The 71,927-nt window shown below is 44.4% G+C and overlaps 3 protein-coding genes and 2 pseudogenes across 3 annotated transcripts; 2 read left to right on the plus strand and 3 right to left on the minus strand.

The window, feature by feature from the left end:
* The first annotated feature begins 5,051 nt into the window (after positions 1-5,051).
* LOC127030820 (olfactory receptor 14A16-like) lies at positions 5,052-6,387 on the plus strand (annotated as a pseudogene).
* An 8,214-nt stretch (positions 6,388-14,601) lies between these two features.
* Positions 14,602-15,537, minus strand: LOC127031228 (olfactory receptor 14C36-like; annotated as a pseudogene).
* An 18,426-nt stretch (positions 15,538-33,963) lies between these two features.
* Positions 33,964-35,466, minus strand: LOC127031119 (uncharacterized). The gene is made up of 2 exons (XM_050917887.1): positions 34,782-35,466; positions 33,964-34,742 (listed from the first exon to the last, which is right to left on the minus strand). The coding sequence occupies exons 1-2, from the start codon at positions 35,133-35,135 to the stop codon at positions 34,038-34,040; spliced, it is 1,059 nt and encodes a 352-aa protein (XP_050773844.1). The 5' UTR covers positions 35,136-35,466; the 3' UTR covers positions 33,964-34,037.
* A 14,058-nt stretch (positions 35,467-49,524) lies between these two features.
* LOC127030822 (olfactory receptor 10A7-like) lies at positions 49,525-50,367 on the minus strand. Its single transcript, XM_050917549.1, has one exon. It carries the CDS (start codon positions 50,365-50,367, stop codon positions 49,525-49,527), a length of 843 nt encoding a protein of 280 aa, XP_050773506.1.
* Positions 50,368-67,062: 16,695 nt separating this feature from the next.
* Positions 67,063-67,995, plus strand: LOC127031239 (olfactory receptor 14A16-like). Its single transcript, XM_050917999.1, has one exon. The coding sequence runs from the start codon at positions 67,063-67,065 to the stop codon at positions 67,993-67,995; it is 933 nt and encodes a 310-aa protein (XP_050773956.1).
* Positions 67,996-71,927: the final 3,932 nt, after the last annotated feature.

A 71,927-nucleotide genomic window follows, 5' to 3' on the forward strand; every position in this document is an offset into this window, starting at 1 on the left:
TGAAGACAGAGCCAAAAAAAGTATTGAGTACTTTAGCTTTTGCTACATCTTCTGTCACTAGGGTGCCTCCCACATTCAGTAAGTGGTCAGCACTTTCCCTGACTGTCTTCATATTGCTAACATACCTGTAGAAACCCTTCTTGTTATTCTTAACATCCCTTTCTAGTTGTAACTCCATTTCTGATTTGGCTTTCCTGATTTCAGTTCTGCATGCCTCAGCAATATTTTTATTCTCCTCCCTGGACATTTGTCCAATTTTCCACTTCTTGTAAGCGTCTTTTTTGTGTTGAAGATCAGCAAGGATTTCACTGTTAAGCCAAACTGTTCGCCTACCATATTTACTATTCTTTCTGCATACAAGGATGGTTTGTTCCTGCAACCTAAATAAGGATTCTCACACTTCTTATCAAACTGTCTGTACTGGGCTATCTTGATTATTACTTCAAAAGTTTTTTCTCTTACTTAATTGTCCTCTCAGAGTTGGTAAGACAACTCCAACCTTCTCATGCTCTCTGTATGTGTATATATATCTCCTCACTATATTCTATGCATCCGAAGAAGTGGGCAGTAGCCCACGAAAGCTTATGCTCATATAAATTTGTTAGTCTCTAAGATGCCACAAGTACTCTTGTTCTTTTTGCGGATACAGACTAACACGTCTACTACTCTGAAACCTAAAATACAGGCAGCTCTTCTGGACTCCTTTCCCCCTCATGTTGTTCTCCCTGGGGATCCTATCCATCAGTTCCCTCAGGGAGTCAAAGTCTGTGTCATAAACAGATAAGTAAGAGTTAATAGAACAAAAGTACTTCATATCTTTTTGCCTGTAAAGGGTTAACAAGATCAGTGAGCCTCGCTGTCACCTGACCAGAGGACCTATCAGGGGAGAGGATACTTTCAAATCTTGAGGGAGGGAAGTTTTTGTGTGTGCTGTTAGATTTTGGTGGTTGTTCTCTCTGGGTTCTGAGAGTGACCAAACGTGCAACCAGGTTTATCTCCAATCTCCCTGATGCATGTTCTCATAGATTCAAAATAGTAAGTACTAGGTGATAAGGAGAGTTAGGCTTATGTTTGTTTTCATTTGCAAATGTGTATTTGGCTGGGAGGAGTTCAAATGTGTATTTGGCTGCAAGGAGTTCAAATTTGTATATTGCTGAAAGGATTTTACTTTGTACTTGTATACTTAGGCTGGGAGGGTATTCCCAGTGTCTATATTTGAAAGACTCTGTAACATATTCCACCTTAAATTTACAAAGACAATTTTTACTGTTTTTCTTTCTTTAATTAAAAGCTTTTCTTGTTTAAGAACCTGATTGTTTTTTTATTCTGGTGAGACCCCAGGGGACCGGGTCTGGATCCACCAGGGAATTGGTGGGGAGAAAGGAGGGAAGGAGGAGAGAAAGGTTAATTTTCTCTCTGTGTTAGAATTACTTTCTCTCTCAGGGAGTGTCTGAGAGGGGGAAAGAGAAGGAGAGGGGAAGGGGAATTTTCCTCTCTGTTTTCAGATTCAAGGAGTTTGAATCACAGTGATCTTCCAGGGTAACCCAGGGAGGGGAAGCCTGGGATAGGCAACGGTGGGGGAAAGGGTTTACTTTCCTTGTGTTAAGATCCAGAGGGACTGGGTCTTGGGGGTCCCCGGGCCAGGTTTTGGGGGGACCAGAGTGTACCAGACACTGGAATTCCTGGTTGGTGGCAGCACTACAAGTACTAAGCTGGTAATTGAGCTTAGAGGAATTCATGCTGGTACCCCATCTTTTGGACGGTAAAGTTCAGAGTGGGGGATTATACCATGACAGTCTGCTTTTCTGAAGTCCAGGATTCGTATTCTGCTGCTCTCCTTTCTTCCTTTTGTCAGGATCCTGAACTTGACCGTCTCATGGTCACTGCCTCCTAAAGTCCCATCCACTTTTGCTTCCCCTACTAATTCTTCCTGGTTTGTAAGCAGCAGGTCAAGAAGAGCTGTGCCCCTAGTTCAGTGGTCCCCACCTTTTTGTGACAAGTAGCACATTCATGTTTTCAAAAGAGTGTGGCAGGCACCAACAATTTTTCAAGGCTTATTTTGCATTTGTACAATAAATGATATGAAAAACATCATATTTAATATTACATAATATATGAATCCATAAAATAGGTAATTATACATGTAAAAGGTATTAATTAAATTATTCGTCAATTACTCTTTCACCTTACCATGTGAATTTAGTCTTTTTTATCTACCTGTAAAAAAAATTATGGAGTTTTTACAAAATAAATATCATAAACAGTTTTCATCTTATTTATTTAAAAAAAGTAAAACATTGTTGAACTTCTGATCCAAATATATTTATTATTGTTACTTTAGCATAGATAGCCAGTTATGGTTAATTAAAATATTCTTTATATTGTTACTTGTATTTGTATTTCAATAAACAAACAAACAAGTATGAAAAAATTTAAACACAATTTAATCATACGCGCTCATCAGCACTTAATGGAAAATAGGTATCATTAATTCACATGGTTATTCTAATAAAGTCAGTGTGATTTTTGACACTGCATTTCTTCAACCAATTTTTCGTACTTGGGAGAGTAGGATGATATTCCCATTCGTAAGCAATCATCAAGATGGGCATCTGTAAGCTGAGATCTGTATTTTGATTTTATGATGTTCTTTGCTGAAAACAGAACTTCGCACAGACAAGTGGAACTGAAATAAGATTTTATTTTGTATGCTACATGTTTTAAGGCAGGAAACTATTTTCGGTCAACCAGATTGCAAAAGTTTTCATCTGTTGTGTAGGATTTTAGAACAATATAAATTTGAAGGTCCAAAATGTCCAGTTCTGCGTCTTCTATTCTTACTTGAATGAGACTCGCAATTGATGTAGCCATTTATGTTACCTCTATTTGGCAAGTAAAAGGATTCTCGAGAAAGGCAATTACAGTCTCAGTGGTGGTGAACTGTTGAAATCTCTTTTCAAATTGTTCCAGAAGTGTTTGAATGTAGATAACAAATGGTGATGGGTTAAAATCACTGTCACATACCATTTTCTTCATACTTGGGAAATGTTCGAGAGACTTCATCCTCATATGTGACATCTGTAAGATCAGTTTTGCTTTGAATGATTTTACGGAAACTATCATTTGAGCCACGTTTGTTTTTTCCCTGGAGCTCCAGATTTAAAATGTTCAATTCAATTTGTCAGTGAAGTCGGCAAGAAAAGCCAAGTCCAATAACCAGCTGGAATCTTCTAGTTGCTCAAAGTTCTGATTTGATCTCTTCTGTTAGGCTTAAAAAACGTGCAAGGACTTTACCTTCGCTCAGCCATCGTATTTCTGTGTGCAAGATAAGATCAGATTGTTTATCATCAACATCTTCCAACAGGGCCTTAAAAAGTAGGTGTTGCAAAGGTTTCGCTCAAATAGAGTTAATTATTTTAATAACAACATTCATAATGTGTTGAAAAGAGAAAACTTTGAGGCACAAAGCTTCTTGATGGATAATGCAATGATAAGACATAAAGTTTGAAAAAGATTCATTCTTCTTACATTTGTCTTCAGAAACCAGAGAGAAGCTGCAGCCCTGCACCTGCTGGAGACAGAGAGCACCAGCGCCCACAGCCCTGGAGTTCTCTGTCCCTGGCAGGCATGGGGCTGCGGCTTCTCTCCGGCTTAGCCGCAGTCCTGCACCTGCTGGGGACAGAGAGAACCAGCGCCCGCAGCCCTGGTATTCTCTGTCCCTGGCAACCACAGGCCTGCGGCTTCTTCCTCCTGCTGAGCACTAAGCGGGTGCACATAAATGCCCCAGCGGGCACCATGTTGCCTGCAGGCACCTCTTTCGGGACCACTGACCTAGTTGGTTCCTCCAGCACTTGCACTTGGAAATTGTCCCCTACACTTTTCAAAACTTCCTGGATTGTCTGTGCACTGCTGTCTTGCTCTCCCAGCAGATATCAGGGTGATTGAAGTCCCCCATGAGAACCAGAGCCTGTGATCTAGTAACTACTGTTAGTTGCTGGAAGAATGCCTTGTCCACCTCATCCTCCTGATCTGGTGGTCTATAGCAGACTTGGTGATTACCTGTTCTGTTCATTCCCTCTGGGGCATCTGGCATTGGTCACTGTAGGAAGACAGGATACTGAGCTAGATGGACCTTTGGTCTAACCCACTATGATCTTGATCTTGATGCTATTAAGAGCACTGAGCAGGATTTTTACAATTCTTAACAGTGGAATCTTATAGTGGAGTGATTAGGGTGGGTGGCTTGGAGTCAGGACTTCTTGCTTCTGTTCCCAGCTCTGGGTTTAGCATATGATCCAATGATTATGGAAGGGGTGGGGCAATATCACGACTCCTGGGTTCAAATCCCCATGCCTCTGAGAGAGCATGGGGTCATGGGTGCTATAGGTTATAGAAGTGAGAAAGCAGTCTGGGACCTTTTTTGTTCTGTTATGGGTAGATAGTGTAGGGTCATGGCTAGAACAGCTGACTGAGATTCAGAGTTTGTCCTGCATTCTGTTGCTGATTCTACAGTCAGTCATTGCATAGCCATGAGTGAGCCCTTTCATCTCTGTAGTAGATGCTACTCCCATTTGCAGCAGTGTAAATATAAAATAATTCCACTACTTTCAGTGACATTACCCGAGATTTACAATGGTGTATCTGACAGCACATTCTAGCTCTCTGGTCTGCATTTTCTGGTCTCTCTGGTCTGCATTTTCCCCTCACCTAATTTTATACTTCATCGAGTGGAATGATATACAGACCCCTAAAAAGCAGTTGGTCCTTACTCTGTTTTCCTTCAGCTTGGTGTAAATCAGCAGCAATCTCATTTGGTCAAAGGGGCTGACTATCCTCTCACTCTACCCAGTGTAAATCTGGACTAACTCCACTAAGAGTCAGTGGTTCCTCTACTCCCCTTCCCATCTTACACCAATCTACACAAGCCAGGGGTCTGACTTCTGTGAACTAAGGTGGTTTTCACAAAAATAAGAATTATTTTACTGAAGTAATCGTGACCATTGCCCTTCTCCTTCCCTCCAGAGGCAGCGCGTGATGTTCTGAGGAAGAAAATGTCCAACCAAACCACCTTGATCCATTTCCTTCTCCTTGGATTCTCAGACATTTGGGAGCTGCAGATTTTGCACTTTATGGTGTTCCTGGTGATTTACCTGGCAGCCGTGATGGGGAACCTTCTCATCATCACAGTCGTAGCCCTCGACCACCATCTTCACACTCCCATGTACTTCTTCCTGGTGAACCTGTCCATTATAGACCTCGGCTCCATCTCCGTCACCATCCCCAAATCCATGGCCAATTCCCTAATCAACTCCAGATCAATTTCCTATACTGGATGTGTCATCCAAGTCTTTCTCCTCATCTTCTTGATGGGAACAGATTTTTTCCTTCTCACTATCATGGCGTATGACTGATACATTGCCATCTGCCAACTACTGCACTATGAGAATGTGATGAACAGGAGAGCTTGTGTCCAAATGGCAGCCAGTGCCTGGATCGGTGGAATTCTTCATGCTGCACTGCACACCGGGAACACATTTGCAATAACTTTCTGTTCAGGCAACATAGTGGATCAGTTCTTCTGTGAAATTCCCCAGCTCCTCAAACTTGCCTGCTCTGACTTGTACCTCAGGGAAATTGGGGCTCTCATCTTTAGTGCATGCATAGTCTTAAGTTGTTTTGGTTTTATAATTGTGTGGTATGTTCAGATCTTCAACACAGTGCTAAGAATCCCCTCTGAGCAGTGACAGCATAAAGCCTTCTCCACCTGCCTTCCTCACCTCACTGTGGTTTCCTTGTTTGTTTTCATTGGTATCTTTGCCTACCTGAAACCCACCTCCAGCTCAGCATCAAATCTGGATCTCATGGTGGCTGTTCTCTATTGTGTGATGCCTCCTATGATGAATCCGGTCATTTACAGCATGAGGAACAAGGAGATCAAATCTTCATTGAGGAGACTGACTGTGGGGGGGGTTATTCATCACGAAGTAATTTTCTGTCTTTTTCAAATAAATTATCTTTCAGTTTGTGTCTCCCAGTCCAAGATTCTGCTCTCAATTGCCCCCAGTGCAAATTCACATTAACTTCACTGATGTCAATGTATTTGGGCTGGTTTACATCATTAGAAGATCTGACCCAATCCTGGAGTTAACATGGTGTGCATTTCATAGGAGGGAAGAATCAGCATTTCATTCTGTAACCAAGCAATGCCTAATAAACTGTGTTACCACTTACACCTGTTCCATGGACACTAAAAAACAAGGATGGGAGCTTCTTTCCCTTTTATGTATTAATTAAGGTAAAAAGTGATCATCATGATAATCTAATCTGACCTCCTGCACCTTGCAGGTCGCAGAACGTCACCCACGCACTCCTGTAATAGACCCTTAGCCTGTGGCTGAATTAGTGACATCCTCAAATCATTTTGTAAACACTTCTATTTACAGAAAATTCATCATTTATACTAGTTTAAACCTGCAAGTGACCCACGCACTATGCAGCAGAGGAATGTGAAATCCCCCAGAGTCTCTGCCAATCTGACTCCAAATATGGCGATCAGTTAGACCTTGCGCATGTGGGCAAAACACACCAGGCATATTCCTGGCAAAGAATTCTCTGTAGTAACTCAGACTCTTCCCCATCTAGTGTCCCATCTCCAGAAGTTGGTGATTTTTGCTACTGGCAGTTGCCGATGGGCCACATACCATTGTAGGCAGTCTCATCATGCCATCCCCTCCATAAGCTTATCAAGCTAAGTCTTGAAGCCAGTTAGATATTTTTTGCCCCCACTGCTCACCTTGGAAGGCTGTTCCACAGGTTATCAGCGGAGTCAGACTGACATAAAAGTGGCGTATGTGAGAAAATAATCAGACCTTAACATTTAGGGCTAGATCCTTAGCAAACCAGTGTAGTTCTATTCATTTTGATAGCACTTAACCAATTTACACCCTATGGGGATCTGAAATTCTAATTTCAATGGAGATACATCCATCTACATGTATCCTTGATAGAAGCTACGTAGGGGTTGAACGCAGGGCCTGTAGATTTTCAAGCAGGATCCCATAATCTCTAGGCTACAAGCACTAAGTGAACTAGTACAGAGACAAAAACAGACTCGTAAGCTGCTGTACAAGCTCTGACCACTAGAGGAGACAATGAGCCACACTGTGTTAGCCTGGGTAACCTGCACATTTCTGGAGTGTGAGGATCTGAGTGACCGTGTGTACCTGAGAATAAATGGCAATAACAATGACATGGGAATAGTGGGAACGTCTGGCCTCCAGGATGTGTGAGGTAAACTGAGTTCAGAAAAAGCAGCCCCACAGAGTCACTTATACAAACGCCACCTACTGGTCTCTGTGTGTTACAAATCTCCTCTGTGCCCAATCCCCAGAGTCCATGAGTCTGTCACACCCCTACCAGGAAGCCTGCATGTTTAGATCAAGCTGCAGGGACTCCCACCCTTACTTCTGGAGGTCCCTGGTGCAACCACAAGATACCAGCCAAGATACTGACCATCATATAAGTGCAACAGGGTCTCTATTTCTATATTTATCCTAGAATCATAGAATTGTAGAACTACTCCAGTCCCCTGCACTCATGGCAGGGATAAGTATTATCTAGACCATCCCTGACAGGTATCAGAGGATAGCCGTGTTAGTCTGGATCTGTAAAAGCAGCAAAGAATCCTGTGGCACCTTATAGACTAACAGACGTTTTGGAGCATGAGCTTTCGTGCGTGAATACCCACTTCATCAGATGCATGTAGTGGAAATTTCCAGGGGCAGGTATATATATGCAGGCAAGCTAGAGATAATGAGGTAGTTCAGTCAGGGCGGATGAGGCCCTGTTCTAGCAGTTGAGGTGTGAAAACCAAGGGAGGAGAAACTGGTTTTGTAATTGGCAAGCCATTCACGGTCTTTGTTTAATCCTGAGCTGATGGTGTCAAATTTGCAGATGAATTGAAGCTCAGCAGTTTCTCTTTGAAGTCTGGTCCTGAAGTTTTTTTGCTGCAGGATAGCCACCTTAAGGTCTGCTATAGTGTGGCCAGGGAAGTTGAAGTGTTCTTCTATAGGTTTTTGTATATTGCCATTCCTAATATCTGATTTGTGTCCGTTTATCCTTTTCTGCAGTGACTGTCCAGTTTGGCCGATGTACATAGCAGAGGGGCACTGCTGGCATATGATGGTGTATATTACATTAGTGGATGGGCAGGTGAATGAACCGGTAATGGTGTGGCTGATCTGGTTAGATCCTGTGATGGTGTCGCTGGTGTAGATATGTGGGCAGAGTTGACACTGAGGTTTGTTGCATGGATTGGTTTCTGAGCTAGAGTTACTATGGTGCGGTGTGCAGATACTGGTGAGAATATGTTTCAGGTTGGCAGGTTGCCTGTGGGCAAGGACTGGCCTGCCACCCAAGGCCTGTGAAAGTGTGGGATCATTGTCCAGGATGGGTTGTAGATCCCTGATGATGCGTTGGAGAGGTTTTAGCTGGGGACTGTATGTGATGGCCAGTGGAGTCCTGTTGGTTTCTTGGGTTTGTCATGCAGTAGGAGGCTTCTGGGTACATGTCTGGCTCTGTTGATCTGTTTCCTTATTTCCTCGTGCAGGTATTGTAGTTTTGAGAATGCTTGGTGGAGATTTTGTAGGTGTTGGTCTCTGTCTGAGGGGTTAGAGCAGATACGGTTGTACGTCTGTGCTTGGCTGTAGACAATGGATTGTGTGATTCGCCCAGAATGGAAGCTGGAGGCATGAAGGTAGGCATAGCAGTCAGTAGGTGTATGTCTGAAAGGTGTTTGTCTAACCTGCTCTTAAAAATCTCCAATGATGGAGATTCCACAATCTCCCTAGGCAATTTATTCCAGTACTTAACCACCATGGCAGTTAAGAGGTTTTCTTACTGTCCAAGATAAACTGCTCTTTCTGCAATTTAATCCTATTGATTCTTGTCCTTTCCTAGGAGGTTGAGGAGAATAAATTTTCTCCCTCATCCTTCTAATAATCTTTTATGTACTTGGAATCTGCTATCATGTCCCTGTGACACTCTGTGCTCCAAAATAGTACCCTGGTACCCCCATATTTTGCATGGTTATTTGATAATGATAGAAAACAACAGAGTCCTGTGGCACCGTATAGACTAACAGATGATTGGGAGCATAAGCTTTCTGGGGGGGATTACCCACTGCGTCTGACAAAGTGGGTATTCACCCATGAAAGCTCATGCTCCAATACATAGTTTAGTCTATAAAGTTCCACAGGACTCTTTGCAGATTTTTACAGATCCAGACTAACATGGCTACCCCTCTGACACATGACTATGATAGATTTTGTACAAAATATGCCTTATGAGGTATCATTTAAAAATCATTAATATCCTGTTGCATTGTGTGTGCTATCGCTGTATGGGAAGTTATGAAGTTTGCTATGTATGTGTTACTGAAGTATATTGTAAGATTGGAAACACCTACAATCAGCCTTTCAGGTACAACAATGGTGAAACCAGCCAGCATCGATTGCCCATTAAGGGGAAATCATACTACCAAAGACTATCACAGGATCTGTATACAATGAAGGCTTTTCACAGGGAGCAAATAGGGAATTGGAGACTGATTTACTCACGTGATAGCAAAGGATCTTTCCAGAAAGCTGGAGGAAGCTATAAAGGGGGGAAATTACATCATCACTTGGTCTCACTTCCCGCCCACCCCCCTCAATTGAATGCCTGGAAAGACATCTTGTGGAAAAAGGCTTTGAATGGGGGAGGTAGTCCCAGGTTGAAAAGAGGAATCTCAGTCTGTGTCTGAAGGAACTATACCTTCATGGTGAGACAGTGTTTGAGTCAAATTCTTACTTGTTTGTAGAACTCAGATTGTAATTTTGCTTTTATTTCTTGGTTAACCAATTTTCATCTGTACATTTATTACTTATAATCACTTAAAATCTATCTTTCTGTAGTTAATAAATCTGTTTTATGTTTTACCTAAAACTGTGTTTTGCTTGAAGTGCTTGGAGAATCTTCTCAGTGTTCAGAAGCTGGTGCACGTCGACTTTCCTTTATAGAAGTGGCGAATTGGGTAATAAACTTTCACTGGTGAGGCTTCTGAGCAGGTGTGATGGGGTGTACCTACCCTGAACCAGCCCCTAACTAGTTAATTGTGCTTTTCAGGCTAAGGAAGCCCCGGCTCTCTCATTCTGCTGGGCATGTTCAGCCTGGAGGCAGAGTATAAAAGGAAGCAGCCCAACTCAGTGTGGGTAGACTGCTGAAGCAGAAGGATGCAGACTGAAGGCTGTCTCCAGGGAGCTGATACAGGCTCCAGATACAGATCTGCAGGATGCAGAGCTTCAGATGGACCCCAGACTGCCTGAGGAGCCTAGAGAAGGGTCTGCGCCAACAGAAGCTATGCCACTTGAGGATCCCAAAGATCCAGGGGAGTCATAGAGCATCGCTGGGGGAGAAAGGGTAGGAAGCAGCCCAGGGGATGTATACTGTTCTCTGGTGAGTGAACTGGGGAATCAGTCAGCGTGTTTCAGGAGGATGCCCACTGACTCAATGGTGAGTACACTGAACACCATTAGGGCCCTGGAATGGTACTTGGAGAAAAAGAAAAGGCCTGAGTCCCCCTACTCTGGGCACCACACACCCCTGAGTGGTGCGTCACTTCCCCAATGGGCCAAGATGCCACACAATTTCACAGAGTGTGTCAAATTTATTGACTCTGAGCAATAGGACATGCTGCCTTGACTGGAAGGGTCACTTTATTGACTCTGGCCATCTGCCTGCTTGACCTGGCTTCCCAGGAGGTGTACTGTCTGCCAGAGGCCCGTATCTGAGACATTATGAAAGGATTCTTGAGGATCATCCACCCCTCTAACTACTACTGCTACATCAAAGCAGGAAGTAATGGTATCTGAGAGGTATGAGCCTGAACAGATCATCTGTGACTACGGGGCTCTGGAAGTGAGGGTGAAGGAGCTGGGGGCAAGTGGTGTTATCTTTGATCCTCCCAGATGAGGATAGGAGTCCAGGCAGAGACCGACACATCCAAGAGGTGAATGCCTGGCTGCGTGGAAGGTGTCATAGGAGGGCTTCAGCTTCCTCAGCCATGGAATATTGTTCTGAGAAGAATGACTGTTGAGCAGAGTTGGGGTCCATCTATTGAAGAAAGATAAAAAGTATCTTTGGCTACAGACTGGCTAACCTAGTGAGGCTGACTTTAAACTAAGTTTGAATGGGGCAGGAAACAAAATCCCAGAGGCAGTCTAGAACATGAAGACCTGGGTGAAGGGTTGAGATCTGGGAGAAACATGGGCCATCTCATCATGAACAAAGGAGACACAAGAGGGACCACAGAGGGGAAATCTAACAGACATCTAATACGAGAGATATGGGGAATAAAACGAAAGTACTAGAAATACAAGTAAAAAGATTGGTGTTGTGCATCATCTCCTTGGCATGTCATGAGTGTGCTCACCCAACATCCAAACTGGAATCATCAACCCCATATGAGCAGCGTCAGCAGAGACCAAGGACCAGTCCTGATCTGAAGGGAACATCTCAGAAGTGAGAGAGGCTAGTTCAATCTCCCAGTCCCAGTCACTTCATGTTCTCTCCAAGGAGACTGTGATATCCATCAAAATGGACAATTCTTGCCAATCAAATGTGGTAGGTTATGTAGGGATGAGTTCAAAACTGGGACATTGTCATAAACAGATAGGGTTAATGTTCTTTTACCTGTAAAGGGGTAACACCAGTGACCTGAAACACCTGACCAGAGGACCAATCAGGAAACAAGACTTTTTCAAATCTGAATGGAGGGAAGTTTGTGCGTGAGTTCTTTGTTCTTTGTCTTGTGTCTGTGCCCTCTTGACTATGAGAGTGATTTTTTTATCTCCTGGCTTTCTAATCTTCTGTTTCCAAGTTGTAAGTACAAAGATAGTAAGACCATAGTTTTATATTGTTTTCTTTTGTATTTACATGTGTGTAGTTGCTGGAATGTGTTAAATTGTATTCTTTTTGGATAAGGCTGTTTATTCATTCTTTTCTTTTAAGCAAATGACCCTGTATTTGTCACCTTAATACAGAGAGACCATTTTTTTTGTCCTTTTCTTTCTTTTTATATACAGCTTTCTTTTTAAGACCTGATGGAGTTTTTCTTTAGTGGTGACTCCAGGGAATTGAGTCTGCAGCTCACCAGGGAATTGGTGGGAGGAAGAAGTCAGGGGGAAAATCTCTTGGTGTTACATTTACTAAGCCTGACTTTGCATACCCTCTGGGGGAGGAAGGGGAAGAAAGATTAGCTCTCTCGGTACTTGTGTTTTCCAGGACTGAAAACAGGGAGGGTGGAGTCCCTCTGTTTAGATTCACGGAGCTTGCTTCTGTATATCTCTCCAGGAACCCAGGGAGGGAACACCTGGAGGGGAGGAGGGGGAAGGGAAATGGTTTATTTCCCTTTGTTGTAAGACTCAAGGCATCTGAGTCTTGGGGTCCCCCAGGGAAGGTTTTGGGGGGACCACAGTGAGCTAGGCACTGTATAAATCCCTGGCTGGTGGCAGCTTTACCAGGTCCAAGCTGGTAACTAAGCTTGGAGGTTTTCATGCTAACACCCATATTTTGGATGCTAAGGTCCAGATCTGGGAAAAATGTTATGACAGACATACAATACATCAGTATGTTGTGTAACACCTCCAGGTCATTTTAAGGATCCATCCATGCTTGTATTTGATGTCTTCTTGTTATGAAGACAATATATGAAATGTTTGGAGTCATATTTGCAAATGTAACTTTTTTCTGCAACACAAATTACACCATATTTGCACATGCAAATTAAATATTTAGGCTGGAATTTAAAAGGAAGGTGATGTAGTTAGTGCACTAGGTATGAATTCAGAGGAACTTGATTCAGGTCCACGTCCTCAAAGGTTTTTAGGCCTGTAATTCCCATGGGCCTTGGCGCCTTGTTTTGCCACTGGCATATTTAGTGACTTTGGGTAATAGCCAATACCTAAGAGTTGATTATCTAATTATGATAAGCCCAGCTGAAAATCACATCCATACCCGAAAAGCTCCGCCTCCCCCCCCAAAAAAAACCAAACAAACCCAACAACATAGGTTTAGCTGTAAAACTTCAATGGGTCTTCTCTAATATTTAAAGTTAAGCACTTGCTTATGAGTTTTTCAACATTAGTACCTTAGTTCAGAATATTCAAAGGAGCTGAGTTTTAAATACATACGCAGTATACACAACCATGAACAAACATGGTTTAATAAATGATAAATACTATTAACAATATCAATGCAGCCAATTTCTATGATCTAGACACAATTGGATCCTTGTGTGGCTGAGAGGCCATTGGCCAAATCCCAATCTACCCTTTGAAGCAAATGGCTAAATCTCATGTGTTAATGGTTACAAGGTTAGAATAACCTCTGCATTGTGCTCTGGTCTTTGAATGCAAACCCCCATGTCGCCATCTTGTGCTTGTCCCTCTTTTAGAGTTGAATCACAAGATTTTCCTTCTCAAACTGGGTCCCAGGCTACAGCAATTTGTGCACCCACCATTATTTCTCCCACCATGCTTAGTACCTGCAGTTCTCCCCACAGGAACTGTGACCAGTAGTAAGTTGAGTGACTAGCCCAGCCTTCACCATACAAAGTACTATTTATTTACCACTGTAAGAACAAAGCGTAACATAAGAAAAAAACATAAGAGCAATTCCAGATTGATCACTGCAGTAGTTCAGTAGGATAAAAATCTGGGTTTATTACTCAGACTGAGTTCATCTTTAGGAAACATTGCAATAGCTTTCTCTTCCGAAATGCCTTTCCACCATAGCAAGAAGAAGACAGTATTTATTTATTTAAATAAAAAAGATAATACACATAATTATATAAGGATGTAAGTTCCCTAGCACATCATACATAAGACAATAAAATCCCATAAGCATTAAAACAATAATTTAAACAGGAACTCAACTATTAACACACCTACAGGAAGTATTTTTAATTCTTCATCATTGAGGAAAGAAAACTCCAAGTCTCCCAGAAAACCCCTTCAAAGATATTATGATATTGACACCTTGAATAGATGGCAAAATGAATGGATATCCACATTAACCAAACATATTCCACCCTGCCAACCCCACTAAAGTCAGCTGGAATAAAGAAACAAATCAACCAATGAATCTATAAAATGACACAACATGAAAAAGAAACAAGCAAACAAACAAGCCAAACCTCTCATAGCCCAACCACATTTTTTATCCCAAAAAAGGAGAAGCACAAGAAAGTTAATGAAGTCCACTAGAGACTTAGCTATGGCTATTCATATTCTGTGCAACATGCTCAGATAGCAAGGTGATGTTAGCAGTATAAGGCATATAGATAGGTGTGTACATTTATGGATTGATATTTAGATTCTGATATTATTTACACTGGTGTAATTTTAAATTATCTCATTTAACTTCAGTGCAATTAGTCCAGATTTTTTAAATTCATAAACAGATGGCACCCTATGTTCTCAAGGAGACAATGTTGTCATCAGTTGATTATATTCATAAAGAAGCTCAGAATGAAATCTCAGTCAAGTACCAATGATGGACATTTTAATTCTTGGTGAATAACCTCCTCACAATCAGTTTCTTTAATGCAGCTTTGATCTCCTTGTTCCTCATGCTGTAGATGATCGGATTCATCACTGGAGGCACCAGGGAGTAGAGAACAGCCACCGCAAGGTCCAGACCTGATGCTGAGGTGGAGGTGGGTTTCACGTAGGCAAAGATGTCAGTGAAAAACATCAAAGAGGCCACAGTGAGGTGAGGAATGCAGGTGGAGAAGGCTTTGCGCCGGCCCTGCTCAGAGCGGATTCTCAGCACTGCTCTGAAGATCTGAACATAAGACACAATAATAAAAACAAAGCATTTTAAACATAAAAATGCACTGAAGTCAAGAAGCCCAATTTCAATGAGGTACGAGTCAGAGCAGGTGATCTTGAGTAGCTGGGGGATTTCACAGAAGAACTGATTGATGACATTGGACTGGCAGAAGGATAACTTGAAGGTGTTCCCAGTGTGCAGTGCAGAGTAGACAATTGCAGTAATCCAGGCACTGGCTGCCATTTGGACACAAGCTCTCCCATTCATCACTCTCTCACAGTGCAGTGGTTGGCAGATGGCTATGTATCGGTCATACGCCATGATGGTGAGTAAGGCAATATCAAGTGCAATGAAGACTACGAAGAGAAAGACTTGGGCGACACATCCAGGATAAGAAATCACCCTGGTGTTCATGAGGGAATTGATCATCAATTTGGGGGTGGTGACAGAGATGGAGCCGAGGTCTACAGTGGACAGATTCATCAGGAAGAAGTACATAGGGGTGTGAAGATGGTGGTTAAGGGCTACAGCTGCAATGATGAGAAGATTCCCCATCAGGCCTACCAGGTAAATCACTAGAAATACCACAAAGTGCAAAATCTACAGCTCTTGAACGTCAGAGAATCCCAGGAGAAGGAACTCAGTCAGGGTGGTTCGGTTGGACATTTTCTTTCTCAGTTCATTGTATAATGGCTGTGGAGAGGAGCACTAAGATAGTGGTGGGGATTACAGTGAGAGAGGGAGTACCACTGATTCCACTCTGCAGTATCTCATGATGTGAGTGTCAACGATGAACAGTGCTTATCACTGCTCTTAACTAGGAGTCGTGAGTTATCATATATGTGCAAATTGACATGGGTCCCTTAGTGTCAATGGAACTGTATTAGTTTACACCATCCAAAGATCTGGCTCAGGATGTGGCTTAATAAAATGCAGTGTGAAGGATGGGGCAAAGCACCTCCAACCCCAATGATTTAGCTGAGATATTTCCACCATTGGGGAAATATGCAAACTTGGATGTGGAGGTAATGTATTGAAAAGCTAATGCCTGATTTCCAGCTTCTGAGGAGTTATGACATGGAATAATAGAATCTTAGAATATTAGGATTGGAAGAGACTTCAGGAGTATGCCGGATGCTAAGATACAGGATGTGGAGCTGCAGCTGAAAAGGATACTAGCGGGAGCAGGGAAGAATCCGTTGATTGTCCTTCATGTGGGAACGAATTATACGGCTAGATACTCTCTGGAATGTATCAAGGGAGACTATGCCAGACTGGGGAAGACGCTTAAGGAAATCGAGGCTCAGGTGATCTTCAGTGGGATTCTGCCGGTTCCTAGAGAAGGGCGACAAAAGTGTGACAAGATTATGGCGATCAACAAATGGCTCAGGCAGTGGTGCTATAAGGAGGGCTTTGGGATGTACGGCCACTGGGAAGCATTTATGGACAGATGACTGTTCTCTCGGGATGGACTTCACCTGAGCAAGGAGGGAAATAGACTTCTAGGATGGAGGCTCTCCGACCTGATTAAGAGAGCTTTAAACTAGAAATTTGGGGGAGATGGTTGGGAGATGTTCAGGAGATCTCCACACCGGAATTTAACCTTGAGAGGGAAGTAAACAAAGTAAGAGGGGATACAGCCATGGACAGAAGAATTGGCATAAGGAGGAAGGGTAGTGTAGATAACAGACTAACAGGTGATGTTGGTGGTAGAATGTCCGTGCCTAACAGGGTACAGAATGTGAGTGAAGCCAAACGGCAAAAATTAAGATGTCTGTACACTAATGCGAGGAGCCTAGGGAACAAAATGGAGGAACTAGAGCTACTGGTGCAGGAAGTGAAACTGGATATTATAGGGATAACAGAAAGGTGGTGGAATAGTAGTCATAACTGGAGTACAGGTATTGAAGGCTATGTGCTATTTTGGAAAGATAGAAATAAAGGCAAAGGTGGTGGAGTAGCATTGTACATCAATGAGGAGGTTAACTGTAAAGAAATAGAAGTGATGAAATGGACAAGACAGAGTCTGTCTGGGCAAAAATCACACTGGGAAAGAAAGCTACTAGAGCCTCCCCTGAGAAATTGCTTGGGGTGTGGTACAGACCACCGGGATCTGATTTGAATATGGATAGAGACCTCTTTAATGTTTTTAAGGAAGTAAACACTAATGGGAAATGTGTGATCATGGAAGACTTTAACTTCCCAGATATAGACTGGAGTACAAGTGCTAGCAAGAATAGTAGGGATCAGATTTTTCTGGATGTGGTAGCTGATGGATTCCTTCACCAAGTAGTTGAAGAACCGACAAGAGGGGATGCCATTTTAGATTTGATTTTGGTGAGCAGTGAGGACCTCATAGAAGAAATGGTTGTAGGGGACAACCTTGGTTCAAGTGATCATGAGCTAATTCAGTTCAAACTAGATGGAAGGATAAACAAAAATAGATCTGGGACTAGGGTTTTTGATTTCAAAAGGGCTAACTTTAAAGAATTAAGGAAAGTAGATAGGGAAGTGGATTGGACTGAAGAACTTGTGGATCTAAATGCGGAAGAGGCCTGGAATTACTTTAAGTCGCAGCTGCAGAAACTATCGGAAGCCTGCATCCCAAGAAAGGGGAAAAAAAACATAGGCAGGAGTTGTAGACCAAGCTGGATGAGCAAGCATCTCAGAGAGGTGATTAAGAAAAAGCAGAAAGCCTACAAGGAGTGGAAGAAGGGTGAGATTAGCAAGGAAAGCTATCTTAGTGAGGTCAGAACATGTAGGGATAAAGTGAGAAAGGCTAAAAGCCAAGTAGAGTTGAATCTTGCAAAGGGAATTAAAACCTATAGTAAAAGGTTCTATAGCCAAATAAATATGAAGAAAACAAAGAAAGAAGAAGTGGGACCGCTACACACTGAGGATGGAAAGGAGGTTAAGGATAACCTAGGCATGGCCCAATATCTAAATAAGTACTTTGCCTCAGTTTTTAGTAAGGCTAATGGGGAGCTTCGGGGTAATGGAAGGATGACAAATGGGAATGAGGATATGGAGGTGGATATTACCACATCTGAGGTAGAAGCCATACTTGAACAGCTTAACGGGACAAAATCAGAGGGCCGGACAATCTTCATCCGAGAATATTAAAGGAACTGGCGCATGAAATTGCAAACCTGTTAGCGAGAATTTTTAATGAATCAGTAAACTCAGGGGTTGTACCATATGACTGGAGAATTGCTAATGTAGTTCCTATCTTTAAGAAGGGAGAAAGAGTGATCTGGGTAACTATAGGCCTGTGAGTTTGACATCTGTAGTATGTAAGGTCTTGGAAAAAATTTTGAAGGAGAAAGTAGTTAAGGACATTGAGGTCAATGGTAATTAGGACAAAGTACAACATGGTTTTACTAAAGGTAGATCATGCCAAACCAACCTGATCTCCTTCTTTGAGAAGGTGACAGACTATTTAGACAAAGGAAATGCGGTAGACCTAATTTACCTCGATTTCAGTAAGGCATTTGACACGGTTCCACATGCGGAATTATTAGTCAAATTGGAAAAGATGGGACTCAATATGAGAATTGAAAGGTGGATAAGGAACTGGTTAAAGGGGAGACTACAATGGGTCATACTGAAGGGTGAACTGTCAGGCTGGAAGGAGGTTACTAGTGGAGTTCCTCAAGGATTGGTTCTGGGACCAATCATATTTAACCTTTTTATTACCGACCTTGGCACAAAAAGTGGGAATGTGCTAATAAAGTTTGCGGATGACACAAAGTTGGGGGGTATTGCTAACACGGAAAAGGACCGGGATATCATACAGGAAGATCTGGACAACTTTGTAAACTGGAGTAATAGTAATAGGATGAAATTTAATAGGGAAAAGTGCAAGGTCATGCACTTAGGGATTAATAATAAGAATTTTAGATATACAGTTGGAAGCAACAGAGGAGGAGAAGGACCTTGGGGTATTGGTAGATCACAGGATGACTATGAGCCACCAATGTGATATGACAGTGAAAAAAGCTAATGTGGTTTTAGGATGCATCAGGCGAGGTATTTCCAGGAAAGATAAGGAGGTGTTAGTACCATTATATAAGGTGCTGGTGAGACCTCACCTGGAATACTGTGTGCAGTTCTGGTCTTCCATGTTTAAGAAGGATGAATTCAAACTGGAACAGGTTCAGAGACGGGCTACTAGGATGATCCGAGGAATGGAAAACCTGTCATATGAAAGGAGACTCAAAGAGCTTGGCTTGTTTAGTCTAGCCAAAAGAAGGCTGAGGGGGGATATGCTTGCTCTTTATAAATATATCAGAGAGATTAATATTAAGGAGGGAGAGGAATTATTTAAGCTTAGTACCAATGTAGATACAAGAATGAATGGGTATAAACTAGACACTAGGAAGTTTAGACTTGAAATTAGACGAAGGTTTCTAACCATTAGAGGAGTGAAGTTCTGGAACAGCCTTCCAAGGGGAGTAGTGGGGGCAAAAGACATATCTGGCTTTAAGATTAAGCTTGATAAGTTTATGGAAGGGATGGTATGATGGGAGAGCCTAATTTTGGCAATTGATCTTTGATTATCGCCAGATAAGTATGCCCAGTGGTTGGTGATGGGATGTTGGATGGGATGGGATCTGAGTTACTGCAGAGAATTCTCTTCTGAGTGCTGGCTGGTGAGTCTTGCCCACATGCTCAGGGTTTAGCTGATCGCCATATTTGGGGTCGGGAAGGAATTTTCCTCCAGGGCAGATTGGCAGAAGCCTTGGAGGTTTTTCACCTTCCCCTGCAGCGTTGGGCATGGGTCACTTGCTGCTGGATTCTCTGCAGCTTGAGGTCTTCAAATCACAATTTGAAGACTTCAATAACTCAGGCATAGGTTAGGGGTTTGTTATAGAAGTGGATGGGTAGGATTCTGTGGCCTGCTTTGTGCAGGGGGTCGGACTAGATGATCACATTGGTCCCTTCTGACCCTGGAATCTATGAATCTATGAATCTAGGTCATCTAGTCCAACCCCCTGCTCAAAGCAGGATCAATCCCCAACCGAATTATCCCAGCCAGGGCTTTCTCAAGCTAGGCCTTAAAAATCTATGAACTCAGAAAGCGTCCCCAATGAAGTTCAGTTGAAAGAATTCCACAGCAACACCACATAGACAGCCTCCTTCCTGTTTCAAAAACTGATCTGTGGCACCAAATCCCAGCTACATTTCCATCTCTGTGTGGTGGGGGGCTAATAGCATTGCTCAGCTACATTTGTGTTGTGTAATTCTCCTCTGTGACTGTATATCTGGCCTTGGCCATTCAGTTGCCATCAGGAGACTTATTTTCTATTCCTGGTTCTTCCATACACCTGCTGTGTTACCTTGAGCCAGTTACTTACCCTGCTCATACCTCTGTTTCCTCTCCCTCCCTTTCTCTGTCCTGTCCACTTAAGTTGTAAACTCTCTGGGACATAAGCAGTGTCTTACTATGTTTGTGTGCTCTCCACCTGAGTATTTCTGGCTAGCAGGCATCAGTGTGAGACAGAGGATACGGTGCTAGAACAGGAGATCTGAGGTCTAGCCACTTTGCCCTCTTCTATGTCATTGAGCAGAGACAGACTTTGTCTGGGGCCTTCAGTGCTCTGTGCCACAGTTTAAAGGTGACTTCATGTATAAAACATAGTCTGAGGATACTAATATTTCCACTTTCTCAGTTTTACCATCCTGCACAAATCTCATTGAAACAGCAATAAATTTGATATTGGACAATATCAGTGTTGGCCCACTGGCTTAATTATTAGTTTCTAATCTGAGGAAATCAGCTATTTTCTTTTTAAATCATTTCAAAGGAAAAGTGGACTTTAAATTGAAAACATTTTTATGATAGATTTGTCCTATCCTTAAAATCAATGTATATATTGGAAAAATCTTTTTCTTTTTTCAAAAAAGACTGTGACAGTTTTTAAGTTTTCAGCATTTTTTAAGAGCAATAGTTTGGTTCTTGATTCACAAAACCAAAAAAATGTTTGGTCTCTACAATTTCAACTAAAATAGGATTTTTTTATGCTGGAAAAAAATGAGCAGCTCTAGATGTTTGCTTGAATGATAGTAAAGGTTTCAAAGAGTTCCAATTGTAACTCATAGTTCTAGTATTACATTGCTGCAGTATATTAGCACCCAAACATATTTAACTGAAATAGCAGACTTACAGCGTTGGTCTTTGTGAAATGTTTGCCAGCCTCTGAAGCACTGGACAGTCCACTGCCAGGATTCTTCAGTCACTGTCTGTCTGTGCACCTGTCAGTAATGCCTCGTCACTATGTTATCAAGCTGCTGTCTCTCAGTCCCTTCACAATATTTCTTGAGTTACTGGGTCTCTCTGCAGATCCAAGCAGACAGGGACCCACTCCACAGATGGGTGCTCTCCTCCTTGGGCAGGCTTGGCTGAAATGTGAAGGACTGAATGGGATTGGGGACTGAAAGCCCCTCCCATCTCTGAAATTGATTCTGGCTTGTGCAGGATTCAGACACAGTCATAGCCCAGGATGTACCTTGCCTGGAGCTAAATAGCTGAATCTGGTCTCCAGGGCAGTGGGCCCGGCTCTGATCTCATCTCAGGAACAATCCACCTTGACAACCTTCCCTAGCTGACTCTAACCCCACAGAAGGGGAAGAGTACCCAGCCTGGATCTCATACAATGGCAGCATCCCTGCAAGGATCTTTGGTTAAAAACAAGACAGGGCTGAGTCCCATACAACATCCTAAGAAGATTGCCGAATAGAATATATATTGGTAGCATAGACATGTGTCCTACAATAGCTCAGAGCCCAGTGGCACTAGAGCCCCAGTTCCTTCATTAATGTCACAAAAACAGCTCTGGGGGAGTAGAGATTGTTTTTCCTCCTACATTTTGTCAGCAGCTCTTGGGATGAAGCCTCCAGAGGAACCCACAGCTCAGACTGCTCTGGGTGTTTGATGTTGGTCACTAAGAGGTACCCAGAGGCAAACATTAAAAGCTCAGAACAATTTCCTAAAATAGAGTAAATTGATACAGTTCCATTGAGTTCCGAGTAGTTAGGGCTCTTCATACCAAGTAGAGATGTGGACCTTTGATTTCAATGGGCATATTTCATTTTACATGAGCTGGAGATTGGCCCTAAGATGATCATGAAGCTATGTCACTTTTCACCAGTTGGGAATCAGGCCTCATTGACTCCACCGGAGCTACTATTGATTTACACCAGCTGGGGATCTGTTCCCTTAAACAATTTCAAATCCATTTTATTTGCCTGTGAATCTGAACTGAATGAAAGACAAAAGTTTCTAGCCACTTTCTTGGCTCTTTATCCTATGGAATTAATTGCCAGAGTGTAACTTTTAATGGTTAAGGAGCAATTCATTCCGACTGGGGACAGAACTTTGGAGGAATTCAGTGTTGCAGAGATTTTCTGTATCTGAATTTCAGCTACCATAGGGATGGATGTCCTGACAGTCTTTCACTTTTTCATTCTTTCAGCAATTCTATATATATTAGAGCAGACAACATAAAAATAAAAAACACCTTATACTGCAGGTGCAATGATGCATGTCATCTTAGAACTGTTTATTTCACACTGATCCAGTTACTAATGCTATCCTAATATCACATTGCCATATGAACAATTTCTGTAGCTTGTGTAGAGATGTTATGTGATGTTGAATGGCAATGTGGATAGTCCCCATAATTTTGTCTAGGTGGACAGGCAGAGGATCACAAATGAGAGAGGAACCTTCCACAACACAATCTCTCTGCTGATGTACAGTCCATGTGCTCTAAAAATAGTCTGAGAACTTCAAGACAGAAAAGTCTGCCTAGTTGGGTCACTTTTCAGGATTGAAACTAGAGGAAAGCAACATTTTAAAATACAGCTCAAAATAATTATTGTCTTAATAGTAGCAAGATGGCACATGCTAATGCTGAAGGATCCCTAATAAGATATGGACTAGGCTGCAGTTATATTGCTGTAGTGCTAAAAGCTTAAAGAAGTCCTTAGACTCCAAAGTTACTAAGGCCAAGTTTTAAAGATATTTAGGTGCCTCTAGGAAAGTATTGGGGCATTTTTGAAAATGAATCATAGAATCATAGAATATCAGGGTTGGAAGGGACCTCAGGAGGTCATCTAGTCCAAACCCCTGCTCAAAGCAGGACCAATTCCCAACTAAATCATCCCAGCCAGGGTTTTGCCAAGCCTGACCTTAAAAACCTCTAAAGAAGGAGATTCCACCATCTCCCTAGATAACCCATTCCAGTGCTTCACCACCCTCCTAGTGAAAAAGTTTTCCCAAATATCCAACCTAAACCTCCCCCACTGCAACTTGAGACCATTACTCTTGTTCTGTCATCAGGTACTACTGAGAACAGTTTAGATCCATCCTCTTTGGAGCCCCCTTTCAGGTAGTTGAAAGCAGCTATCAAATCTCCCCTCATTCTTCTCTTCTGCAGATTAAACAATGCCAGTTCCCTCAACCTCTCCTCATAAGTCATGTGCTCCAGCCCCCTAATCATTTTTGTTGCCCTCCACTGGACTCCTTCCAGTTTTTCGACATCCTCCTTATAAAGTGGAGCCCAAAACTGGACACAGTACTCCAGATGAAGCCTCATCAATTTCAAATAGAGTAGAATGATCATGTTCCTCTATCTGCTGGCAATGCCCCTACTTATAAAGGCCAAAATGCCATTAGCCTTCTTGGCAACAAGTGCACACTGTTGATTCATATTTGGCTTCTCGTCCAGTGTAACCCCTAGGTCTTTTTCTGCAAAACTGTTGCCTAGCCATTCAGTCCTAGTCTAAATGGGAGCTCAGCTCCTTAAAAGCATTTGAAATTTAGAGTATTAAGTAACACTTTTATTCTAACAACATTCTCTAGCCTCTTTTCCTTTAGCTGAAGAGAGTTTTTAGAAGGAAAAACAAAACAAAGCAAAACAAAACAAAACAAAACTTTTCTGACAGTCACCCCTTAACTTTACCTTTGTTAAGTTAAATAGATTGAGCTCCTTGAGTCTATCAATATATGGCATTTCTCCAATCCTTTAATCATTCTCATGGCTCTTCTCTGAACCCACTCCAATTTATGTACAATTTCTTGAGCTGTGGAGAGAAGAGTATTAGAGCAGCAGTAGTGACGCTGCCAAATATACACATAAAACAACTTTTCTATTCCTACTTGAGATTCCCTTATTTCGGGATCCAAGGATTGAATTCACCTCTGTTGTATTGGAAGTTTATGTTCAGGTGAGTATCTCCACAACCCCCAAATCACAGGATAGAGTTCCCCATCCTGTAAGTACAGCCTAATTCTTTGTTCCTAGATGTTCCTAAACATTTACATTTAGCCATATCAAAAGGAATATTGTTTGCATGTCCAGTTTAACAATTGATCCAGATAACTCTGTATCAGCATCCCATCCTCTTAATTATTTACCACATTATTTACTGCAAAGTTTATGAGTCATGTTTTATGTTTCTTCCGGGTCACTGATAAAAATGTTAAGTTGTGTTGGGCCAGGAACCAATCCTTGCAAAATGTTATATGGTACCACCTCAAATTCCTTCCAGATATCTAAATATATTACATCAACATCCATCTCTTTATCAGCCCAACTTGTAATCTCATCAGAAAAAAGAAATCAGGTTAATTTGACAGGATCTATTTTCCATAAAACCATGTACATTTGCATTAATTATATTAACTTCATTAAATTCTTTATTAATTGAGTCCCATATAAGCCATGCTTGGCCAGGATCAATGTCAGGCTAAGAGACCAGTAATTACTTGGGTCACCCCATTTATCCCTTTTAAATATTGGCACAATATTAGATTATTTCCAGTCTTCTGGAACTTTCTCTGTGTTCCAAGACTCACTAAAGAAATATTAATGATCCAGCGAACTCTGCAGACATCTCTTTCAAAACTCTTGGAAACAAGTTATCTAGACATCCAGATTTAAATAATGTCTGACTGAGAATTCCCTTCTTCGCGCCCCTGGACCTCCCCACAGTAACAGACCAGATCTCTGGTAACCCATTCCAGTGTTTCACTGCTCTCCTAGTGAAAAAGTTTTCCCTAATTTCCAACCTAAACCTCCCCCACCTAGAATAATGTCAATCAATACCCAAATGTCAAATAATATTTTGTGTACTCCAATGACTTTAATGGGGGATGGATTGGGTGACCCTGCATATGAGTGTTCCAGAAAGGGTCATCATTATTCTTTCTGAAATCTCATTTATCTTCTTCCTTGTTGATGCATTAATTGATTGTGTGGGAGGGAAAGGGAGAAAGAAAAGGATGGTGCTAAATCTTGCAGTTCATTCACAAGACAGATCATCATTGATATCAAAGGAAAAAAACTGCAGTACAATTCAAGAGAGCCCAGCTCGGTGACACCCTGATCTTGACTAGATCTTGATCATGCAGCATTCTACTACTATTTTAGGTGACTATGTGAGGAACTGTCTCAGATTGAGGTGTCATCAAAGGAGATTTAAAAAAAAAAAGATAAACTAAACATAAATAAGTCACCAGGACTGGATGGTATTCACACAAGAATTCTGAAGGAACTCGAATGTGAAATTGCAGAACTACTAACTTTAGTCTGTAACCTATCATTTAAATTAGTGTGGCAGAGCTCTGACCTTGCTTCTATGGGTCCTGCGCTTCTAGGCAGTTTATGCTAGCCTCAGTGGCTCACTGTGGCCCTCTCCATAGCCCTTCTCTCTCCAGGGTTACAGTCTACTGAGCCCTTTTCATCATCGGCCAGTGTCATAAACAGATAAGTAAGAGTTAATAGAACGAAAGTACTTCATATCTCTTTTGCCTGTAAAGGGTTAACAAGATCAGTGAGTCTGGTTGTCACCAGAGGACCAATCAGGGGATAGGATACTTTCAAGTCTTGAGAGAGGGAAGTTTTTGTGTGTGCAGTTAGATTTTGGTTGTTGTTCTCTCTGGGTTCTGAGAGTGACCAGACGTGCAACCAGGTTTCTCTCCAATCTCCCTGATACAGGTTTTTATAGATTCAAAATAGTAAGTACTAGGTGATAAGGCGAGTTAGGCTTATGTTTGTTTTCTTTATTTGCAAATATGTATTTGGCTGGAAGAAGTTCAAATTTGTATTTTGCTGAAAGGATTTTACTTTGTACTTGTATACTTAGGCTGGGAGGGTATTCCCAGTGTCTATAGCTGAAAGACCCTGTAACATATTCCATCTTAAATGTACAAAGATAATTTTTACTGTTTTTTTCTATCTTTAATTAAAAGCTTTTCTTGTTTAAGAACCTGATTGTTTTTTTTATTCTGGTGAGACCCCAGGGGACCGGGTCTGGATTCACCAGGGAATTGGTGGGGAGAAAGGAGGGAAGGGGGAGAGAGAGGTTAATTTCTCTCTGTGTTAGGATTACTTTCTCTCTCAGGGAGAGTCTGAGAGGGGGACAGAAAAGGAGGGGGGAAGGTGAATTTTCCTCTCTATTTTGAGATTCAAGGAGTTTGAATCACAGTAATCTTTCAGGGTAACCCAGGGAGGGGAGGCCTAGGAGAGGCAACGGTGTGGGAAAGGGTTTACTTTCCTAGTGTTGAGATCCAGAGGGTCTGGGTCTTGGGGGTCCCCGGGCAAGATTTTGGGGGGACCAGAGTGTACCAGGCACTGGAATTCCTGGTTGGTGACAGCGCTACAAGTACTAAATTGGTAGTTGAGCTTAGAGGAATTCATGCTGGTACCCCATCTTTTGGACACTAAGGTTCAGTGTGGGGAATTATACCATGACAGCCAGCAAGAAGGTTGCTGAGAGAACTCCCACAGTCTCTGTTGTCCCTAGGGGCTTATTTCAGAACAGTTTAGCCTCCTGTCCTGACTAGTGCTTGACTTTTCCTCCCAGGAGATGTTTCCTGTTGTGGTGGATTGGGGGAAACCCGGGCCCGCCCTCTATTCCAGGTTCTGGCCGGAGGACCCTAATGGTAGCAGCTGTTGGCAGACAACCTTTCACCGTCAGAGTTGCTACATTTCCCAGGGCCACTTCTCCATAGCTCTCCTGCTTCTCCTTTCTTCACCCTTACCTTAGGGATGCCTTAACGATGGTTTGAGGGTTTCTTCATTAACCAGCTCTTCAGCCACACTTCCTCTCCTCTGGCTCCCTGGCTCTCCCCTGCCTGACTGGGGCTGAGCTCTTTCTATAGTATCAGTGGGGCCTTAATTAGAGTCAAGTGGTCACATTAACTTAATGACCTCACCTGACTCTTTGCAGGTTAATTAGAGTCAGGTGTTCTCATCAGCCTGGAGCAGCCCCTGCTCTGGTCAGTCAGGGAACAGAAAACTGTTAATCCAGTGGCCAGTATATCTGCCTTCTGCTAATCTGCTGTAGAGGGTATGAGAGAGCGGGCTGCTGCTGCTGCTGCTGTTCCTGCTAGGCGCTGGGCCCTCACTGCTGCTGTTACTGCTCCAGCTGCCCCTCTGGTTGGGCTAGACACCACCACCCACCCCCTTTCTCTGCTATCTGCTGGCTGGGTGGCTGGCTAGTGAACCCCCCCCCCTCGCTTGCTGCCTTTACTCCACCTACAGCCCCTTGGGTGGGGGGGCCTGTTGGTCTGCTCCCCAGAGGAGGGGAGTGAGGGACCCCAGCTCCAGCCCTTGTTACTGAGGACTCCGCCACCACCATTATCATCTGAGCAGGGTCTCTCCTGCCTGGCCACCAGACCACCACCTGGAGATGCTGTGTTTGCTGCTGTGGAGCTGCTGGAGCCCCAAGGAGGAGAAGAAGAGGATCACTTGCTGCTGGAGGACCACGAAGAGACTCTGAAAACCACCGTGGAGGGAGCACTTAGGGACTGAGTATTTTTTGGACTGTGCTTTTGTGGTGGGGATCTGGACTGTGTTTTTGGGGCACCAGAGGTGTGACGTGGAGCCTGCCTCCAGTCCATCCATGTCCCCTTTTACCCCCACCACCATTGTTGCCCCCTCCATGACCCCCGCTGACTGTTTTCTATCTACCTTGACCTCCTGCCTCTGGGACTGAGCTGCTCACCTGGCTTGCCGCGCCCATTTCTATCGTTTGGGCCTGCAGCAGCAGCCAGCTACAATTGGCTTTTTGTACAAGTGCTCGTGGGTGCACACACACACACCCCCTTTGGGCTGACCCTCTCTCCTTTGCCACGTTTGTCTGCCCCGCCCGTTTCCATCTGCAACCCTGATTGTCCTACCACAGCCCTAAAGCTAGCCCCTTGGTCCCTCTGCCCCATTCCCAGCTGGACTTTTTTTTTCTTCTCCCTACCCCGTGGTTCCCCCAGCCCTGATTAGCCACTCCTTTCGTGTGCCCATGCCCCCTCCCAAGTGCTTGTGCCCCTCCTTTGTTTGAGTTTACCCTTGTTCACTGCACTCCCCTATGCTGTTATCCTCCCCTACTCCCTAGTGCAGCTAGAGGAGCCAGAATTCCCCTTTGAGTCAGTGACTGACACTCTCCCCCCCGTAAGTCCTTGATAGCTCCCCACATCCATTTAGCCGTCCCCTTCTGGCGCCCTCCTTCCCTGCCTGCAGCCTAATGGGGAGGGGTGGTTGCCTCCTCTCACTGTTTGTCCCCCTCCATGCTCTCATTATGGCAGGGGACACAGTGGGGGAGACTCCTCATGATGCTTCCACTGCCCCTCCTCCACCTGCCCCCGCGCCCATTCCCCAAGCCTCTTCGTCAACCGTCGCTGCTGGTCCACCTGCTACCGGCCCCACTGGGGCGCCAGCAGCGGTGAGCACTGGGGAGACCTCCACTGCTGCCATGTCCTTCGCCCCTTCCAATTCAGGGGGAGCCCCCCTGCTGGCGGGAAAGGTCAGGGAAGAAAGAAGGGTAAGGGCCCCGCTAAAAAAACTGGGCCCTCCATGGCAGGGGCTACCTCCACTGCTGCAATCCTGCTACTGGCTGCAGCATCCCTCCCTGCTGCTCCCCCCACCAGCTCCTCGGGTGCCCATCCCCCGGCCCCAGGGCATACACCCAGTTGGTGGCAGCCGCCCCACCTGCCGCTGCTCCTCAGACCATCGCTTCCACTACCATCTATAGCGGCCGGGGCCCCTTCCCCACCTTGACCAGGGAGCACAGTGTCCGTTGCCTCTTGTTGCCCACCTCGCCCCACGTGGAGACCTACATGTGGGCGTTGGTGAGGGTGGTGGGACCCACGGTCATTGTGGCTGCCTCCAAAATGTACGGAAGGGTGGTCTTCTTCCTAGCATCGGAGACCACAGCACAGGAGGCAGCAGAGATGGGCCTGGCAGTGGGGGGCATGTTCATCCATCTGGAGCCGTTGGAAGACCTGGGGGTGTGCTTAATCCTGACATCTGTCCCTCCCTTCCTGCCCAATGCCACCCTGCTGCCTGCCCTCTCTACTCTGGGTCGCCCTATCTCTGTCATCAGCCATCTTCCGTTGGGCTGTAAAGACTCTGCCCTCCGTCTCGTCCTCTTGTTCCGCTGGCAAGTGCAGCTTCAACTGCCGCCGGCAGTGCATGATGGAGAGGCGCTCGAGGGGTTCTTCTTGGTCCCCTACCAGGAAGCCCACTACTGGGTGCATTATTCTGCTGGGGAGGCCCGGTGCTAGCTCTGCTGGGCAATGGGGCATGTCCAGAGGACTGGCCCTTGGCCTGGCAGGGAGGAGCATCCGGGACCCCTGAGCCCCGGCAAGGCACTGGCCTGGTCATTGCCGACGCCTCTGGCTGCTCAGTGCCCAGAGCTGCCCCTCCTCGTTCCCGGTCCACCACTGCTCCCTCTCGGGCCCAAGGGATACTCCCCCCAGCTCGCCCAGATGAGCGGGAGAGCCCCGCCTCTGCTGTCTGCAATCTGGCAGGGCCTGTGGAGGAGGATGTGGCAGAGATACTGCCTGGCGTGGGAGAGGGTCTGCTCCAGGGAGACTTCTCCCTCCTACATGCTGCCCCACCTTTGCCTCCCCGAGTCCCTGAGCCATCACCCTTGCCCCCCGACCTGACCTCTGTTAGCCAGCCCCCGGATGATGCCGTGGAGGGCTGGTCCTTAGTGTAGGGGAAGTGGGGCAAGCGGAAGGCTCGGGCCCACCCAGATCAGACCTACACCGTCCCGGGCCGAACAATATTTGATAACCTGTATCTGGTCCGGGACCTCCTGGAACTAGGGTATAGGGATGGTCTGTCTCCGCCGGAGAACTGGCATGGTTTAGAGGGCAGGGTGATGGAGGAGCTCTGGAAATGGACAGGATTACTCCGGTGCCTCTCCCTCCAAGGGAGGGCACTGGTGCTCAGACAACTAGTCCTGTCTATGCTCTGGTACCGGCTCAACACCCTGGTCCTAGCCCTGGGTTTCCTGGCCAACCTCCAGACAGCGATAGTGGAGTTCTTTTGGCCAGAACTGCACTGGGTCTCTGCAAGGGTCCTTCACCTGCCCCTGGAGGAGGGGGGGCAGGGCCTGAAGTGCCTACACACTCAGGTCCATGTCTTCAGCCTCCAGGCCCTGCAGAGGCTCCTATATGGTGCAGGTATTCTGGCATGGAGAGTACTGGCGCACGCCTTCCTCTGCCACTTCTGAGGGCTCCGATATGACTGGCAGCTCCTTTATCTCCATCCGAGAGGTCTTCCGCGAGACCTCTCCGAGGTGCCGGTTTTCTACCAAGACCTCCTCTGGACCTGGAAGTGCTTTTCAATGACTAGGTCCGTGGCAGCCACCATGGGAGCTGATCTCCTCGTGGAGCCCCTGCTACACAACCCCCAGCTTTGTATGCAGGTGGCAGAGTCCCCCACAGTGTGCCAGAGGCTGGTCTTGGCAGAAGTCACCAGGGTTGGAGACCTCCTGGACTACAACTGGGGAGACTGGCTAGATCCCCTGATGCTCGCTCGGTGCATGGGGCTCTCCAGACCTCGCACTCCCCAGCGCGTACTCCAGGAGGTGAAGGCCACTTTACCGCCCGTTGCTTGGGCCTAACTCAATAGGGTCCTGTGAGAGGGCATGCCCCGCCCACCCTCTACCCCAGGCCCCGTGGACCTTTTCATCGGGCTTCTGCCCCATGGACCCAATCGGCACCCCCACCTTTTCACTGCGAGCCGGCTGCACAACCTGCAGCCGGTTCTGTTCCAAACCGCACCAAAGAAACATCTGTACATGCTTGTGCTCCACACTCTTCACTTCCTCACCCTCGTGTCTCGCCCCGACACAAAGTGCAGGGACCTTCTGCCACCTTTCGAGGGTGAGACGCCGCAGTGGGCTATCTTGTACTCCACCCTGATTCCAAAGCCCGCCGGGAATATCAGTTGGCGGCTCCTTCATGGGGCCATGAGCACAGGCGTGTACTTGGCGTGGTTTACCCTTCTCCCAAACACCTGACCCTTTTGCGGCATGAAGGAAACCCTAGCGCACATTTATCTAGAATGCACAAGGTTGCAGCCCCTATTTCGGCTCCTCTTAAATATCTTCTTAGGTTTTTGGTTGCACTTTTCCCCTCACCTCTTCATCTGTGCACTCCCCATCCGTGGCCCCACAAAGTCACGGAATCTCCTTATTATCCTCCTCTTAGCCCTGGCCAAATTAGCCATTTACAAAACCAGGGAGAGGAGGTTGGCCAAAGGGATTTCCTGCAACAGTGGGGCCTATTTCCATTCCTCCGTCCGTTCACGCATCCGGGCAGAGTTCCTCTGGGCGGCGTCCGCTGGCTCCCTTCACACCTTTGAGGAGCAGTGGGTGTTGTCCGGGTTGCTCTGCTCAGTGTCCCCGTCAGGTTCCCTTCGTTTATCCCTATGACCTCACTCCTGATCCAGTTTTTTTCATTAGTTGTCACCTGTATTTATTTGGTATCACAGACCTGTGGTTCCTCCCCTTAGACTGAGGGGAGGTCCTTCAGCAGTGGGCGGGCTTTACTCGCCCACTTCCTGGATAACAACAGGGCTATTCTGCTGTACCCAACTGGCCTGGGTCTATCACATTAGCTGCTGTACCAAATGACTGGAGGATAGCTAATATAATGCCAATTTTAAAAAAAAGGCTCCAGACGTGATCTTGACAATTACGGGCTGGTAAGCCTCAATTCAGTACCAAGCAAGTTGATTGAAACTACAGAAAAGAACAGATTGATTGGACAAATAGATGAACATGATTGATTGGGGGTAGTGTCATTGTGATTTTTGTAAAGGTAGATCATGCTTCACCAATCTAATAGAATTATTTGAGAGGGTCAACAAGTATGTGGACAAGGGAGATACAGTAGATATGGAGTATTTAGATTTTCAGTGGGCCTTTGACAAGGTCCCTCACCAAGGGCTCTTAAGAAAAGTAGGCTGTCATGGGATAAGAAGGAAAGTCCCCTCATGGATCAAAAAGAAGTTAAAAGAAGGGAAATAAGGGATAGAAATAAATAGTCAATTTTCAGAATGGAGAGAGGTAATTAATGGTGTCCCACAGTGCTCTGTACTGGGACCAGTAATATTCAACATATTCATAGATGATCTGGAAAAAGGGGTAAACAGTGAGGTGGCAAGAGATAGTGAAGTCCAAAACAGACTCTGAAGAGTTACAAAGAACCTTTGGAAAGCTGAGTGAGTGGACAACAAAATGGCAGATTAAATTAAATGTTGATAAATGCAAATTGGAAAACATAATGGGAGGGATTGCAACTGCTTTGGAGGACAGGGTCAAAATTCAAAATGATCTGGACAAATTGAAGAAATGGTCTGAGGTAAACAGGATGAAGTTCAATAAAGATAAATGCAAAGTGCTCCACTTAGGAAGGAACAATCAGTTTCACACATACAGAATGGGAAGAGACTGTCTAGGAAAGAGCATGGCAGAAAGAGATCTAGGGGTCATAGTAGACCACAAGCTTAATATAAGTCAACAGTGTGATACTGTTGCAAAAAAAGCAAACGTGATTCTGGGATGCATTAACAAGTGTGTTGTAAACAAGACACGACAAATCATTCTTCCACTTTACTCTGCGCTGGTCAGGCCTCAGCTGGAGTATTGTGTCCAGTTCTGGGCACCGCATTTCAAGAAACATGTGGAGAAATTGGAGAGGGTCCAGAGAAGAGCAACAAGAATGATTAAAGGTCTTGAGAACATGACCTATGAAGGAAGGCTGAAGGAATTGGGTTTGTTTAGTTTGGAAAAGAGAAGACTGAGAGGGGACATGTTAGCAGTTTTCAGGTATTTAAAAGGGTGTCATCAGGAAGAGGGAGAAAACTTGTTCACCTTAGCCTCCGATGATAGAACAAGAAGCAATGGGCTTAAACTGCAGCAAGGGAGATTTAGGTTGGACATTAGGAAAAAGTTCCTAACTGTCAGGGTAGTTAAACACTGGAATAGATTGCCTAGGGAAGTTGTGGAATCTCCATCTCTGGAGATATTTAAGAGTAGGTTAGATAAATGTCTATTAGAGATGGTCTAGACAATATTTGGTCCTGCCATGAGGGCAGGGGACTGGACTCAATGACCTCTCGAGGTCCCTTCCAGTCCTGGAGTCTATGAGTCTATGAGTCTATAATCCCAACTAAATTAGCTGTTCCCACTCAAAAGAGATCTTGGGGTCATTGGGGATAGTTCAATGAAAACATCCACTCAATGTTCAGCGGAAGTCAAAAAGCTAAGAGAATGTTGCGAAACACTAGGAAAAGGATAGATAATAAGAGAAAAAATGTCATATTCATAGATGGATGATTTTGTTAGTTGTTTGAAAAAAGCCTCATCCACCTCTTCCACCTGATTAGGTGGCCTGTAGTAGACTCCCAGCATGACATCACCTGTGTTTTTTACCCCTTTTAGCCTAACCCAGAGACTCTCCACACTTCCGTCTCCTATGTCCATCTCCACTTCAGTCCAAGTGTGTACATTTTTAATATATAAGGCAACACCTCCTCCCTTTTTCCCCTGTCTATCCTTCCTGAGCAAACTATACCCATCCACACCAACATTCCAGTCGTGTGTATTATCCCACCAAGTTTCAGTAATGCCAATAATGTCATAGTTGTATTTATTTATTAGCACTTCCAGTTCTTCCTGCTTATTACCCATACTTCTTGCATTTGTATATAGGCATCTAAGATACTGGTTTGATCTTGCCTCCCAGCTTTGCCCTGACCTTCCTTCCTCTCTGCCATTATAACCCATGCTCCCTCCTGTTTCCAACCCATCTCCCAGGTCTTGTTCCCCACTTACCTGTGGGCTTTGCTCACCTGTCCCCGTCGAACCTAGTTTAAAGCCCTCCTTACTAGGTTAGCCAGTCTGTGCGCAAATAAGGCCTTTCCCCTCTTCGAAAGGTGAACGCCATCTGTTCCTAGCAGTCCTTCCTCGAATAGCATCCCATGGTCGAGGAAGCCAAAGCCCTCCTGGCGACACCATCTTCGCAGCCAGGCATTCACCTCCACGATGCATCTGTCTCTGCCCGGACCACTACCTTCAACAGGAAGAATCGAAGAGAATACCACCTGCGCTCCAAACTCCTTAACCCGTACTCCCAGAGCCCTGTAGTCACTCTTGATCTGCTCAGTGTCACACCTCGCAGTATCATTTGTGCCCACATGGATGAGTAGCATGGGGTAGTAGTCAGAAGGCCGGATAATCCTCGACAATGCCTCTGTAACATCTCGGATATGGGCCCCTGGCAGGCAGCATACCTCCCGGGATGAATGGTCAGGGTGACAGATGGGTGTCTCCGTCCCCCTCAGCAGAGAGTCTCCAACCACCACTACCCTACGTTTCTTATCAGTGGTGGCAGCAGACCTCTCAGCCTTAGGGGTACGAGGCTTCACCTCCTTAACTCTTGGGGGTGATTCCTTCTCTCCTGTATCAAGAAGAGCATAACGGTTATCTTTTACCACAGCAGGAGGGTTCGCAGCAGCAGTGGAGCACTGCCTGCTGCTAGAAGTAACCAGCTGGCTGTGTCCACCCTGAGCCTCCTCCTCCACTGGTGTGTCAGATACACCCTGAGGCACCTCCTCCTCCACTGGTGTGTCAGTAGTCCTGTCAACTGGGACAGCACCGTCAGCTGTCTCCACATGGATACTGTCCAGGAATTGCTCATGGATATGGATGTTCCTCAGCCTAGCCACCTCCTCCTGTAGCTCTCCCACCTGCTGCCTGAGAGATTCCACCAGTAGGCACCTTTCACATTGGATGCCACCCCCAGCCTGGATATCAGTAAGTGGAAATTGCAAATTACAGTCTTTGCAAGCCCACACCAGAATCTGGGTAAAAGCATCCATGCTTTGGTGCTCTGTCTGGCTACAGGCGCAGGTGGAGGAGACAGAAGCAGTGCTGGCACAGGTGTTGCGGGTCCTCCTCACCATTGTAAGCCTCCCTCTGTCAAACTCTCTCAAATTCCCGTCTACAGCTCCCTGTCCGCTCTGCTCTGCTGTAAACAGAAAGGTTTTGGATGTGGCTCAGTTTATAGGTTCAGGGGAGCAATGGGTCACAGATGGGACCGACAAGGGACCCTCACTCCCTTCCTACTCCCCTTCCAAACTCCCTTGCAAAACTCCCTGTTAGCAGCTCCTGTTCACTAAGCTCCCTGGTCGCTTGTGCGCAGCTTTATAAAGCCCTGGCCTGAGTGAATGCCCCGCCCACTGGTTAAGGCTCAGCCAATTACCAGAGGCTTCTAGCTTTCAAACCTTCCTAGTAGCTCCACCTCCAATATTGTCTCTTTATATTGTCTCTTTATAAATATTGTCTCCTATATTGTCTCTTTATAAATCCACAGAACATCCACATCTTGAATACTGCATGTGGATGTGGTCTCCCCATCTCAAAAAAGAAATATTGGAACTGGAAAAGTTTCTGAAAAAGGTAAGAGTGTTACAGGGGTTACAGTGGACGAGAAGCTGGATATGAGTCAACAGTGTGCCCTTGTTGCCAAGGAGGCTAACGGCATTTTGGGCTGTATAAGTAGAGACATTGCCAGCAGATTGAAGGATGTGATCATCTCTCTCTATTCAACATTGGTGAGGCCTCATCTTGGGTACTGTGTCCAGTTTTGGACCCCACACTACAAGGAGGATGTGGAAAAATTGGAAAGAGTCCAGCAGAGGGCAACAAAAATGATCAGGGGGCTGAAGCACATGACTTATGAGGATAGACTGAGGAAACTGGAATTGTTTGGTCTGCAGAAAAGAAGAATGAGGGGGGATTTGATAGCTGCTTTCAACTACTTGAAAGGGGGTTCCAAAGAGGATGGATCTAGACTGTTCTCAGTGGTAGCAGATGACAGAAGAAGGAGTAATGATCTCAAGTTGCAGTGGAGGAGGTTTAGGTTGGATAATAGGAAAAGCTTTTTCACTCAGAGAGTGGTGAAACACCGAAATGGGTTACCTCGGGAGGTGGTGAACTCTCCTTCTTTAGAGGTTTTTATGGTCAGGCTTGACAAAGCCCTGGCTGGGATGATTTAGTTGTTAATTAGTCCTGTTTTGAGCAGAGGGTTGGACTAGATGACCTCCTGAGTTCCCTTCCAACCCTGATATTCTGTGATTGAACATAAATAATTAGAGGTATGGTACAGGTTCCATATGAGTAGAGATTAATAAAACCAGGATTTTTCAGCTCGGAAGAGATGAGTAAGGGTGGATATGATCGAGGTCTATAAAATCATGACTTGTGTGGAGAAAGTAAAGGAGCAAGTTTTATTTACTCCTTGTCTCATAACACAAAAAATAGGAATCACCAAATGAAATTAATAAGCAGTAGGTTTAAAATAAGCAAAAGGAAGTATTTTTTCACACAATGCACAGTCAACCTGTTGAACTCTTTTTCGGAGGAGGTTGTGTAGGACAAGACTATAAGAGGATTCAAAAGGGAACTAGATATATTCCTGGAGGATAGGTCCATCAATGGCTATTAGCCAGGATGGGCAGTGATGGTGTCCCTAGCCTGTGTTTGCCAGGAGCTGGGAATGGGCAACAGGGGATGTGTTACTTGGTGATTATCTTTCTGTTCATTCTCTCTGGGGCACCTGGCATTGGCCACTGTAGGAAGACAGGACACTGGGCTAGATGGACCTTTGGTCTGACCCAGCATGGCCATTCTTCTGTTCTTATGTACTACTGCTCTTATTGCTTATAAGAGCACTGCAGATTTCTACAATCTTTAACAGTGGAAAAGTATAGTATAGTGATTAGGGTGGGTGGCTTGGATTCAGGGCTCTTTGGTTCTGCTGGGGAACCTTCTCATCATCACATAGTCACTCGTATATACGCCACCAGTGGTATTTGTGTGTTACAAATCCCCTCATCATCACAGCCGTAGTCCTTGACTATCATCTTATCACACCCATGTACTTCTTCCTGGTGAACCTGTTCATCCTAGACCTCAGCTCCATCTCTGTTACCATCCCCAAATCCATGGTCAATTCCCTAATCAACTCCAGCTCAATTTCCTATGCTGGATGTGTCACCCAAATCTTTTTCCTCATCTTCTTGATGGGAACAGATTTTTCCATTCTCACCATCATGGCATACAACTGATACGTTGCCATCTGCCAACTACTGCACTAGGAGAGTGTGATGAAAAGGAGAGTTTGAGTGCAAATGGCAGTCAGTGCCTGGATTGGTGGAATTCTTTACTCTACACTTCACACTGGGAACGCATTTACAGTCACTTTCTGTGCAGACAACATCGTGGATCATTTCTTCTGTGGATTCTCCCAGCTCCTCAAGCTCTCCTGCTCTGACTTGAACCTCAGTGAAATTGGGGCTCTCATCTTTAGTGCATTCATAGTCTTAACCTGTTTTGTTTTTATCATTGTGTCTTACATTCTGTCATTGTACAACCCTCCATTCTGAACTTTAGCATCCAAAAGATGGGGTACCAGCATGAATTCATCTAAGCTCAATTACCAGCTTAGAACCTGTAGCGCTGCCACCAACCAGGAATTACAGTGCCTGGTACACTCTGGTCCCCCCAAAACTTTGCCCAGGAACCCCCAAGACCCAGACCATCTGGATCTTAACACAAGGAAAGTAAACCCTTTCCCTCACCGTTGCCTCTCCCAGGCTTCCCCTCCCTGGGTTACCCTGGAAGATCACTGTGACTCAAACTTCTTGAAGCGTAAACAGAGAGGAAAATGCACCTTCCCCCCTCGTTCTCTCTTCCCCCTCCCAGACTCTCCCTGAGAGAGACAGTAATCCTAACACAGAGAGAAAATAACCTTTTTCTCCCCCTTCCCTCCTTTTTCCCCACCAATTCCCTGGTGAACCCAGACCCAGTCCCCTGGGGTCTCACCAGAATAAAAAAAAATCAGGTTCTCAAACAAGAAACTTTTAATTAAAGAAAGAAAAAACAGTAAAAATTATCTTTGTAAATTTTAAAAAATGGAAAGGTACAAGGTCTTTCAGCTATAGACACTGGGAATACCCGCCAAGCCTAAGTATACAAGCACAAATTGAAATCTTTTCAGCAAAATACCAATTTGAACTCCTTTCAGCCAAATACACATTTGTACTCCTTCCAACCAAATACACATTTGCAAATAAAGAAAACAACCGTAAGCCTAACTTGCTTTATCTGCCTAGTACTCACTATTCTGACCTTATAAGACCCTGTATCGGAGAGATTGGAGAGAAACCTGGTTGCACATCTGGTCCCTCTGAGCCCCCAGAGTGAACAACAACCAAAAACTAACAGCACGCACAAAAACTTCCCACACTCAAGATTTGAAAGTATCCTGTCCCCTGATTGGTCCTGTGGTCAGGTGACAGCCTGGCTTAGTGATCTTGTTAACCCTTTACAGGCAAAAGAGATACGAAGTACTTCTGTTCCATTAACTCTTAACTATCCGTTTATGACTGTCATAAACAGATAAGAAATGTTAATAGCACAGAAGTACTTTATATCTCTTTGACTGTAAAGGGTTAACAAGTTCAGTAAGCCTGGCTGTCACCTGACCAGAGGACCAATCAGAGGACAGGATACTTTCAAATCTTGAGGGAAGGAAGTTTTCGTGCTGTGCTGTTAGTTTTGGTGGTTGTTCACTCTGGGGGCTCAGAGGGATCAGATGTGCAATCAGGTTTCTCTCCAGTCTCCCTGATACCGGTTCTTATAGATTCAAAATAGTGAGTACTAGGTAGATGAAGCGAGTTAGGCTTATGTTTGTTTTCTTTATTTGCAAATGTGTATTTGGTTGGAAGAAGTTCAAATGTGTGTTTGGCTGAAAGGAGTTCAAATTGGTATTTTGCTGAAAAGATTTTAATTGGTACTTGTATACTTACACTGGGAGGGTATTCCTAGTGTCTATAGCTGAAAGACCCTGTACCTATTCCATTTTTTTAAATTTACAAAGATAATTTTTACTGTTTTTTCTTTCTTTAATTAAAAGCTTTTCTTGTTTAAGAACCTAATTTTTTTTTTAATTCTGGTGAGACCCAGGGGACTGGGTCTGGATTCACCAGGGAATTGGTGGGGAGAAAGGAGGGAAGAGGGAGAGAGAGGCTGATTTCTCTCTGTGCCAGGATTACTTTCTCTCAGGAAGAGTCTGGGAGGGGGAAAGAGAAGGAGGGAGGAAGGTGAATTGTCCTCTCTGTTTTGTGATTCAAGGAGTTTGAATCACACAGTGATCTTCCAGGGTAACCCAGGGAGGGGAAGTCTGGGAGAGGCAACGGTGAGGGAAAGAGTTTACTTTCCTTGTGTTAAGATCCAGAGGGTCTTGGTCTTGGGGGTCCCTGGGCAAGGTTTTGAGGGGACCAGAGTGTACCAGGCACTGTAATCCCTGGTTGGTGGCAGCGCTACAGGTACTAAGCTGGTAACTGAGCTTAGAGGAATTCATGCTGGTACCCCATCTTTTGGACGCTAAGGTTCAGAGTGGGGATTAGACCATGACATGGTGTCAGCGGTGGGATGGATAGATAGATAGATAGATAAGATAGAATCCAAAAGCCAGTGAGGTTTTTATTTCTCTCCCTGCTGGCTATCTGCAGGCAGACTGAGAAGTTTGGGTTTAGAAGCAAAAGCCAGTAGGATTTTTCTCTCTCTTTTCTCTCTGCTAGCTGTTTGTAAGCAGGAGAGAGGGTTTTTAAAAATAAACAAACAGCCAGAAATTTTTTTCGTTTTCTCCTTTCTGGTTGTGCAGAGAGACTGCCTGAAGGCAGAGGCATTAGAGTTTAACAAGGATCTTTGATAAACAAAGGGACTCCAGTTGTGAGTCACCATACACCGGCAAAACACATTTGCAAATGAAAGGTTTCCTTTTGTTCTAGTTTTATTCGGGAAAGCTTGTTAGAAAGACTCCGTTGCATAGCAACAGAGCAGGCAGCAGAGGAACAGTAATTCAGACAATAAACCATCAGAGGGCACCCCAACACAAGAAAACAGGAACCATGACTTCCAAGGCAAAACTGTATACAGAAGAACAGATCAAACAGGCAACCCACCAACGAGAAATGGAAAAAAACCCTCAAGAACTAGAAATAAAACAAAAAGAGATGGAGCTAAGAGAAAGAGAAAAGGAGGCTGCCCACAGGAGAGAGTTGGAATTCCTGAGGGAAACCCACCGGCAGGCCCTGGAATTAGAAAAGGCTAAGCAACAGAACCCAGCCAATCCTAACAACCCTTCGCCAATAATTGTTCCGCAGCACCAGAAATTTCCCACCTACAAGGCAGGTGATAACACTGAGGCCTTCTTAAAAAATTTTGAAAGAGCCTGCCTTGGGTACAGCATTTCTGAAGACCAGTACATGGTAGAATTGAGGTCACTGCTCAGTGGACCCTTAGCAGAGGTGGCGGCTGAAATGCCTAAGGAGAAAATGAATGATTATAAACTTTTTCAAACCAAGGCCAGTTACAGAATGGGGATAACACCTGAACATGCCCGTCGGCGGTTCAGAGCCCTAAAATGGAAACCAGATGTGTCATTCCCCCGACACGCCTACCACATTGCAAAGAATTATGAAGCCTGGATATAAGAAACAAAGGTTAACAATCTGGACGAGCTGCACCTCCTGATACAAATGGAGCAGTTCATAGATGGTGTTCCTGAGGAAATAGAAAGGTACATCCTAGATGGGAAGCCCAAAACTGTCACCGAGGTGGGGGACATTGGAGCCAAATGGATGGAAGTGGCAGAAAAGAAAAAAAGCTATGGTCAAGGGGAGCGACTATCCCAGGGGGCACACTGGCAATAAACCCTATTACCGAGGGCAACCCAGGACCCCACCTACAACCCAAAGAAAGCCACCGACGCCCTATTCTCTCACCTCACCAATCTCCAGTAACCCACCTAGGCCCAGTGACCAGTCAGCTGGGCCATGCTTCAAGTGTAATGAACTGGGACATATAAAATCCAACTTCCCCAAGAACCCCAACCGAGTACAGTTCATTATATCTCCATCACTCCAAAGATCCCCAGGCCCAGATGACTCTCAAATACCCTCGGAGCGAAGGGAAATTTTGAGAGTGGGCGGAAAGAAGGTTACCGTGTGGAGAGACATGGGGTCACAAGTGTCAGCTATCCACCAATCCTTGGTGGACTCCAAATTCATCAACTCAAAGTCTCAAGTGACAATTTTCCCCTTCATGTCCCAAGCGGTAAACTTGCCTACAGCTAAACTGCCTGTCCAGTACAAAGGCTGGTCAGGAATGTGGACATTTGCAGTCCACAACAATTATTTCATCCCCATGCTACTGGGGGAAGACTTGGCCAACCAGGTAACGTGGGCCAAGAAAGTGTGAATGGTTACACGCAGCCAAGCCAGGCAAGCTTCCAGACCTATCCCTGTTCCTGCGCCGTCCACAGGGGCCCTGTCTGTGTTAGCAGAGACCAAGACAGAGGCAGTGGACCCGGATCCCCTGCCAATGACTGCAACAGCCATAGTACTTCCAGTCCCAGAGTCAGACCTGGAAACGCAATCAGCAGCAGAACCATGGCCAGCACTGATGCCAGCGCTTGCAAATGCATTTTCAACCCCAATGCCAGAGGGCTGCCAGCGAGTCTGAACTGGCAGAAACAGCAGACAACCATACCCAAGAGGCTCAGCCAGAGCCTGAAATACCACCTGGTGCACCAGCAGAGAGTGGTTCACCAGCCACGAAAACAACCTCATCACCTACATTGTTTCCAGAGGAACCAAGCCCAAGTCCACAGTCTAAGGAAGAACTGGTGTCTCCAGCCTCCAGGAAACAGTTCCAGACTGAGCAGGAGGCAGATGACAGCCTTCAGAAAGCTTGGGCGGCGGCATGGAGCACCCCACCACCTCTCAGCTCTTCTAACCGATCCGGGTTTGTTATAGAACAAGGGCTTTTATATAAGGAGACTCTTTCTGGTGAACACTGGGAAGACTGGCATCCACAAAAACAGTTGGTGGTTCCAACTAAGTACTGGGGGAAGCTCTTAAGCTTGGCCATGATCATCCCAGTGGCCATGCTGGGGTGAACAGAACCAAAGACAGGTTGGGGAAGTCCTTCCACTGGGAGGGGATTGGCAAGGATGTTGCCAAGTATGTCTGGTCTTGTGAGGTATGCCAAAAAGTGGGAAAGCCCCAAGACCAGGCCAAGGCCCCTCTCCAGCCACTCCCCATAATTGAGGTCCCATTTCAGCGAGTAGCTGTGGATATTCTGGGTCCTTTCCCAAAAAAGACACCCAGAGGAAAGCAGTACATACAGACTTTCATGGACTTTGCTACCCGATGGCCGGAAGCAGTAGCTCTAGGCAACCCCAGGGCTAAAACTGTGTGCCAGGCCCTAACAGACATTTTTGCCAGGGTAGGTTGGCCCTCCAATATCCTTACGGATTCAGGAACTAATTTCCTAGCAGGGACCATGAAAGAACTGTGGGAAACTCATGGGGTGAATCACTTAGTTGCCACTCCATACCACCATCAAACCAATGGCCTGGTGGAAAGGTTTAATGGAACTTTGGGGGCCATGATACGTAAATTCGTGAATGAACATTCCAGTGACTGGGATCTAGTGTTGCAGCAGTTGCTCTTTGTGTAGAGGGCTGTACCACATCCCAGTTTAGGGTTCTCATTGTTTGAGCTTGTGTATTGCCACGAGGTTAAGGGGCCATTACAGTTGGTGAAGCAGCAATGGGAGGGGTTTATGCCTTCTCCAGGGACTAATATTCTGGACTTTGTAAGCAACCTACAAAGCACCCTCCGACACTCTTTAGCCCTTGCTAAAGAGAACCTAAAGGATGCTCAGGAAGAGCAAAAGGCCTGGTATGATAGACATACCAGAGAGCATTCCTTCAAGGTAGGAGACCAGGTTATGGTCTTAAAGGCGCAACAGGCCCATAAAATGGAAGCATCATGGGAAGGGCCATTCACAGTCCAAGAGCGTCTAGGAGCTGTTAACTACCTCATAGCATTTCCCAATTCCTCCCTAAAGCCCCGAGTGTACCACGTTAATTCTCTTAAGCCCTTTTATTACAGAGACTTACAGGTTTGTCAGTTCACAGCCCAGGGAGGAGATGACGCTGAGTGGCCAGACGGTGTCTACGATAAAGGGAAAAGTAACGGTGGCGTGGGAGAGGTGACCCTCTCCACAACCGGGAAAGGTCTGCAGTGGCAACAGATCAAGAAGTTGATGCACACTCCTGTGAAAGTTCCCTAAAATCAACTGGTTAAAAATTGTCCTTACAATGTGAAAAATCTTGTAGTTTTACTTAATTAGTGGCATATGTAAGGATGCATGTGTTTATTGATCTGTTTATTATAAAGTTCTAGGGAGAAATCACTGCCAGTGTACTTCCACACTCTCATCGATTTGGGGTGTGTGTCATAAACAGATAAGTTAATAGCACAGAAGTACTTTATATCTCTTTGACTGTAAAGGGTTAACAAGTTCAGTAAGCCTGGCTGTCACCTGACCAGAGGACCAATCAGAGGACAGGATACTTTCAAATCTTGAGGGAGGGAAGTTTTTGTGCTGTTTTGTTAGTTTTGGTTGTTGTTCACTCTGGGGGCTCAGAGGGATCAGATGTTCAACCAGATTTCTCTCCAGTCTCCCTGATACCGGTTCTTATAGATTCAAAATAGTGAGTACTAGGTGATAAGGCTAGTTAGGCTTATGCTTGGTTTCTTTATTTGCAAATGTGTATTTGGTTGGAAGAAGTTCAAATGTGTATTTAGCTGAAAGGAGTTCAAATTGGTATTTTGCTGAAAAGATTTTAATTGGTACCTGTATACTTATACTGGGAGGGTATTCCTAGTGTCTATAGCTGAAAGACCCTGTACCTATTCCATTTTTTTAAATTTACAAAGATAATTTTTACTGTTTTTTCTTTCTTTAATTAAAAGTTTTTCTTGCTTAAGAACCTGATTGTTTTTTTTTATTCTGGTGAGACCCCAGGGGACTGGGTCTGGATTCACCAGGGAATTGGTGGGGAGAAAGGAGGGAAGAGGGAGAGAGAGGCTGATTTCTCTCTGTGCCAGGATTACTTTCTCTCAGAAAGAGTCTGGGAGGGGGAAAGAGAAGGAGGGAGGAAGGTGAATTGTCCTCTCTGTTTTGTGATTCAAGGAGTTTGAATCACACAGTGATCTTCCAGGGTAACCCAGGGAGGGGAAGCCTGGGAGAGGCAACGGTGAGGGAAAGAGTTTACTTTCCTTGTGTTAAGATCCAGAGGGTCTTGGTCTTGGGGGTCCCCGGGCAAGGTTTTGGAGGGACCAGAATGTACCAGGCACTGTAATTCCTGGTTAGTGGCAGCGCTACGGGTACTAAGCTGGTAATTGAGCTTAGATGAATTCATGCTGGTACCCCATCTTTTGGACGCTAAGGTTCAGAGTGGGGATTAGACCATGACAATGACGCATTCAGATCTTCAAAGCAGTACTGAGAATCCCCTCTGAGCAGGGCTAGAAAAAGCCTTGTCCACTTGCCTCCTTCACCTCGCTGTGGTCTCGTTTGTTTGCACTGGCATCTTTGCGTACCTGAAGCCCACCTCTAACTCAGCATCAGGTCTGCACCTTGTGGTGTCTGTTCTCTATTCCATGGTGCCTCCAGTGATGAATCTGGTCATCTACAGCATGAGGAACAAGGAGATCAAATCTTCATTGAGGAGATTTACTATGAGGAGGTTATTCACATAGAATTAATTGTCTGTCTTTCTCCAATAAATATTATTTCAGTTTGTGTTTCCCAGCTCGTGTCAGTTACTTCCCATGACAACACAGTTTATACAGAAGTGGACAAGATTCTGCTCTCAGTTGCCCCCAGTGCAAATCCAGATTAACTTCACTGATGTCAATGCAGTTGGGCTCGTTTATATCAATAAAAATCTGACCCAATCCTTAAGTTAAGCTGGTGGGTATTTCATAGGAGTGAAGATTCAGCCTTTCATTCTGTGCCCAAGCAATGCCTATTAAACTGTGTTGCCACTTACACCTGTTCCATGGACACTAGAAAGCAAGGATGAGAGATTCTTTCCCTTTTGTGTATTAATTAAGGTCAAAAGGGATCATCATGATAATTTAATCTGACCTCCTGCACATTGCAAGTTGCAGAACGTCACCCACCCACTCCTGAAATAGACCCTTAGCCTGTGGCTGAATTAGTGACATCCTCAAATCATGGTGTAAACACTTCTAATTACAGAAAATTCACTATTTACACTAGTTTAAACCTGCATGTGGCCCATGCACTGTGCTGCAGAGGAAGGTAAAAATCTCAGGGTCTCTGCCAATCTGACTCCAAATATGGCGATCAGTTAGACCTTGAGCATGTGGGCAAGACCTATCAGGCAGATACCTGGGAAATAATTATCTGTAGTAACTTACATTCTTCTCCATCAAGTGTCCCATCTCCAGGATTTAGGGAATTTTGCTACTGGCAATTGCTGATGGGCCACATACCATTGTAGGCAGTCTCATCATGCCATCCCCTCCAAAAGCTTATCAAGCTAAGTCTTGAAGCCAGTTAGGTTTTTTGCCCCCATTGCTCACCTTGGAAGGCTGTTCCACACGGTATCAATGGAGTCAGACTGTCATAAAACTGGCGTATGTGAGAAAATAATCAGTCCTTAACATTTAGGACTAGATCCTTAGCAAACAAGTGTAGTTCTATTCACTTCGATAGTGTTTAACCAATTTAGACCTTATGAGGATCTGGCTTCCTAATTTCAATGAAGCAACATGCAGGACCGGCGCAAGGGGTTTGAGCGCCCTAGGCGGACGGCAATTTCACAGCCCTGCCACAGTGGTGCCTGCGGAGCGTCTGGTACTCCGCGGCTCTGGTGGAGCTGCCGCAGTGGTGCCTGCGGAGGGTCCGGTGCTCCGTGGCCCCAGTGGAGCTGCTGCAGTGATGCCTGTGGGTGGTCCACCGGAGCCTCGCGAGCAGCCGACCATCCGCAGACACGACTGCGGCAGCTCCACCGGAGCCTCGGAGCACCGAACCCTCTGCAGGCACCACTGCGGCAGCTCCACCAGAGCCGCCTGCCGCCCCCTCCGGCAAAATGGCGTCCACCAACTATTCTGGCGTCCTAGGCGATTGCCTAGGCTGCCTAAATGGTAGCGCCAGCCCTGGCTACATCCATTTACACCAGCCAGGGACTGGGCCCATTGAAGCCAATGCTAACATGCCAATTTACACAAGCTGTGGGTCTGACATGTACATTTTTCAAGGAACTCAATCTATTCAGTTTAACAAAGATAATGTCAAGGGCTGACTTGAGCACAGTATACAGATACCTACATGGGAACAAATGCTTCATAATGGGCTCTCCTGTCTATTAACCAAAGGTATAACATGGTCCAAAGACTGAAAGTTGAAGTTAGACAAATTCAGAGTACAAATAAGGTATAAATTCTTAACCAGTGGAACCATTTACCAAGTTTTGTGGTCAAGAAATCAGATTGGATGATCACAATGGTGCCTTCTAGCCTTGGAATCTATTAATACTATTGGTTGACAGCCACACTGTTGTGAGTTATGGCTTGCTTCTCACTTTGTAGATAAGCCTTTAGAGCTGCATGCTGATTATATCAGTGTAAATCTAGACTCAACACTCTTGTGGTTTTGCATGTGTACATGACTTGAACATGATTGTGTGTTTGCATGCAGACTGGACTCTATTGAGTGTTTGTGTATATGTGGACTGTGCAGTACTGTGTGTATTTGGCTGTACGCTATTGTGTGGCACTAGATGACAATGTCCTTTGATAGAAGCTATGTATGGCTTCAACACAGGGCCTGTCAATTTTCAAGGAGGATTCCATACTGCCTTTACTACAAGCACTATGTGAACTAGTATGGAGAAAACAGCAGACTCATAAGCTACTGTAGGAGCTCTGACCACTAGAGGGTAATAAGGAGCCACTCTATGTTAGCCTGGGTTAGGAGCACATTTCTGGAGTGTGAGAATCTGAGTGACCGGGTATACCTGAGAATAAACTACAATAACAATGACATGGGATTAGTGGGAATGTCTGGACTGCTCCAGGAGAAAGGAGAAGCTATATTGCATAATGTTGCCCAGCTATCAGCAGAAGCTGTAGGGTGGAAAAAGGGGGTAGCTACACCATACCCAGAGCTCTATATGGCTGTAGAAATTAGGGGATAAAAAGGGGGCAGCTATAGGGATAGATTCTCAGTTTTAGTAAACCCATAGCTCTGTTTACTTTACTGAGGCTACATCAATTTCATCAACTAGAGATCTGACCCATTGACTCCAATGGAACTACAGCTTATGCCTACCAGCTGGGGATCTGGCCTACAGATCCAGCAGAGCTACATCCATTTACATCAGAGGAGAATGTTGTTCACTTACCCCATTGGAGATTCATTGGTTTACACCAGCTCGGGCTCTGGCCCACTCACGCCGATGGAGTTCATGTCAATGTAATCCAGCTGGCAACCTGGCCCATTGTCATCACTCCGAAAGGTAAACTAGTGCTTCATCATACGATGAAAGATTTTCCCCCAGAGGCTCATTAGGTTATTTCACTAAATGCAATTACATTTGGGAGAACACAAGTCAGTGGCATGAGGCATTAATAAAAACAACGCTTTGGAGACATAAAAGGTTAATGGTGATGGATTGAAGTGAGACCTTATTAAAAAGTTTTGGGACCATTGTACTTAAAAACTTTGAACTGGACTGGGAACAAAAATCTTCCCTACATGATTTGCAATAAGAAAGAAATTGTTAGTCTTGGGGTTCCCTCAAAACAGCAGAGTAATTCAGGTCAAGGTGAGACAGCTTTCCCCAGATGTGAACGATACATTGTGATACACAAATTCAATGGTTTTATAGACTATGCTAGAATGTTTACACTAACTGATGTGTGCATACACACAAATGTGCGTGTGTTTCTGTTTGCATAAACAATTATCCTCTTCTGTGTGGTTTTAGATCCTCTAAAGTGTGCTCTTTTTTATGCTTTGTAGAACTGATTTTCTTGAGATAATGTAAGGGCCAGTACTTCCAAATCCACAATAGTCTTGGAGTGTGTGTGACATTCTATACCTTGGCAGAGCGTACAGTAATCCCCATATTCCTCATTTTCATATAAACACGATCTCACATATAAAGGATGCCTTTTAAGGTATCAGGGGAAAGGTTATTTTATTTTCAATTGAAATACTTTTTTAAAATTATAATACATATAATCCATCAGGTACAAACAGCTACATGCATAATTTGCTCTGTATTTATGCTGGGATTTTTCAAATAATGCCATGGATTTAGATATCCAAACTGAAATACAATAGGAGTTAGATACCTAAGACCCTTAAGCCCCTTTGAAAACCCCAGCCTAAGTCTTTGTCTCATATTTCCTACATAACCAACCTTCCTCCTCTCCATTTGTCTTCAGGAACTTTGGCCCAGATCCACAAAGCGATGTAAAAAGGTGTTGAGACACTGAGCTCCCTTATAACCTGGAGCCTCCCTTGGGCTATGGGATATTCAGATATAGGTCTTCCTCAATCTCTCCTGTCAGAGTGGCTCCACTTTAATTAAATAATTGAATAATTACATATTAATTGGACCACAGAAAGAGCAAGAAGACTTTATAGCCAAGTGGTTAGAGCACTCAACTGAGAAGTGGCTGATCCCTCTTCAATCCCTTTCCCTCAGCAGGCATAGTGGGAATTGCAACGGGTTCTCCCACATGCCAGGTTAGTGCCTGAAACCTCAGGCTAAAGGTTATGATGGAGAATATAGGTGCCCCGAGGCCTAGATAAAAGCAGCAGTGTACCTGCGCAAAGGCAGGAAGATAGGTGCAAAAATGTTGGCGCTGGGTGAGTTTAGGCACTTATTGGGCAAGGCACCCATCAGACGTTATTTTGTGGATTTTGGTAGTTCCTAAAAATGGGATGCAGGTTCCTAAATCTGGAATTAGGCACCTCAGCCCCTCTGTGTATCCAAGCCTCTGAGCCTGGATTTCATCCTGTTCATCCATCTACCTGATAGGTTCCTCAGCCCATTTCTAAAAGCCACCATCCAGCCTTGCGCTGCAACAGAAGTCTGCCCTTGTCCCTTGCCATCACCACCCCTTTTCTAAAACTCAAAATTAAAGAGAAGCAACAACAGAAGCCAGATGAGAGTGAATCATAACCTGGCTACCTGCCAGACTGTAAGGTCAGAGATCACAGGCCAGACTTGTTTAACTATGCTTGTTTCCATTTTCAGTGTACTTTAAAAATTAGCATGGATTCTCTGATCTCTTGTCAAGGCCACACGCTCACTGCTAACATGCATCAAAGCCTCCTTGACATTTTTATTTCTCAGGCTGTAGATGATGGGGTTGACTAGAGGAGTCAGAAGATGGAGAAGACTTTGTTCAGGTCTCTCAGAGTGGGGGTTTTTGGAGACAGGTACACAATATTCAGGGTCCCATAGAAAATGGTCACCACAATGAGGTGGGAGGAACAGGTGGAAAATGCTTTTTGCATCCCAGTGGGAGATGGAATTCTCAGGATTGTGATGATGATGCAAATGTAGGAGATGAGAGTCAATAGAAATGGGGGCAGGGTGAATATGGAGGCCAGGACTAAAGTGACAAGTTCGATCGGGCGGGTGTCACTGCAGGAGAGTTTAATTACTGGGGTGAAATCACAAAAGAAATGGTCAATTTCACTGAAGCCACAGAAGATTAAACGTGACATCAGAGATGTTACTATAGCACTAGCCACCATCCCATTGATACAAGACTCTGCTACTAGCTGGAGGCAGAATTTGCCATTCATATGAGTTGCATACTGCAGTAGTTTGCATATCGCTACATATCTATCATAAGACATGACAGACAAGAGACAACACTCAGATCCAGCTAGCCAGGTAAAGAAATAATATTGCAAGAAATAGCCATTTACTGAAATGACATATTCATTTGTCAGGAAACTGGCCATCATCCTAGGAAGGATGGTGGAAGTGTAGCAGGTGTCCAGGCAGGACAAATTCCCCAGGAAGAAGTCCATGGGGGTATGAAGGTGCTGATCAGCCACAACTAGCACAATGATGAGAATGTTTCCAGCCACAGTAAGAATGTAGATCACTAGAAACAGCAGGAAGAGAAAAACACGCAGTGCAGGATGACTCCCAAATCCCAGGAGGATAAATTCTGTGATGGCTGTTTGATTTCCCTGTTCTGTTTTTGCCATGAGGTGTATCTAGGACAATTAAATGGAAGTCTGTGACATTATTTGATGAAAATGATCTTAAGTTTTCATGCAGCAATATAAACATAATTCCATAAATATTACATAACACAAGTCAGTTGGCTAAGACTAAAATGGTTGGTTGGAAGACTCACAATTGAGTGCCAGGGTGTCTAGAATCATGGGTTGGAATTTTTAAAGGCATCTAAGGGAGTTAAGCATACAGCTAAGGTTGACATGAAATGGTATTTGTGTACCTTAATTTCTGCCACTTCATAGAAAATCCTATGTCTTAAAAATCCATGAAAAGATCCATCCATAAACCCAACAAATGACAGACATAATCATTGTATGATCTTCTCTTCTACCCCACCTCTTGACAAATGGGCGAAGAAACATCCTCTACATATAGAGTCCAGTCTTTAATTTGTCTAATATAGATCCTTGAATGATAGAAATGTAGCACTGGAAAGGACCTTGAAATACTATATTGTGTATTTCAGACAGATAATTTATCTTTATTAAATTCTAGTTCCCCATGTAGGTACTTGCAAACTGTAATCAAGTCACATCTTAACTTCAAAAGAGAGCATTAAAAAGAATTAGTTTTAAATTGGTATGTAATTTGTTTTTTGTTATTGCATTGACTGTTCTCTTCAATATGGGCTAAAAATCAGTTGGCAAAATACATGTTTTATCTACCTATTTACATTATGTCTGTGTTTGTAATTACAATTGCACAGACAGAAATATTGCTTTTGTGTCCAGCCATTCCCCACAACCCGAAACGTCAAAATGATGGAAATAAGTAGTCAAGGCGTAAGTCTGTAACACTGGTTACCATCTTCTCACCACCTGCAATGATATTTGTCAGTATTATATTTTAATTGAAGTTGTGAAAGTGACAAAAACCATCAGTCCCAGCAGCCACCAGGGTCTTCTTGGGGACAATTTCCACTTAATGGGAAATACAGTAGAAACCTGTTAATTTGAATCTCCATTATGTGGCTTTCTATATTAACTGAACCATCAGCACACACATAGGAATATGGGAACTTGACACTCCATAGACAAATTCAAACTGAAAATGAAGTGTAATTTCAACAGATAACCAACTGAACATCTTTCCAAAGCTTGTGGTGGATTCTCCATCACTTGCAATTTTTAAATCAAGAGTGGTGATTTTTCCACAAGATATGATCTAGTTCAGACAGGAATTATTTTGTGGAAGTCTTGTGTTCTACATGAGGTCAGACTCATGTAGAACTCATGAGATCACAGTGGTCCATCTGGCCTGAGAATCTCTGACTCTATAAAATATATGAAGGAAACAAAACAGTTTGAGGAGAGGCTGGATGGTTCTCTGAATAAACTAAATAAAAGGAAGTGAAGTCTGGGATCTTCAAAACCATCAGTGGCTAGAAGCCAAGATTATCAGGGATGCAACCCTATGCTCTGGGTGACCCAAAACCTCTGACTGCCAGAAGCCAGGAAGCTATAATTGCCAGGTTCTCTTCACTCCCTCTGAAGTTCAGGTACTGATCAATGGTGGAAGACAAGATACTGACCTACATAGACCATTGGCAAACCCACTATGGCTATACTTATGTTCTTATGTTCTTATGATCTATGATAGGAGATACCATGACTGTGGGTGTTAGAATAATAGAATAATAGAATATTAGGGTTGGAAGAGACCTAAGGAGGTCATCTAGTTCAATCCCCTACTCAAAGCAGGACCAAAACCAAGTAAATCATCCCAGCCAGGACTTTGTCAAGCTGGACCTTAAAAACCTATAAGGATAGAGATTCCACCACCTCCCAAGGTAAACCATTCCAGTGCTTCACCACCCTCCTAGTGAAATAGTGTTTCTTAATATCTAACCTAGATCTCCTCCATTGCAACTTGAGACCATTGCTTCTGTTCTGTCATCTGCCACCACTGAGAAGAGATAAGGTCCATCCTTTTTGGAACCCCCCTTCAGGTAGCTGAAGGCTACTATCAAATCCCCCCTCACTCTTCTCTTCTGCACACTAAATAACCCCAGTTCCCTCAGCCTCACCTTGCAAGTCATGTGCCCCAGCCCCCTAATCATTTTCATTGCCCTCCTCTGGACTCTCTCCAATTTGTCCACATCCCTTCTGTAGTGAGGGGACCAAAACTAGACACAATACTGCAGCTGTGGCCTCACCAGTGCTGAATAGAGGGGTTCACAGCTCTACTCACAGCTGTAGATTCAAATCCCTCAACTCCCTGCTGTGAGCTAGGGCAGAAGGCTGTTTGTAAACTTGAGGCGGGCCACGAGATTTCTCCTGCCTGTGATAGGATGTCCTGAGGCTGGTAGTCTCAACTATGGCATCTAGAAGATAAATATCCAGCTTACAATTGCACTACAGATATCTGGGTTTGTGCTAATAATAATATTTAATTTAAAGGAAATTCACAATGTATATTTGTTGACTCTTACTAGTTAATTGAAACTTTTAAACTGAAATATTTTAAAATGATAAAAGGGTTTTTGACAAAAGGAACATTTGTAATGGAAACTATTCTTTTTTTGTAAAAAAAAATTTTCTTGAAAAAAACACAAAATGTGGGGATATTTTTTCTCTTTTAATTAAAAAAATGCAATTTCTCGGTTCACTTTTCAGAAAAATGTTTTTTTGGAAATCAGACGTCTACCAAAACCTAATTATTTCTAATCAAGACTGGCTTTCAAAAAACAAGACATTTTATGGGAAATTTAGAAAAAAATATGTGAAAGGAGAATTGAAATGTCCAGTGAAAAAATAGTTGACATTTTTCAGTTGGCTTATTATTGACCAACCACAGCGAAATATAAACTGCCCTTACAGTAGGAAAACCTTGCATGGAAAAGGTAAATAAACACATCTTTGTTGTCCCACATGGTTAATCTATGGGCTTGTGTACACTACCACTTAATTTGAAGTCATGTACATTGTTCAGAGGTGTGAAAAAGCCAACCTTCTGAGCAATGCAAGTTACAGAGACTTAAAGTGGTGTCCACACCGCACTATGTCGACAGGATATGCTCTCCTGCCGATATAATTTCTGCCTCTTCTTGAGGTGGAATCATTATGCCAATAGGAGAATGCTCTACCGGCAACGTGGGCATAGTATGTCTTCCCATACTCACTACAGCAGCTGCGGTGATGTAGCGCGGTTGTGTATCTAGCCCTCAATTTAATAAAAAAGCTTCTTGAAGTTTCATTTACAGCAAGACTGCTATAGAATAAGTCTGACTCTTTTAGGACATATTTTCCCTACACACTAAAATAATATGAACAATTTACATGTATCAAGTCCTTTTCATCTTCAAAGTATTTTACAATCCTAAGGCCCCAATTTGATCAGGTGCCTTAGCACATGACCAACTTTTTCTGCATATCACTTTAGTGTTGCATAGATTTATGCATCTGTCTAAGTCCCATTGGCTTCAGTGGGACTTAGGTGCATGAGAGCTAAAACAGGACCAAACTAGTTCACTCTTTACATAACCCTGTGATTTATGTAGGGCTCCAGAGTAGAAAAATCCTACATCAGGTAGGTTGAGTGGAAAAGGTTTTCTATACTGCATAATTTTATTGTAAACTAAGAGAGTGGGAAAGTGTGTTTAGCTTAACACAGGTACAGAAGAAACCCAAAGCTCAGTTGTGACCACTTCATCCAAAGACAAGAATACAGGTGCTGCAGTCTTCTATTCCCACCTACTTCATGGGCTTCCAATCTCAGTAATGAGACCTGTCTGCTCCTGATTAGAGACTCTGATGCTGCTGCAATCCTTGGTGCGTCTTGCCTTCTTTCTCTTAGCAGACAGTGAATATCTCTCCTGTTTCATCATTTATCTTGCAGACAAGAAGTGAAATCTCCCTTGACACCTCTGCTAATGAGCATTTTCAATTATGAAGAAGAGCATGAGAATAAAGATTTATTTTATTTTTAGACAAATAGATATCAAGGGTAATAGAGTGAAACAACCTCTGGGTAGGTCATGGGGAGAGAAGAGCTTCTGACTTAAAATAATTGTTTTCATCACACCTACGGGATGAATGCTGGGTTAGCAGTGAAGCAATATACCACCATTGGAAGCAGCAGCATTTGAAGGTCCTCTTGCTGCAGTCCTTGAGCACCAGAGTCTCTCATTGACAAAAGACAATGAGGAATAATTCAGAGTCAAATGTTAGGACATTCACATTGATGTTTTCAGCTTCAATCTGATTTCTGCCCTCTCACCGCATCCACTTTCTGTATACAGGACAGAGACACGCATTGCTACATAAAGGGAACTCAAATCTCTACTCCTATATATGGCTGCAATTTAGCAAATTAGGACAACTCACGTGCTTAAAGTTAGCCACATGATTAAGTGCTTTGCCGAATTGGGGACATGTAGGAATTAACACAACATATAACTTGGGTCCCACATTATATTAAGGTTCCATTTACAAATAGTTTATAAAGGCTCAATAAATATTTTAATTCATGGCCAATCAATTGTTACGAAGTCCAACAGATGAATAAATTGCTTTTAAATATGGCTTATAACATTCAGCAACATCTTGAAGACACATAATCCTCAACAACACACACTAATCAGATCTGTAACATGCTGATAACATCTATTGCTCACGTACTATTTCCTTTTAAACAACTTAGAATTGGAACCTTAATGCCAAGTGAAACCATATTAAGAGGTGATGTATTTGTCATCTCATGCCATTACCTGCACCTGCCCTTTCTGACCACTCCTGCATATGGGACCATATATAAATATAAGAGGTTGGAGGCCGGATTCTGGCTTACCCTGAGGGGCCTTTATACCAAACTGGCTGTATAAAAGTGTGTGTAAATTACAATTACTTTCCACTTTCATTTTCTTGTATACTGCTAGAATACTGTAAAAAAGCCTCAGTGATTATCTAGATATCCTCTTACAAACTGCTCCATTGATGAAAAAATGAATCCTTTTTGTATAAAGTTTACCCAAATAAATTCACACACATTCCAAAGTTAACAAAACCTGAATATTTGCTCTGGTGATTTACCTACTTGATTTTTGATTTTATATGTTGTCTCATTTTTCTTTTTATTGGTTTATTTCATTATCATGCAGTTTGAGCACCTTGAAATGCTTCACCAATAAATCATGCTTCTCTTATTTGTGATATTTTATTCTAACTGTGAAGGAGTAACTGTTTGACACTGATACACTGATATTTCTAATTAGAATTTTTTTTTTGTCATAAATAAAACAACTATGAAAAATCTGTAATTAAAACCAAATTAGCCTGATTTAATACCACAATGGATTTTTTTTCCCTGTAGACACTTCTTATGAACCAAGATACACCAAATTCACTTCCTACAAGACACCTAAGAGACACCGGTATCCACCTATGCTTGTACAGCCCACCTCAACATAGTATCCCAGCATCTCACTACCGTTAATGTGTTTATCCTCTCACCACCCCAGACTGGTAGGGAAGTGATATTATCCCCATTTTACAGATGGGGAACCGAGTCACTGAGTGACAAGGGCCCAGAGTTTTATAAGTATTTTGGTACCTAAATAAAAAGATAGGAGCCCACTGGGATTTTTAAAAGAACTTGTGCAGGTTGGGTGCCTAAATCCTATTGAAATCAGTTGGAGTTTGGCCCCTATATTACTTACAATCAGATTTTTAGAGGTATTCAGGCACCTAGTGGGAGTTTTGAAAAGCATCTATGCACCTAACTCTGATCAATTTTAATGAGAGTTAATCTCCTAGTCATGTTTCAAAATCCCAGTAGGTGCCTATCTGTTTCTTTAGGCACCTGATGTCTTTTAAATCAGGCTCTAAGTGACTGGGACAGGTCATGCCAGGAGTCTGTGACAGAGTAAATGATGGGACACGGGCATCTTCAATCCTAAATTAAAACCCTAGACACTGAAGTGCATGTTTTTTCTGCCTGACACCAACAATTTAAGATCAATGCAAGCCTGTGACTGAGCAGGTGACTTAATTTGAATTAATGATCTGAGCAGGTGACTTACATTTCCATTTCAGGAAAAGAAGACTTTGCCATGTGTTGCTATATAGCAGTGACTGTGGCCATATGTCCTTTTCACACACAGTCCTTGCCAGTGTGTCTCATCCAGGCCATTTAGAAGTCACTAATTCTTAGGGTGCAGCAGAGTGGAATGTTGTTGGCCTCAGCTGTCCCAGCAGCTCAGTTTTTCTGTCCTTGGACCTCTGGTGATATTAGCACCAGAAAAGAGTGCAGCCTGCTAATTCAGCAGACCTTGAAGACACACATAGAGAAAGACCACAGGTACAGTTCGGTGACAAAGGCATTTGGCCAGGTTTATTGCCCAGATGGCGCAGCCCTAATGATTTGCACAATTTGCACAAATACATTGAAAAATGAATGCTCTGTGACAAGGAACGGCTCAGTCAGCAGTGGGAAACCTCTGCTGTTCCCTTGGCCACACAATGGGTTAAGACGAGGTCCCCCAATATTTATAGACTGAGTCAAACAACTGGAATTCACAGCTTACATTCACTTTACATGTTTCATGACATCTGTTGTTACCTTCCCTTGTTCCTTACATCTTGGACACAACATCCCTCTTCCTTGTTCTGTCACATCATCTTACCTTATACTAGATTGGGGTATATCTGTACAAGCCTTCTGAAATGTATTTACATAAATATCTAATGCCTAAGACTTCTTAGGAATGCCTATGTTTTAGGCAATGTGAGCAGCAGCTTTGCCAAGTTCATGTGCTGGACAGTGAAATTATAAGCATCTGCTTCAATATGTGGCCTGACTTTTGTTCCCAGCCTCTGATTCAGACCTTAGATCTTGCACCAGGCCCTGTGCTCCAGGCTCTCTCTCTACTACATAGGGAAATTCTGATATTTTGATAATTCAAAAGAGGCAATTTTGGGGGCTGAGGAGGAGAGAGGTGGACAAAATGTTCCCACAATTTTTGAATCAGAAATGTCAAAACATTTCATTGTTACCGAAAAGAAACATTTAATTTTGGTTTGTTGACCAGAACTGAAATGTTTTGTCTTGAGTCACTTCAATATGAATAACATCTTCATATTGATTCATATTGTCTTATAGGAGTTATATCTCCAGTCACAGAATCATAGAATGGCAGGACAGGAAGGGACCTTGGGAGGATTTCTAATCCAGTCCCCTGCACTCAAGGCATGGCTAAGAATTATCTAGACCATCCATTATATTGACAGATATTTCACAATCTCCTTAAACAATTTATTCCAGTGCAATATCTCATGCCTGCTTTCTTCGCAATGAGCTGGGCTTCCTGGCCAGACTGCAGGAGTGCACAAAGGGAAATGTAGTCAGGTCAAGGACCCTAGTATATAAGGGAGAATGGGCACCTGAGTTACAACTTCCATCAGGCAAGTGGAATAATAGGGAAATACAGTTCATGGCTTCAAGGCCAGATGTGACCAATGTTATTATCTAGTCTGACCTCTTGTATAACACAAGACATTATTTCCCCAAACATATTTTCTCTTTGAACTGGATCATATATTTAATCACTAAATAAATCTGAACTTGATTATAAAATTCCAGTGATGGATAATCCAACATAACCTTTGTTAAATTGTCAGTTAATTATTCTCACTTGTAAAATTACATGCTTAATTTCCAGTCTGAAATTTGTCTAGCTTCAATAAAGATTAATGTTAAACCAGTTTTATTTTGAACAGATTCACAACAAACCATTTTAGTTCACTTCCACAAAGTAAAACATTTTGATTTGCACTGAACAGCATTTTTTACCCTCCTATGTTCATCCTTATTCCCAGGCTCTTACCTGGCTGGCCAGCCCAGCTCTTTGGGTGCTGGTGAGAGGGAGGGGTCATAAACTAGGAGCAGAGGCCCAGCACTCACTCCCGTTGATGAGGGAGAAGGGACTCCTTGTAAAACTATGAAGGGAGTTGCTGGTGCTAGGCTTTCTGCTGTCTCTTCCACCGATGTTCATCGATTGGAGTCTACCGAGGTTGCTGCAGCCGCAGAGATGGGCAGCACTGCCTCCCTCATGGAGTGCCACCCTGAGGGGGTTATGGAAGGTGCCCCCCTGTCGCTTTGCCATCCATGCACCCTGTAGATGCTGCCCCAGCTGCTGTTGAGGAGGACCCTGTAGAGGCGGGTGGGAACTTTGATTCTATTTTCAATGAGATTGAGGCCTGGGCTTGACCCCAACCACAGAGCACGTCATCGCCCCCTTGCTAGGGGGTCTCGGCCACAGCTCTTGTAATCTGCCACTCTCCCCTCTCACTTTTCCCTTGCCTCAGGAGATTGCCCCTTCTTTGGCCACTGCAATGCCCCAGGACCTCACCATCTGCCCATCCACGACTGGTAATCCAGCTGATGCCACTGTGTCTAATGGGGCAATGGCTGACGCCAAGCAACTGGGCTCTGAGCCTGCGGGCATCCTTCCCCATGAGGCAGGGCAGCAGCCTCACTATCCCCCAGTGCTGTAATTGTGGGTGCCTCGGTTGGTGAGGCACCTGAGCCTAGCACTGTGGGGGCACCCCAACCCCTTGCTGCCCCTTTGACCACCATGCCAGGTCAAGAGGCATTGTGTCCCGGTAGCTCTGCCACTCAGACTCCTGATTTTGTCCCTGTTCCCTGCTCTGACCATGTTCCCATCCTAGATTTGTGTCCTGTCCCTGTCCCTGATCCTGTCCCAGCCCCTGATCCTGTCCTTTATTCCTTCCCTCCTTCTACACTGGTCTTTTCTCCCTGGATCCAACTCACACCGATGCCTGCAGAGTGCTTTGTGATGGACTTCTGAAGGTCAGCACGGGCGACCGGGACCAGCTGGAGCTGCCTCTCACTCTGGCTGAAGCCCTCTTCTCATGCTCACTTCTTGGAAGCCCTCTTCTCATGCCCACTGTAGCGGGGTGGTTACCCATTCCTGCCCTGCGGGGCTTGAAACAGCCCAGGAGAGGGCTGAGTCTGGGAGCAAAGCCCCAGCTGATTGGGGGAAGTGGCTGCAGCTGGGTCCATGCCCCAAACAGACTAACTGGACCTTATAAGAAGGCCAGGGCAGCCAGAAGCTCAGGACACTCTCTCTGCTTGTAGAGAGAGAGGGGCCTGGCTGCTAGTGAGCTGAGCAGGATATTGGGAGTGGAGCAGGGCTGGGGGAAGGCTAGAGGAGCTGGGAAGCTCTGTTAGGAAAGCCCCAGGCAGTGGGCCTAGCTGAGGGCCTAAGACAAGTACTGAGCTGCAGAGGGCAGCCCAGCTATAGAGAAAAGTAGCAGGTCCAACCCAACCTTGCCTGTGATGAGTGGCATATACTGCAATCTGCCCCAGGAAGTGGGGCTAGATGGTGACTGGCAGTAGCCTTACACAGAGGCGAGGTGGATTTAGTGGGTGGGGGTTCCCCTGGTGGGGAGACCCAGAGTGTGGGGGTACTGCCGGGGGGGTAGCAACCCAGAGAAAGAGGCACTGTGGTCCTGGGAAGGACACGGGAGCCAGCAGTAAGGTGGATCACCAGTCTGCAAGGGGCACTCCAGGATGCTGCAAGAGCTAATTCTCATGGACGACCAGCAGGAGGAGCCGCAGGGATGCATCCACTCCCTTACACCCACCAATAAACCTCCAGGCATGGAAGGGCTGACTGTGGAGTTCTGTCGCATATTCTGGGATGTCCTTGGCCCAGACCTTGCCACTGTCTGGGCCAAGTCTTTGAAAAGCAGAGTCGTCCCTCTTTCGTGCAGATGAGCAGTGCTTGCCTTGCTGCTGAAGAAGGGGGACCTCCGCTATCTCCAGAATTGGCATCCCATCTCACTCCTCAGCATGGACTATAAGGTTGTGGTGAAGACCATCTTGCAGCAGCTGTGGTCCGTGCTGGCGGACGTGGTCCATCCAGACCAGACCTACACCGTCCCGGGCTGTACTATCTTCGATCATCTCTATCTGGTCTGGGATCTCTTGAAGATTGGGTGTAGGGATGGTTTGTTGTTCGCCCTCCTGTCCTTGGATCAGGAGAAGACATTCGACCAGATGAACCACAGGTATCTCCTGGGCACTCTGCAGGCATTCAGCTTCAGGCCTCGGTTTGTGGGGTTTCTCCAGGTGCTGTAGCCTCCACAGAGTGTTTGGTCAGGCTCAACTGGACCCTGACCACACCTGTCAGCTTCAGGCGAGCGGTGCGTCAAGGCCACCTACTGTAGGGTCAACTGTACAGTCTGGCCATTGAGCCCTTCCTTCATCTCCTTTGCAAGAGGTTGATGGGATTGGTGCTGTGTGAGCCGAAGGTGCAGCTGGTCCTGGCAGCATACGCCGGTGACGTATTCCTCGTGGTCCAGGACCCAGACGACCTGCTGTGGGTGGAGGCTTGTCAAGCTGTTTATTCAGCAGTCTCTTCTGCCCAGTTCAACTGGGTCAAGAGCTCTGGAGTGGTCGAGGCCAGGTGGCAGGCGAGCTCCCTCTCACCTGTGCTTCAGGTCATCTGGTAGAGCATGGGTCCACTGCTCTATCTTGGCATTTAATTCTCTGTCACACATCCATCTCTGCCGGAGAACTGGCACGGTTTAGAGGGCAGGGTGACTGGGCAGTTGCAGGGCTGGAGAGGACTGCTCTGGTGCCTCTCCCTCTGGGGGAGAGTGCTGGTGCTTAACCAACTGGTCCTGTCCATGCTCTGGCACTGACTCAACACCTTGTGCCCACCCCCAGTGTTCCTGGCCAATCTCCGGAGGCTAGTTCTGGAGTTTTTTTGACCGGGACTGCACTGGGTCTCTGAAGGGGTTATCCATCTCCCCCTGGAAGAGGGAGGGCAGGGCCTGACACACGCCTTGCAGAGACTCCTTTATAGTGCAGGTGGCTCGGCGTGGAGCATATTTGTGCACAGCTTCCTACACCATCTGTGAGGGCTCCAATATGTCCAACAGCTCTTTTTTATCCATCCAAGAGGTCTTCCACGAGACCTCTCTGAGCTGCCAGTCTGCTACCAGGACTTCCTCCAGACCTGGAGGCTGGTTTCAGTGACCAGGTCCTTTGTGGTCACCAAGGGAGTAGATCCCTCATGAAGCCTCTGCTACAGAATCCCCAAGCTTCATTATCCCCACTCGTGTCCCACCCTGATACCAAGTGGTGGGAACTTTTACAAGCAGTGGAAGGTGAGGAACCCCAGTCAGCCAGTTTATATTCCATCTTAGTCCCATGGCCTGCTGGAGATATCAGCTGGTGGCTCCTCCATGGTGCCAGGGCCGGTGCAACCATTTAGGCGACCTAGGCAGTCGCCTAGTGTACTAGGATTTGGGGGGTGGCATTTTCTTCTGCAGCGACCGCGGCATGTAGGCGGAGGGAGCTGGGACAGGGGAGCGAAGGGAAGGCCGCCTGCAGTAAGTAATGAGGGGGAGGGGGCGGCATGCAGGGGAAGTCCCTGCCCCGGCCCTGCCTCACCTCCTCCTCAAGCTAGCCGTGGCCGCTTCACTTCTCCCGCCTCCCAGGCTTGCGGCACCTAAGCTGATTGGCTTCGCAAGCCTAGGAGGAGAGAGAAGTGAAGCAGCAACAGCCTGCTTGGGGTGGAGGTGGGACAGGGGTGAGCTGGGGTGGAGGGGGTGCCTCAGGGTGGAGGGTGAGGGGTAGGGAGCTGCTGCAGGGGGGTGGTACCTCAGGGAGGAGGGGGGAGCTGCTGCTAGGGGGGACACTGCTCAGGGGGGGCTCGGGGATGGGGGAGGGCGTAAGGTGGAAGTTTCACTTAGGGCACAAAACATCCTTCTACCAGCCCTGCATGGGGCCATGAGCACAGGGTTGTACTTGGCACAGGTTACCTCTGTCCCTGAAACCTGTCCCTTTTCTGGCATGAGGAAGACCCTAGCACTCGTGTGTCTTCAGTGCGCCAGGCTTCAACTCCTCCTCTGGCTCCTCCAGAACCTCTTAATGAGGTTCTGGCTGCACTTCTCCTTGCACACCCAAGGTGGCCATTTGTAACATTAGGGAGGAGGGAGGGCTGCGATGGTGGGGCTGTTTTTCATTCTTTTATCCATTCACATATCCAGGCAGAGTTCCTCTGGGCAGTGTACACTGGCTCTCTTGATGCTTTCAATGAGCAGTAGGAGCTGTCCGGGGCTCTCTGCTCGGTGTCCCCTTCTGGTTCTCTAGTTTTGAGCCGTTTGACCCCCAAGCCCTTTCCTGTTATTGCCTCTGTTATCCCACAAACTCAGTTGGGTTCTGGGTTTAGTAACTCCTCTGTAGGCTGGGGGAGGGGCTTTTAGCAATGGGCGAGCTAGTGCTGCCCATGTTCCAGTTCTCAAAAGGATCACTCCCCTGTAGCCGTCTGGCCTGACCCTGTCACACCTGGTATAAAAATGTCACCCCCAAAATCACAGATCCAAACCAACACTGGTCTGATGGTAAAACGTTTCTAGTACAGACCAGGTCTCTGTGTTCATTTTTAAGATTACATTCTAAGTGCATCAGAGTCATTTCCTTGAGTGTGTGTCTACTAGGGAACACTATTGTGTGAATAGGTGTGCTTTTGTCAGTGTACGTTATCTTGAATGTGATCCTGGGAAATCAACATGCAATTTAGTTTTTACACCGATCTGCATCTCTTTGAGAATGTGTGTTTCTGACTGTGAATCATTGTGTGAAGTTATGAATGTATAACATTATGTGTGAAACATACATGAGCGTGTGCATTATTAGTGCTTGTTAGGGTCTTAGAGCGGATTTCTGAGTCTTCATTTGTGTATGATTGCTTCTGAATGACAATATTGTGTGTTTACCAGTGCAATGTGTTGTGTGAGTGTGTGTGTTTTGTGAGTGTGCATTGCTGTGTGTATGTTTCAAATTGCACGAAACGGGTTATTTATCAGTGAATATTACTATGTTTTCTGAGTATATATTGACTTAGCAGAGTCCCTACATTAAAGCCAAAAGCTGCTATCTACCTGCCGCTCCTAGCCGCTAAGATAATAACGTTTTAATGAGTTATTGAAAGGAGAGAAGTTGAAGAGTAGAACTAGTTGGGAAAGGGAATTTCTCATCTTGTGAGGCCTTTCAAGAAATTTGAAATATTTTCCCATCCTACGTCAGGACAAAAAAAATGAATTATTTTTCAAACAGATAATCTGAAAGCAAAACAAAATGAAAATTAAAAAAAAAACAGATTGGGTTAAAACAAAATATTTGATTTCCATCATTTTTATATTTTCATAGAATTTTAGGCCAGGAGGGATGATGCAAGCAACTAGTCAGAACTTCTCTTTATCACCGACCATTGAATCCCACCCAGTTACCCCTGTGTTGAGCCCAACGACTTCAATTAAACTAAACCATTTCAGTCCTAAGCAGACTAAACTGTTGTGAGCCACAGGCCTAGACCTGGGCAGGCTGATGTCTCAGCTGTGCCCTAGGCCTGGCAAAGACAGGGAACAGATCAGCTGGGGCACATCCAGGTGATCCTAGGAGGTGACCTGCACCCCAGGCTGCAGGGCAAAGTTTTGTTTGGATTTTGACCCTTTATTTTTTTTCACCTTTTCTTTAGAGCGAATTAACTGAAATTTTCAAATGATTATTTTTTCAAATTGAAACATGTCAAAACTGGACATTTTAACAAATTTGAACCTTTTAAGAGAAATCAAATTAGGAGTTTCATCAAAACCAACTAACTCTTTACTGCTAACAGGGTTTCAATTAATCAGCATTTTCTGATGAACAAAACCATAGTGTGAGAAAATTTCCAATTCGAGTTCATAATCAGCCCTCTCTTAGGCTCCAACCCTGAAACATGACTCTCCCTCCCACCGGCAGATTTCTACATCCATGTTAATGCCGTTCGACCGGAGGCTCTCAAACTTTTCTCAGATCACTGACTATATCAAGAGAGAGATGCCTTGTGGACATGTCCCCTCTCCATTGTGATCTCATCAACTTCCTCTCCTCCGAGACACTAATATAGAGACCATCTTCTTTGCCCATTCAAGTTCACACCACATCCCAACACAAACCTACTGCTTCATCTTCAGTTCAGATTAACAGACAAAGGAAATGGATTTGAAACTGTTTAATGAGGCGAGATACCGAGCAGGTGAAAATCAGCTATAGAGCCACTGGTGTCAATGACCAAGAACCACAGCCTGTGTAAATCAGCAGTAACTCCAGTGAAAACCAGCAAAAACTGACATAGCTGCATGGACATCTTAGGGCCAGAACTGCACCTAATGGAAATCAAAGTAGCTTCATTGAAATCAAAGGACCAAATCTCCCTTGGCGTAAAGAGACCTATCTACTCAGAACTCAATGGAAATGTATTAATTTACATCAGTTTAGGCCTTAGCTAGGAGCTTTTAGTGTTTGCCTCTGGATGTTTCTTAGTGACCAACATCAAACACCCAGGACAGCCTAAGCTGTGACTTCCTCTGCTGGGTGCATCCCAAGAGCTGCTGATCAAAAGCAAGAGAAAAAAAATCTCTGCTCTCTCAGAGCTAATTATGTGGCATTAATGAATGAACAGGCTATTCCAGGCCAGCTGGGGCTCTGTTGCCACTGGTCTCTGAACTGTTGTAGATCACATGTCTGTGCTACAAATATATAGTTTATTGTGTAATCTCCTTCCGACATCCTCTGGGCCTCAGCCCTGCCTTATGTGTATCCAGGGGTCCTTTCAGGGTGCTGCCATCGTGTGAGATCCAGGGCGTGTTGTGTTCCCCCTCTGAGGGGTCAGGTACAGCTAGGGCAGCTTGTCAGTGTTGTTTACTCCTGAGGTGAGATCAGAGCTCAGCTCACAGCCCTCCAATTATTTAGCCCCGGCCCCAGAACAGGGACATCCTGGGTTGTGAACAAGCAGCTCGAACAAGCCAGGATCAGTTTCAGTGATGGGAAGGGATTTCTTCTCCCATCCTATTTAGTCCTTCACCTCTCAGCAAAGCCTTCCCGAGATGGGGAGCAGCGAGGACCCATCTGTGGAGTGGGTCCCTGCCTGATAGGAACTGCAGAGAGACCCAGCTGTTTGGGAAACATGGTGAAGCGAGAGTGAAACAGCTGCTGGATAACAGGGCGACTGGGGCATTATTTACACAGACAGGCAATGACCGAAGGACCCTGGCTGTGAAGTCTCTCATGCATCATTGGCCGGGAAACATTCCACAAAGATCAGCACAGTAAGTTCCTTATTTCAATCACACATGTTTAGTATTTATATGCTAGTCAAATTTCATAACAGAACTAGGAGCTACATCTGGAATTCTTCAAGGCTTTTTATATGATTTAGTCAAACATTTAGAGCTGCTCTGAAGGTTGTTGTTTTTTATTATTTTCCCCCAGCAATAAACCATTGACTTTCCATAGATATTGTGAAAACCATTTTGTTTGTTTGTTTTATTTTTGTTCATTGAGAACCAGACAATTTCAAGTAAACTGCTGGAAACGGAAACATTTTCACTTAAATAAAGAAAAAAAAGTATTTTGAGTTTTCCAATTCATGAGTTTCAAGAATAACACAGGCTTCCTCAAAATATTTCTTTAGTTGAAAGCCCAGTTTTCCTTTAAAATGATTTAAACAGAAAATGTCTGAATACCCCAGGTTAGAAACTTAGATGCAAACGAGAATGGGAACATTGATGCTGTGCAATAATAGTAAAATTTGAACCCAGTCACTATACTACAATGGTGTTTTTTTTCTACTTCAATGGGATATTTGGTGACAAATAAAATTGAGTAAGCAGCAAAGTTGGCAGCAAACAGCATCAGTATTAACCATACTGGTGCCTTAAGTGAAGAACAGAGGATTGAAGCCCCTAGCCAAAGCCTGTCTCTCTTATCCGTGCCGAGGACATAGAAAATGTCAATGGGATTAGAACCTAAATATTCGGCTCTAGAGTCATATCCTCTGTCCCACTCAGCTGCCCACTAAACACAAATGCTGTAAATGGGGGCACTGAACATACACATAAAAGGGCACAGCCTTTTTTCACAGATGGCAAGGCAGAGAACAGGATGGAGGGGAAACAGAGGCACAGGGAAGTGACTGGCCCAAGGTCACACAGCAGGTCAGTGGCAGAGCCAAGAACCTAAGTCTCCTGATGGCAAAAGACTCGCACAGACATAACGTGACAGAGCTAAACGATGCAGCAGTGAGGTAGCTGAGCAATTCTCATTGGTACATAGAGATGGAAGTGGGATTTTGTGTCATAAATCAATACATAAGCTGGGAGTAGGTCATCAATGTGGTGCTGCAGTAGAATCAATACAGACGAGCTCTAATGAAGGATATTAAGTGAGTCTATGTCATATTTCCCTGGAAAGTGGATATCAAGCAGTTTTGGCATTTTAGTTTCGAGCCCAAGTTCACAGCCTGCTGTTTATAGCAAGAGAGAATCCATCTTGGCTAGAATGTTGCATTGGGTTGTGCTTTGCTCCATCCTTCACATGGCGTTTTATCAAGCCATATCCTGAGCCAGAACTTAAGATGGTGCAAACTGATGTAGCTCCATTGACTTTAAGGAAGACACACCAGTTTAGATGTGTGATAACTCACCATTCCTAGTAAATAGCAGTGACAAGTGTTGTGCATTGTTGACACTCACTATATGAGATATTGCTGTGGGGAATCAGGGCCACTCCTGCTGTTACTGTAATCCCCATCACTGTCTTTGTCTTTCCCTCCACAGCCATCACACAATGAACTGAGATATAAAATGTCCAACCAAACCACCTTGACCAAGTTCCTCCTGGGAGTCTCTGACATTCGGGAGCTGCAGATTTTGCACTTTGTGATGTTCTTGATGATTTACCTGCTAGGCCTGATGGGAAATCTTCTCATCATCACAGCTGTAGCCCTTGACCACCATCTTCACACCCTCATGTACTTCTTCCTCATGAATCTATCCATCCTAGACCTTGGCTCCATCTCTGTCACGATCCCCAAATCCATGGTCAATTCCTTCATGCACATCAAGGTAATTTCTTATCCTGGATATGTCACCCAAGTGTCTCTATTTGTAATCTTCACTTCAACTGATCTTGCCTTACTCATCATCATGGCATATGACCGATATGTCGCCATCTGCCAACCACTGCACTACGAGAGCATAATGAACAGGAGAGCTTGTGTCCAAATGGCAGCCAGTGCCTGGATTACTGGTATTGTCTACTCTGCATTGCACACCGGGAAGATTTTCAGGTTACCCTTCTGCCAGACAAATGTCATCCAGCAGTTCTTCTGTGAAATCCCCCAGCTGCTCAAGCTCTCCTGTTCTGACTCGTACCTCAGTGAAATTGGGCTTCTTGCCTTTGGTGTGTTTTTAGGTTTAAACTGTTTTGTCTTTATAATTCTGTCTTATGTTCAGATCTTCAAAGCAGTGCTGAGAATCCCCTCTGAGCAGGGCCAGAGTAAAGCCTTCTCCACCTGTCTTCCTCACCTCATTGTGGTCTGTTTGTTACTTTGCACTGGCTTCTTTGAGTACATGAAACCCACCTCCAGCTCAGCATCAAATGTGGATCTCATAATGGGTGTTCTATATTCCCTGGTGCCTCCAGTGATTAATCTGATCATCTACAGCATGAGAAACACGGAGATCAAAGCTGCATTAAAGAAACTGATTGTTTGGAGGTTAATTACCAAGAATTAAAATGTCCATCATTAGTACTTGATTGAGATTTCATTCTGAGCTTCTTCTTGGATATAATCAATTGATGACAAAATTGTCTCCTTAAAAACACAGGGTGCAATCTGTTTATGAATTCATAAAATCTAGACTAATTCCTTTGAAGTTAAATGAGTTAGTTTAGAATTACACCAGTGTAAGTAAGATCAGAATCTAAATATTTATCCATAAATGTACATACACACCTATCTCTCTTTGGGATTTATACTGCTAATATTGCCATACTATCTGAGCATGTTGCACAGAATATCAACAGCCATAGCTAGGTTATTAGTGAACATGAAATCTCTTTCTCTTCTCCTCTTCGGGGGCAAAAATTGTGGGTGGAGTTTGAGAGGTTTGGTTTGTTTGCTTGATTGTTGTTTTTTTGTTTCATTTTGTTGATTCATTGGTTTACTTTTTTTTTGTTACAGATGACTTTTTGTGGTAGGAATTTGCAGGGTGGAATATGTTTGATTAAATGTAGGAATCAGATTATTTTGTCATTTAGTCACGTTGTCACTGTCATAATCTCTTAGAAAGGGTTTTCGGAGAGACCAGAGGTTTCCCTTTCCCTAGGGATGAAGAATTTAAAACAAGTTTCTGTAAGTGTGTGGCTAGCTGAGTTCCTTTTAAACAATTATTTTAATGGTATTAGAGAGATTGCCTTCTGCACACGTCCCCTCTCCTTCATCATCTCTGCAACTGCCTCTCCACCCAGACATGATTATAGAGACTATGTCCCTTTCCAGTTCAAGTTCACACAATATCCCAACGTAAGCAACTCTGCATATGGAAACATAGTATTAGGAAAGCATTTATGGCTTGATTAAAGTTTAAGGACTATAAATCAGTGTCCAGGGCTTCGGCTACAGGAGTCACAACATTACAAGAGAATCTCAGCTTGCATTTCCTAAACTATAGCCATTTTCTAATCCTCGTGGTTGAGAAGGAAAGCTTGAAAATGTTTACCAAGACAAAAGCCAAGTGTAATCAATAGAGCAATGTCTCCCTGAGTCTTGCACGAGCCAATCACTCATGTAATGGAGTGGGCTTTCCTCAGTTAACCAATGCAACACCTGCCTCAATCTATAGACAGCCTGAGACAATTGCTCTGACATGGAGAAAATGCATAGGGTATAATGATGCAGCTACATCTTCCTTAGTGTGCAAAGAGCCTGAACCAGTCACAGAGTTAACTCTATAAGGCTGAGAGGCAGACAGCTGTTCTGGGACTGCTCTCACCATCCGTGGATAGATGGGGCAATTCTGAGAGATACAACCCAGTTTTTTACAGTCGTGACACCTCTTTTCCCCACTCTTTATTGGGATACCTCTGAGAAGGCCTGTGTCCTGTTGGAGTACATCCTTCCTCTGGGTGAGTGTCCATGGCTGGGCTTTTTCCTGCTCTCTAATTCCTCACTATCTCTGTTATGATACCTAGTGAGTTTCTATACATTCATCAGCCAATTTCACAGCAGGGTGCCCATTTCACAGGTTTCTAACTATGAACTGTGATATCAATATCATAGAATATTTTATGGTTATTTAAATGGGATGGAGGTTCTAAGAAATGAGAATCTCAAATCCTGGAACACGTATGAAACTAGACATGATAAGAACATAAGAAAGGACATATTGAGTCAGACCAAAGGTCCATCTAGCCCAGTATCCTGTCTTCTGACAGTGGCCAATGCTTGGTGCCTCAGAGGGAATGAACAGAACAGGAAATCATCAAGTGATCCGTCCTGTCTCCCATTCTCAGCTTCTGGCAAACAGAAGATAGGGACATAATCCTTGCCCATCCTGGTTAATAGCCATTTATGGACCTATCCTCCATGAATTTATCTAATTCTTTTTGAACCATATTGTAGTCTTGGCCTTCTCAACATCCTCTGGCAAAGAGTTCCACGGGTTGAGTATACTTTGTGTGAAGAAATACTTCCTTTTGTTTGTTTTAAATCTGCTGCCTATTAAAATCATTGTGTGACGTTTAGTTCTTCTGGTATGAGAAGGAGTAAATTTCCTTATTTACTTTCTCCACACCAGTCATAATTTTATAGACCTCTATCATATCCCTCTTAGTTGTCTCTTTTCTGTGCTGAAAAGTTCCAGTCTTATTAATCTCTCCCCATACAGAAAGACTTTCCATACCCCGAATCATTTTTGTTTCCCTTTTTGTCACCTTTTCCAATTCTAATATATGTTTTTTTTTAGATAGGGCAAATTACCTGCACATAGTATTCAAGATATGGGATTATCATGGATTTATATAAAGGCAATATGATGTTTTATGTCTTAGCAATGCCTTTCCTAATGATTCCCAACATTCTGTTCACTTTTTTTGACAGCAACTGCATATTGAGCATAAGTTTGCAGAGAACTATCCACATTGACTCCAAGATCTCTTTCTTGAGAGTAACAGCTAATTTAGACCCCATCATTTTAAATATATAGTTGGGATTATGTTTTCCAATGTGCATTACTTTGCATTTATCAACATTGAATTTCATCTGCCATTTTGTTGCCCAGTCATCCAGTTTTCTGAGATCCCATTGTAACTCTTCACAGTCTGCTTTGCACTTAACTCTCTTGAATTGTTTTGTATCATCTGCAAATTTTGCCACCTCAACTCTTTACTCCTTTTTCCAGATCATTTATAAATATGTTGAACAGTACTGGTCCCCTGGGGGGACACCACAATTTTTCTCTCTCTCCATTCTGAAAAAATGACCATTTATTGCTGCCCTTTGTTTCCTATCTTTTAGCCAGTTACTGATCCATGAGAGGACTTTCCCTCTAATCCCATGACAGCTTACTTTGCTTAAGAGCCGTTAATGAGGGACCTTGTCAAAGGCTTTCTAAAAATCTAAATACACTATACCCACTGGATCCCCTTTGTCCACCTGATGTTCACCCCCTCAAATATTTCTAGTAGATTAATGAAGCATAATTTCCCTTTACAAAAAACATTTTGACTCTTCCTCAACAAATCATGTTCATCTATGTGTCTGATAATTCTGTTCTTAACTATAGTTTCAACCAGTTTGCCCGGTACTGAAGTCAGGAGTACCAGACTGCAATTGCCTGGATTACCTCTGGAACCTATTTTTAAAAATTGTTGTCACATTTGCTATCCTCTAGTCATCTGGCACAGAAGCTAATTTAAATGATAGCTTTCATACCACAATTTCAAGTACTGTAATTTCACAGAACTCTTGGGTGAATACCGTCTGGTTCTGGTGATTTATTACTGGTTAGACCAAGGGTAGACAACCTATGGCACGGGTGCCGAAGGCGGCACGTGAGCTGATTTTCAGTGGCACTCACACTGCCTAGGTCTTGGTCACTGGCCTGGGGGGCTCTGCATTTTAGTTTAATTTTAAATGAAGCTTCTTAAACATTTTAAAAACCTTATTTACTTTACATACAACAATAGTTTAGTTATATATTATAGACTTATAGAAAGAGACCTTCTAAAAATGTTAAAATGTATTACTGGTACCTGAAACCTTAAATTAGAGTGAATAAATGAAAACTCAGCACACTACTTCTGAAAGGTTGCCAACCCTTAGTTTAGACTATCAATTTGTTCCAAAACCTCCTCTAATGACATATCAGTCTGGGACAGTTTCTTAGATACATCATCTAAAAAGAGTGGCTTAGGTTTGGGAGTCTTCATCACATTCTCAGCCATGAAGATTGATGCAAAGTATTCATTTAGTTTCTCTGCAATGACCTTCTCATTCTTGAGTGCTCCTTTAGAATCTCGATAATCCAGTGGCCTCACTGATTGTTTAGCTTCTGCTTCTGATGTACTTTTAAAAAATTGGTATTACTTAAATTCTAGAATTAAAGGGCCAGATTTTAAAAGTATTAAGGGATATTGTGGGATTTTCAAAAGCATCTGTGCTCCT

Source organism: Gopherus flavomarginatus, chromosome 11 (genome assembly GCF_025201925.1).
Source record: "Gopherus flavomarginatus isolate rGopFla2 chromosome 11, rGopFla2.mat.asm, whole genome shotgun sequence".
Taxonomy (NCBI): Eukaryota; Metazoa; Chordata; order Testudines; family Testudinidae; genus Gopherus; species Gopherus flavomarginatus.

Coding starts and splice junctions, on each gene's coding strand:
- LOC127030822 (XM_050917549.1), bottom strand. CDS start 50,367: ATGGCAAAAACAGAACAGGGAAATCAAACAGCCATCACAGAATTTATC.
- LOC127031119 (XM_050917887.1), bottom strand. CDS start 35,135: ATGGTGAGGAGGACCCGCAACACCTGTGCCAGCACTGCTTCTGTCTCC. Junction 34,743..34,781: donor ACACACCAGTGGAGGAGGAG/GTGCCTCAGGGT, acceptor GTGGAGGAGGAG/GCTCAGGGTGGACACAGCCA.
- LOC127031239 (XM_050917999.1), top strand. CDS start 67,063: ATGTCCAACCAAACCACCTTGACCAAGTTCCTCCTGGGAGTCTCTGAC.